This window comes from Salvia miltiorrhiza, chromosome 1, assembly GCF_028751815.1.
Source record: "Salvia miltiorrhiza cultivar Shanhuang (shh) chromosome 1, IMPLAD_Smil_shh, whole genome shotgun sequence".
Lineage (NCBI taxonomy): Eukaryota > Viridiplantae > Streptophyta > Magnoliopsida > Lamiales > Lamiaceae > Salvia > Salvia miltiorrhiza.
In genome coordinates this window covers 34,370,101-34,441,908 of record NC_080387.1, presented here as the reverse complement: position 1 = coordinate 34,441,908, position 71,808 = coordinate 34,370,101, and the positions used below count along the sequence as shown (strand labels likewise).

General features: G+C 39.2%; 4 protein-coding genes and 1 long non-coding RNA gene across 10 annotated transcripts; 3 read left to right on the top strand and 2 right to left on the bottom strand.

Annotated features, from left to right (window-relative positions):
* Window positions 1-28,370: 28,370 nt before the first annotated feature.
* On the top strand, window positions 28,371-29,865 carry LOC131021912 (uncharacterized). Its single transcript, XR_009101091.1, has 2 exons — window positions 28,371-29,000; window positions 29,582-29,865. It is a non-coding gene; the product is annotated as an uncharacterized LOC131021912 (long non-coding RNA).
* Window positions 29,866-38,955: 9,090 nt separating this feature from the next.
* LOC131021855 (NAC domain-containing protein 40-like) lies at window positions 38,956-41,346 on the bottom strand. 5 transcript variants are annotated; one of them, XM_057951204.1, is made up of 5 exons: window positions 41,131-41,346; window positions 40,830-41,038; window positions 39,960-40,213; window positions 39,651-39,884; window positions 38,956-39,556 (listed from the first exon to the last, which is right to left on the bottom strand). In XM_057951204.1, exons 2-5 carry the CDS (start codon window positions 40,999-41,001, stop codon window positions 39,215-39,217), a joined length of 1,002 nt encoding a protein of 333 aa, XP_057807187.1. In that variant the 5' UTR covers window positions 41,002-41,038; window positions 41,131-41,346; the 3' UTR covers window positions 38,956-39,214. The 5 variants fall into 5 exon arrangements, with proteins under 5 accessions (XP_057807187.1, XP_057807174.1, XP_057807179.1 ...); XM_057951191.1 differs by having other exon boundaries at window positions 39,633-39,884; window positions 41,131-41,340; XM_057951196.1 differs by having other exon boundaries at window positions 39,633-39,884; window positions 40,830-41,026; window positions 41,131-41,340.
* Window positions 41,347-44,508: 3,162 nt separating this feature from the next.
* On the top strand, window positions 44,509-46,307 carry LOC131006886 (putative late blight resistance protein homolog R1C-3). Its single transcript, XM_057934035.1, has one exon. The coding sequence runs from the start codon at window positions 44,721-44,723 to the stop codon at window positions 46,305-46,307; it is 1,587 nt and encodes a 528-aa protein (XP_057790018.1). The 5' UTR covers window positions 44,509-44,720.
* A 7,404-nt stretch (window positions 46,308-53,711) lies between these two features.
* Window positions 53,712-57,302, top strand: LOC131021845 (bifunctional nitrilase/nitrile hydratase NIT4A-like). The gene is made up of 5 exons (XM_057951168.1): window positions 53,712-54,105; window positions 54,804-54,983; window positions 55,075-55,368; window positions 55,545-55,826; window positions 56,927-57,302. The coding sequence occupies exons 1-5, from the start codon at window positions 53,865-53,867 to the stop codon at window positions 57,070-57,072; spliced, it is 1,143 nt and encodes a 380-aa protein (XP_057807151.1). The 5' UTR covers window positions 53,712-53,864; the 3' UTR covers window positions 57,073-57,302.
* A 3,084-nt stretch (window positions 57,303-60,386) lies between these two features.
* LOC131021837 (uncharacterized) lies at window positions 60,387-63,759 on the bottom strand. 2 transcript variants are annotated; one of them, XM_057951146.1, is made up of 4 exons: window positions 63,470-63,759; window positions 62,714-63,383; window positions 62,454-62,579; window positions 60,387-61,963 (listed from the first exon to the last, which is right to left on the bottom strand). In XM_057951146.1, the coding sequence occupies exons 2-4, from the start codon at window positions 63,167-63,169 to the stop codon at window positions 60,590-60,592; spliced, it is 1,956 nt and encodes a 651-aa protein (XP_057807129.1). In that variant the 5' UTR covers window positions 63,170-63,383; window positions 63,470-63,759; the 3' UTR covers window positions 60,387-60,589. The 2 variants fall into 2 exon arrangements, with proteins under 2 accessions (XP_057807129.1, XP_057807139.1); XM_057951156.1 differs by having other exon boundaries at window positions 62,714-63,182.
* Between the last annotated feature and the right edge of the window lie 8,049 nt (window positions 63,760-71,808).

The following is a 71,808-nucleotide window of genomic DNA, read 5'->3' as shown; positions in this document are numbered from 1 at the left end:
GCTCGATTTGCAGAAGGAGATGAACTAGGGCTCGGGCTCCACCGACGCTTCGAATCGAGAGAGAAGAGATCCACTCTCGTCGGGTTACAGCAGCAGCGACGTCGCGGAGGGAGGCGGCGGCCGCTCGCCGGCGACGGCTGGAACGGCCAGAATACAGCGCGACGGCAGCTACACAGGGAGCAACAACAGATCGATTGAGAGAAGAGGAAGGAAGGAGGGCGCAGGGCTGGGCTCGACGGCAGCCAGCGCCGGATTCCGGAGCCACGGCGGCGGAACTCCTCGATGACGGCTGGAACGGGCGAGAGAGGGAGAGGATCGATGGAGAGAAGGGGGAGGATTCTGGATTGAGAAATGAGAGAGAGAGAAACCGAGTTTGAGGAAGAAGTGGTTTTGGGCCTGGTTCAGTTGGGCCGGATACTATTTCTTTGGGCCATTTTTCTTTTATTCTATGTGGGCCAAATTTCTTTAATTTTCTTGGGCCTGTTTGAGTTTTGTTGGGTCAATTATGTTGAACTCCTATAATTATTTAAAATGGGCTTCAAATTCATATAATTGGGCACCTATTATTTATTTATTTAGGCCCAATAAGACTTATTATTTTAGGCTCTCATTATTAATCCTAATTATTTTTAATTAGTGATTAATTTTAATACTTACTAATTATTAGTTGGTAAGTGAGTTAGATTAATTCAAGATGAGTAGATTATTAAGATTAATAATCCGACCTCATAAGACGAGCTTTAATTCCTTAAATAGGATTAGCATCTCATAATTTAATTAAAGGAATATGAGTCATGCATAATCATTTCACGCATCCTCATTTATTGAGATTTTTCGAGAATTAGAATCTTATTTTATTTTCTCGGATTAAAGGTCAAGCACCAGAGTTAGAGCTAAACCGTGAGTCTGCTATTCAGGTGGGCTTTCTATGTATAAACTAAAATTATATATTAAAATTGCTAAAACTTTATGCTTATGAATTTAAATGATATTGTCAATGCCTAAATGCTTTATGTTTTATTATTAATTGCCTATCTGATGTTAATCGAATTCGGATTCTGGATGGGACCGCAAATCCCTTCGGAATTAGTGTACACCCTTGTGATCGTGAGTCATCTAGCGGGTTGGCCGATCATAGTGTCCGTAGAGGGAGGCCTCCCTCTCGGCACGAGTTACTGATATGGTGATTAATGATATAAAATACCTGTACAGGTTATTGATGAAAGAAATGATAATATTTTGGTAAATACGAGTCTTTAAAGGAAAACCCTCGTATCTTACTGCTGTTGAAAGGCTTGACAATAAAATATTATGCATGTATGTAAATTTCGGCAAGTGTCCACTAAGTACTCCCGTACTTAGCCCTGCATGTATTTTTAAATGTGCAGGTTGAGCTGTGATCGAGGATGTAGTGTGCAAGCGGAGCTTTTGTCGATCTAGGATGAGTACCTCAGAGTAGAGTATATGTCTTCATACATATACTCAAATTGTTATTCCGCTGCGAACACTGATTTTGCTAAGACATTATGTTATCTATTAAAACAATATGTATTATTTAACAATGTACTCAAACTCGTTGAGTATCCCTTTTGGATAATATTATGTACGCTCTCCTTTTGACCTTCGTTAAATTCTAGTTAATTTCAATCGTTTTCATTATACAAGTCGAGTCATCAAGAAGCTAAACATGCCCCTTTTCTAATCCCGCTCCTAATTTCCCTCCCTTAGTCGCGGTTTTCCCGAATTTGCTATCCTTAGCAAGTGCGGTCGTGACATGTTACTTGCTCGTACTTTGATGAATTTTACAGAAATATGGAGTCTGAATTTGGACCGATGGTCTTAATTAAAGTTGTAGTTCATCTCGATACGAGTTCGTAGGCACAAACGGTACACAAATCCGAGTTCGGACGAGAAAGATATGCAATGAATATATAGTGCCCGACGGGAATTTTTGAATTTTCGGGATTTTGCGAGATTTTCGGATTTTATCAGTATTTTCGAGCTCTGTACTGTATTTATCCCTGGCACTATATATAGGTCTTCTTTTGACCTATCTAGGGTTCCCAACTTTAGTTTTTCAGTTTCATATCTTTATATTATTATTGCTTTCCAGTTTTTAAAGCTTGGATCGAATTTCTGGCAAGGATTGAAGATTTAAGATTGTTCATCAGTTTTATTCAGTTTTATTTAATTCAGTTTTTACAATATCATTCTTTTTAATTATGTTTCTGTTTTATTTCATTATGTCTGGCTAAGTTTTTAATCTGATTATAGGGTTTGTAAATAGTTAATTAGATTCATGTGGTCAATTTGTTAATACTTTTTTGCCTTCCAGTTTATGATTCATAATTCCTGGTGCTTGAATTTCTTGTGGATTATCTGACCAATAGTTTGCATGTTTAGCTATTCGGTTTGAGACCTAGCGGAGATAACTGTTTAGCGGATTCAGGAATGTATGATATGATTTTAACCTTGAGACCTAGCGGAGATAGGTGGATCATAGAGAGCTATTCTCATGTGCTTTTGGGAGTTAGTAGATTTTCTTAAGACCTAGCGGAGATAGAGAATTTACTAATCTACGATCGTTGCTGCTATAGCGAGAGTAATTGCTTAATTAAGTGATCTCTCATCATAACTGTATTAAATTGGTTAATAGGATTAATAGATTGATTATGTATATTTAGTTAATGAAATTGCTATCCTAGGATCAGTCGTTTTCAGTATTTGAATTTTTCCTCTTGAATTTTATTTGCTGCTAGTTGAGTTTAGTTTTAGTTAAATCTTCTTCATATTTTGTGTAAAATGGTGATCATGAATAAGCTCAATGGGGTATTTCAGCTTAAGGTCGAGAGAGGAGGGACTCATCTGCAAATACTAAACTTAAGGTGTTAAGTTCTGTTATGCGGTTGAAAGCATATCATCTCAGCCGTTGAATAGCTTTAATCTTCGCCGTTGCTGCTGTGTGTTATATTCGCTAATTTGTATCTCACAATGAGAATGTAACTGCATCCATAATTCGTGAGTTCAGAGGGAAGAGAGAAGAGAGCGTTGTAAAGCTAGGCGTAGCCATTGGTGTGGAGCTCGAAGCTTGCTGTAATCTCTTGTTCTTCATCAATAAAGAATCCATCTGTTTTTCTCCGTGGACGTAGGCACTTGTGGCCGAACCATGTAAACTTTGTCTTCATTTACATTTCAGTATTCTTGTTTGAGAATTGTTGAATCGAATTCTACAATTGGCACCGTCTGCCAGAATCGAACTCACGGCGATCTTGCGATCCTCTGCGCGAAGGATTCGAAGGCGATATGAAATCAGATTGAGGAGAAGGCTATTTGTCGATTCAAGAAAAGGATTCTCTCTATTTCGTTGAAAGATGAATCCATCCAAATTTGAGATGGAGAAATTCAATGGCAAAGGTGATTTCTCTCTGTGGAAAATCAAGATGCGGGCTATCTTGATACAGCAGGGATTAGTCGAGGCTATCTCTGAGGAAGCCAAAACTAAGACGAAGGAGGAATCAGGCTCTAGCACCAAACTGAGCAAAGAGGAGATTGATCAAAGAGCGCATAGTGCAATAATACTATGCCTTGCAGATAAAGTCCTGCGCGAAGTAGCAAATGAGAGAACAGCAACTGCAGTGTGGCAGAAGCTGGAGTCATTGTACATGACGAAATCTCTAGCCAACAGACTGTTCATGAAACAACGCCTATACTCTATGCGGTTCTCTGAAGATAAGTCTATAGAGGATCAAATGGAGGAGTTCAACAAATCTGTGGATGATCTTGAAAGTATAGATGAGCAGATTAAAGATGAGGATAAAGCTATCATACTTCTTAATGCTTTACCCAAAAGTTATGAACATGTCAAAGATGCAATAGTGTTTGGCAGAGAGGGAAGCATCTCACTTGAAGAGGTGCAGAATGCTCTTCGCACAAAGGAACTGCAGAAAACTAATGAGGGAAAGCAAGAAGCATTCTCAGAAAGCCTAAACATAAAGAAGTTCAAAGGCAAAGGAAAAAAGGGTCATGATGAGGCAACAAAGAAGGGCCAAGGAAAGGGAAAGGATTCCACCAACAAAGAGGCCAGGAAATGTTTTGAATGTCAGAAAGTGGGACATTTGAAGAAAAATTGCTTCATCTGGAAAAGGAAACAAAAGGAGCTCAAGAATCAATCACAAAACAATGCAGATAATGTTCAAGAAAATCAGGATGCTGAAGTCTTGAACATAGTACAAAATGATCCACAACATAGATGGATATTGGACTCTGCATGCACATTTCATATGTGCCCGAAGAAGGAGCTGTTCAGCAACTTAAAGGAATGAGATCAAGGATCTGTGCTCCTTGGAAATAATCAAGTCTGCAAGGTCAGGGGAATAGGATCCATCAAGTTCAAGATGCATGATGGTTCAATTCGAATCATCACTGAGGTGAGATATATTCCTGATATTAAAAGGAATTTGATCTCACTTGGCTTACTGGAAAAGAAGGGTTGCAGTTGGGGCTCACAAGAAGGAGAACTATGTGTCATGAAATCTGGGAAGATGATAATGAAAGCTCACAGAAAGCTAGCCTATACTACCTGGAAGGAGAGGCTGTGGCTGGAGAAACATACTCATCAGAAGTTGATGATTCAATGACATGGCATAGGAGATTGGGGGCATGTGGGAGACAAGGGACTATCTGAACTGGTAAAGCAAGGCATAATTCCCAGTTCAGACATTCAGAAGATTGATCATTGTGAATCATGCCTAATGGGAAAGAGCACCAAACTTCCATATCCAAAGGGCATCCACACTTCAACATCTCCTCTGGATTATGCTCATGCAGACCTGTGGGGCCCCTCAAGCACAGCAACCATGGGTGGAGGAAGGTATTTCCTATCCATTATTGATGATTACAGTAGGAAAGTATGGATATACATTCTGAAAAACAAATCTGATGCATTCTTGAGTTTTAGAGATTGGTGTGTAGAAGTTGAAAATCAGAAAAGAGTTTCTTTAAAATGCTTGAGAACAGATAATGGTCTAGAGTTTCTGTCAAAGGATTTTGATAAGTACTGCAAGAAGAGAGGAAAAGTGTACCAGGAAACCCACAACAAAATGGAGTTGTGGAGAGAATGAATAGGACACTGCTAGAAAGGATGAGATGTATGTTGATCACTTCTGGTTTGCCTGAAAAATTTTGGGGGGAGGCAGTATCAACAGCTGCATACTTGATCAATAAGTGTCCCTCTTCTGCAGTGAAGTTCAAAAGCCCAGATGAACTATGGAATGGGCATATTTCAGATTACTCTAGCCTAAGGACTTTTGGCTGTCAAGCTTTTGTGCATATTAAACAAAGTAAGTTGGCACCAAGAGCATTAAGATGTGTAATGCTTGGTTATCCAACTGGTGTTAAAGGATATAGACTATGGTGTACGGAGCCTGGGAACAGCAAGGTCATAGTGAGCAGGGATGTGGTTTTCAAGGAAGATATAATGCCATTTAAGAAAGACAAGGTCACTCTTCAAGCTCAGAAAGAAACTACTGATAAAGATCAACATCAGGATACATCAGTCAAGGTGGAGCCATTGGAAGAAGAAAACCAAGAGGTTGCTGAGGAATTAGATGACTTACCTGAGGAATTCAATGATGAAGAAGATGAGCTCAGGAATTATATGCTGGCAAGAGATAGAAAAAGGAGAGAAATAAGGCCACCTACCAGATTTGGAAATGCAGATATGATAGCTTATGCTTTCAATGTTGCAGAGACAATTGAGTATCAGGAACCAAACAATTATAAGGAAGCAATGGCTTCAAAGGACAGAAAGAATTGGATTAGAGCTATGGAAGAAGAATTGGACTCTTTGCTCAAGAACCAGACCTGGATTTTGGTGGATAAACCCACTCATCAAAAACCAGTTGGCTGTAAATGGATTTACAAAAGGAAGTTTGAGATGATTGGAGGAAAGGAAACCATAAGATACAAGGCAAGGTTAGTAGCAAAGGGCTATACACAGAAGGAAGGGATAGATTTCAATGAAATCTTCTCACCTGTTGTCAAGCATTGTTCTATAAGGATTATGTTGTCACTAGTTACTCAACAAGATATGTATCTGGAGCAGCTTGATGTGAAAACAGCATTTCTAAATGGATCTTTAAAGGAAACTATATATATGGATCAGCCTGAGGGTTTCATCAAGGCAGGAGAAGAAGGGAAGGTGTGCTTACTGAAGAGATCATTGTATGGGCTCAAACAGAGCTCAAGGCAATGGTACATGAGGTTCGATGACTTCATGATTAAGTCTGGTTTCATCATATCACAGCATGATAGTTGTGTATATCTTAAAAAGGATGGCAAGAAGACAGTTTTGTACTTGTTGCTGTATGTAGATGACATGCTAATTGCAAGTAAAAGCAATGTGGAGATCCAATTGATTAAGGATCAGCTTAAGTCTACATTTGAGATGAAAGAACTTGGAAGTGCAAGGAGAATACTGGGAATGGATATCATCAGAATTCAAAAGGAAGGAAAGCTCTGTTTGATGCAAGCAGATTATGCTTTGAAGGTCTTGAGAAAGTTTCAGATGCATGAAGCTAAGAATCTGGTTGTTCCAGTAGATCAGCAAACTAAGTTGTCAACATCTCAATGTCCAAAATCTGATGAAGAGAAAAGGGATATGTTTTCAGTGCCATATTCTAATGCTGTTGGAAGCATGATGTACATGATGATTTGCACCAGGCCTGATCTTGCCGATGCAATAAGTATATTGAGTAGATTCATGTCTAATCCGGGAAGAGCACACTGGGAAGCATTAAAGGGAGTTTTGAGATATGTAAGTGTAACAACCCGCTATTTTATTATATTTAAATCCAGTAATATGATATTATTATTTCATCTTTCAGTAAATCAAGCCCAGTGATTATTTATGTTTTAAATTCAGCTTATGACCTTGGATTATATTCAATTAAGCAGAATTATTATTTTAGTACCAAGTCAGTAGCTTCGCGTAAATAAAACCGCGATGAGAAAAGAGCGGGTTAGCCAATAATTATTTCAGATTCATAACTGACTTAGCGAAGTCATGTTATTTATTAATCACAATAGAATTATTTTTTCTATTTTTATTATTATTTCTTGAGTCATGAATTTATTCCGGTTTATGAAGAATTAAATCTACGGATTTAATTTAGAAATTATTTTAGCTAAGCACGGAAGCATGATATCGAGTAGTTTTATAAACACGCGATATTAACAAAACCCGGGAGTGGTTGTTTTTATTTAAAAACGCAATACAATATTACAGATATAGAAATTCCAAGACAAGAATTATTGCTTCTGTTTATACTTCACTTTACAAACCCCTATTTTTCTATCTATCTACCAACATTAAAAAAAGAAAAATGGAATAGTGTATGTGTGTGAAGAAAATCTGCAGATATCCTTTAAGCATGCTCAAGCATGCTCAGCCATCTATTGACATTTTTTCTTTGACTCCAGCTCCAGCAGCATATTTGCAAAATTTTCACACCCGAACACCTTCATGTGGTTTCAAATTTCAGCAACCAAAATCTCAAGTATTCAACAGCAAATCTAATTTGTCAGCAGCAAATATAATCTCATTGAATTCTTCAACCACGCCTAAACTTAGCCGCACTATTCACCATATTTTTCACACTAGCAGCTTCAGTATTTACTCCCTATAAAAGGCATCATCACTTACCTAAAATCCTTAGCAGCTGCAAAGAATTTTAGACGAAACAAGATCACCATATATAACTCAGCAACAACAACCAACAAACAAAACTTTCAAGGTATTCACTATCTCATTTGCACGCTTTGGTTTAATTAGGAATACAGAATGGTAGAGAACCTACATATGCATAAATAGACATAGCAAATATAGCAAACCATTCGTTTCTGTGATACATAATGAGCTATGATATGTTGTAAAAATAAGAATACAGAAAACTAAGTTTTCATTCCAAAAATTAAGTCTTTATACAAAGTTGAATTTTCTGAAAATTATTCAAATTTACGAACCTATCGTGAGTGATAAAACGAGAGAGAAAGGATGGTGGATTGTCGGAGCTCGACGGAGCAGGAAAAGAGAGGCCGAACACCGAAGGGGCAGCGGCGGTTTCAGGCGAGAAGCTCGCCTTGTTGCTCCACGACCTCTTCAGTCGGGCCGAGAGACGAACGAGACGACGCAATGATAGAGCTCTCACCGGCTTTGGAACTCGGAGAAGAACTGGAAACGGCGAACACCCGGCTGATCGTCGGCGCGACTCCATGAACAGCAGCAGGCGTTCGCCGATCCGCCAACGACAGCGGCGCCAACTTCGGAGGAAGACATCCGGCGAGCTGACCTCTGTCGGCAGCGGCTGTTCTGCCATCTCAGGCCGCGACTCCTCGACGAACAGCAACAGTCGCCGGACGCTCCACGAACAGCAGCAGTCGGCGGAGCTCTGCAACAGGAGAAGCAGCAGCCGAACTCCGGGCGACCAGAGCAGCAGCGGCGACGGCATGAGCGTCTGTCGTCCGATGTACGCGAGGGATGAGAGAAACGGTGGTGGCGGTTTTGGCCGCTGCTCGCCGGAGGTTGCAGGAGGCAGCGTTCCTTCTTGATTTTTTAGGGAGAGGGCTCGGCGGCTCTTGGTTGCAGTCGCCGTGAGAGAACGAGAGGCGGGTCTGGGCGATGGCTGGATCGAGCGAGAGAGAGATGATGTTGAGCATTCGGTTGTGTTGTGAGGAAGAGAGAGGTGACGGATAGAGAAGGGAAGAGAGAGAGATATGAGCTGCATTTTTTCTAAATTATGAGAAGAGAGAGAGAGGTGAGCAGCATGTTTCTAAAGTGTGAGAATGAGAGGGATGTGGGTTCTGCTTTTAAGAAATTAAAGGAGAGAGATTCGTTTTTTATTGAATTGTGAGAGATAGGAATAATCTTGCTTTAATAAAGATTGAGAGAGATGATGTTGAGTGGCGTTTAATTTTGATAAAGGAAGAGGTAGTGGAGTGATTTGTGTTATAAAAAAAAAGAGAGAGGGACCGAGATGTTTGTGTGTGTATTTTTAGGTTAGAAAAGGGAGCCGGGTTTGGGCCGGGTTTGAGCCGGGTATGGGCCGATTTTTTTTTTAAATGTTGGGCCGATTTAATTAAATTCTTGGGCCGATTTAATTAAACTCTTGGGCCGATTTAATTAAATTCTTGGGCCGATTTAATTAAACTCTTGGGCCGATTTAATTAAATTCTTGGGCCGATTTAATTAAATTGTTTGGGCCGAGACTTGGGCCGATTTTAATAAGTGTTTGGGCCCTTATTTAATTAACAGATGGGCTTCGATTTAATTGTTTGGGCTCGGCCCTTTACAAATAAAATCTGATGAGCTTCTTTAATTTAAAGGATTTGGGCCTATTTTAATTTAATTGATGTTGGGCCTAATATTATTAATACACCGGGCTTCGAATTTATTCATTTGGGCTCGAATTAAATTCCTATTGGGCCTTGATTATTTTATTTAATTGGGCCTTCATAATTATTCTATTAAGTTTAATTAGAGAAGATTTTAAGACTTACTAATTATTAATTAGTAAGTGAATTAGATTATTTTAAGATGAGTAGATTATTAAAGATTAATAATCCGACCTCATAAGACGAGCTTTAATTCCTTAAATAGGATTAGCATCTCATAATTTAATTAAAGGAATATGAGTCATGCATAATCATTTCACGCATCCTCATTTATTGAGATTTTTTCGAGAATTAGAATCTTATTTTATTTTCTCGGATTAAAGGTCAAGCACCAGTGTTAGAGCTAAACCGTGAGTCTGCTATTCAGGTAGGCTTTCTATGTATAAACTAAAATTATATATTAGAATTGTTAAGACTTTATGCTTATGAATTTAAATGATATTGTCAATGCCTAAATGCTTTATGTTTTATTATTAATTGCCTATCTGATGTTAATCGAATTCGGATTCTGGATGGGACCGCAAATCCCTTCGGAATTAGTGTACACCTTGTGATCGTGAGTCATCTAGCGGGTTGGCCGATCATAGTGTCCGTAGAGGGAGGCCTCCCTCTCGGCACGAGTTACTGATATGGTGATTAATGATATAAAATACCTGCGCGGGTTATTGATGAAAGAAATGATATTATGTTTGGTAAATACGAGTCTTTAAAGGAAAACCCTCGTATTTTACTACTGTTGAAAGGCTTGACAATAAACTATTATGCATGTATGTAAATTTCGGCAAGTGTCCACTAAGTACTTTTGTACTTAGCCCTGCATGTATTTTTAAATGTGCAGGTTGAGCGGTGATCGAGGATGTAAGTGTGCAAGCGGAGCTTCTGTCAATCTAGGATGAGTACCTCAGAGTAGAGTATATGTCTTCATACATATATTCAAATTATTATTCCGCTGCAAACACTGATTTTACTAAGACATTATGTTATCTGTCAAAACAATATGTACTATTTAATAATGTACTCAAACTCGTTGAGTACCCATTTGAATAATATTATGTACGGTCCCCTTGTGGCCTTCATTGATTTCTAGATATTTCGATTGATTTCTTTATACAAGTCAAGTCATCAAGAAACCGAATATGCCCCTTTCTAAATCCCGCTCCTAAATTCCCTCCCTTAGTCGCGGTTTTCCCGAATTTGCTATCCTTAGCAAGTGCGGTCGTGACAGAATGGTATCAGAGCATTTCTTTTGCTCTGAGTACTACTCATTTCTTCTAAGTTGAGTCTAGATTAAGTAAGTAAATACACTTTGAACTAGTTGACAAAAGCTTGGCACTACATCTCGTCACGCTCAACGGAGGTTATGGTAAGTACTTTCAAGTTTTAATTAAGTTAATTTCTTGAAATGTATGAAGCATGAATAAGTATGACTATGGTATGAATCACAAGAACTTAGAACTGTTAAGTTATATATGCTCACTCTCACGACGGAACATAGAAGAGAACTTAGGGAGATGCCTTAACTTTTTCTTCATGTTACGATGACATCGACAATGACGGTCGAAATAGAGAAAGAAGAATCACACGAAGGGTCACATGATGAAACCACGAGCATGAAGATTGAGCAACGTAACGAACGCCAATAGTACGTTGATGGCATGGGCATAGCTCAAATATTCGAGTGTTTTTCTACGATGAGATCTCGAATTAGCTTGGCCTTTTGAACTTATTTTGTTGAAATTTTTAGTGCTCGTTGCTAGGTTTAAGAAAATATCATCATCACATAACAAGCCCTAAGTTCGGTAAACAACGACACTAGAACTATATGATAGTCGAATTAGGTAATCCGTGATTAAGTATTAAGAACCTGTATGACTTGTGTAAATGCTAGATTTAGATGATGAGGTGTTTTTGCACGTTATGGTTATTGAACCGAACTTGTTTTCCGATTTTAGATATTTAGAACCTTATCGCCTTAAGTTACTTGTCGTGTGCTACTTTTGACGATAGAATTTCCTTTGTTAGATGGCGAGGACTGTTTTCACCCGACGACGACCACTGCCCCCATGGGCTAGTCCAGAGGAGGTCAAGCAGTCCTACCTCACCTATGCTCCATGTCACGGGGATAACCTCGGACAGTTCCTCGCAGGTTTTCACAGACACTGGGTCGAGGCGAGTGCACATGGAGTATCAGGGTATGACGGTATCCAGAGGTTGATCTTACTGTTACCGTCCGAGTGGCAGGGATGGGCTAGGCAGATCTCTGCCCACTACATCTTTCGCCGAGAAGATTACCACGACCTCATGGGAGACTTCCCTAGCTTTATTGCGGAGCTTCAGATCTGTTTCACTTTGTGGGGCCGCGCCCCTCTAGGGCCCTACATCCTTCCGGGAGACTACGTACAAGTGGGGACGCCTTTGCCAGCGGAGACACCCGCTACTGCCCCTGAGTCTCCGATGGCCTTGCCACGAGATCCTCCACCACGAGCCTCAGTCCTAGGGCGCCGTGGTAGGCATGATGATGAGGCAGGCCCTTCTCGTCCACGGGCTCGCAGGGATTTCCCATCGCCTCCTGACTCAGCGATCCGAGCTACTACTCCTCCACCACCAATGATACCTACGGCAGAAGCAAGGCTTTCGACTGCCATGGCCAACGCTGACAGGGTCATGTCCAACCTGAGGGAGTTCATAGATAGGGGCAAAGCCCCTATGCAGGAGGATGATGGTACAGTACCGTATGGTATGATGAGGAGTACTCATCCCGAGCCCGTGCCACCTCCAGCTCCGATCAAGTCTCGTGCCACGGCCAGGATCAGCACCAGAGATGATCCGATCCGTGAGATGGTGGACGACATCTTCCGCTCAGCCCAGATCATGCAGGAGACAGGCGAGGGCCAGGGAGAGACTCCATTGCCCAGCTGGGAGCCGGGCGAGGATGAGGAAAAGGACCCCGAGGAGGATGAGGAGGAAGACCCCGAGGAGGATCCAGAAGAGGACCCCCTAACGTCACCAAGGAGCAGCCGTACCGCGACTCAGGGTTCGCGGATTTGATAATTTTTAAGCTTGTTGATGTTTTCCGAAAACGATGATTCATTCCGATATTTTTGTAACCTATGACTATGATTTTATTTATGATGTTTCTAGCTAGCATTAGTACGGAAATGTTGGTCTCTAGGACGTTCCGTGAATAAAAACCCTTTTGTGATTGCTTAACTAGTAAGCCGGTACATCATAAGGAGTACTGGATAGGCTTTACTTACATTTTGGGTTGACAATGTAAAAACCCTCGATGAGACAATTTTCCATGAGATATAAATGACCCTAGCATGGGTTTTCTGCGACGATCTCGTATATGTTTGATGTTTCTCTACGGGTTTTATTCTTCACGAGTCAGTTAAGAATGTAGTAACTTTGAATAATGTGACTTGTGTATGCAACGGTTCCTGTTAATATATTAGTTTTGGAGTTATGATAAGTTAAATTTAACAAACAGTTCTTTATTAATTGCCTTAGAGATTCCTGTATAGAATGTATTAAAAAGGGTGTTTGTAATTTGCAGAATGCCGCCTAAACGAGGTCGCCCCCCTAGGAGAAACGTTAACAATGATGGAAATCGCGATGAAATACCTGAAGGGCGGCGAAACGATAGGGAACCTACCCCACCCCCTCCACCCCCTGCTAGAAGGACTGAAGAACTGTTTCTTCGACAGAATCCGCCCACATTCACTGGGACAGGCGACCCAGCCGAGGCCGAAGCTTGGATACGCGCCTTGGAGCGTATCTTCACCTTCCTACACTGCACAGAAGAGGAGCGACTCTCGTGTATGTCTTTCCAACTAGCCGGATCGGCTGACTTTTGGTGGGAAGCCCGCCGAAAGACTCTGACTCCCGAACAATGGGCAGCATACACTTGGGAAGACTTTAAGACGGGATTATATGATAAGTATATTCCCAAAAGCTACAGAAAGAAGAAGGAGGCTGAGTTCTATAGCCTGAAACAAGGGAAGAAGACGGTGACAGAGTATGACAGAGAGTTCTGCGATCTATCGCGTTATGCTCCACAACAGGTGGATACTGATGAGAAAATGGCAGAGAAATTTTGTGCCGGTCTGAGGCACGAGATTCGGATGACTCTAGCTAGTCATGGTGGACTCTCATACACTGAGTCTTTGAACAGGGCACTGGACATCGAAGCTGCGATGCCAGTAGAAAGGTTGGCTCCGCCACAGACCTCAGCGCCAGCCAACCCACCTGCACGCCCTCAGAACTTTAAAGGGAAGCGCAACTGGAACGACCATAGAGGAAATGAAAACCAGACTAACAAGAGGCCATGGCAAGGAAATGCGCCGTTTGGACAATATCAGCAACAAGGACAAGGGAAGCAACAGGGTCCTGCCCCAGCTGGAGGCAGCCAAAGACAAAATGAAGTTCCCCTTTGTCCAAAATGCCACAAACCACATCGTGGTGTCTGTAAGGCTGGAACTGACAGTTGCTACACGTGTGGCCAGAAGGGTCACTACTCCCCACAATGCCCCAACAAACAGCAGGGCGCGGCAATCAGGGCCACTTATGCCCAGCCCCTGCAAGCAGTTCCAGGGCAACACCAGCCCCGCCAACAACAGCCATACCAGCAGCAATACCAATACCAGCCCCGCCAACAACAACCATACCAGCAGCAATACCAAAACAAGCACCAACAGCGCCAACAGCAACAGAGGCGGCAGCAACCATTGCCGCAGCAGGCGAGAGCCTTTGCTCTCACCCAAAACCAGCCCGAGAAAAACCAAGGAAACCTGGCAGGTATGGGCAAGCTTAAAGGTTTTTCCATAATGATTCTGTTCGATACTGGTGCCTCGCATTCTTTTATATCTGCCCCTTGCGTAGATACCTTAGAAATCGAATCAGAACGAGCTAAGTGTGCCTTAAGAATCACTACACCCTCAGGAGAAAGATCTACCACCACACATGTTTGCTCGAACGTAGAATTTGAAATAGGAGAACTTAAGATGGTAGCGAACAATCTTAATATTCTGCCCATGTGGGACGTAGATATGATCTTAGGAATGGACTGGCTAGCTGAGAATCACGCCACCATCCTTTGTAGTGAACGAAAAATTTCTATTCGACCACCTGGAAAGGAACCGACGGAATTTCATGGCATAGGTATGAAGAAAAGAGTACCAGTGATATCCGCATTACAAGCCAGAAAAGAGATGATGAAGGAAGGAAGCACAGCTTATCTCGTCTACCTAAACGGGGAAGCTAGTGAAGACAAGAAGGTGGAAGATGTGGCAATAGTACGAGACTTTCCAGAAGTTTTTCCTGAAATATTGCCAGGACTACCTCCAGACAGGCAACTAGATTTCACCATTGATCTAGAACCTGGATCTGCCCCAGTATCAAAGGCACCGTACAGGATGGCCCCAAAGGAACTACAAGAATTAAAGGTGCAACTACAGGAACTCTTGGACTTGGGTTTCATCAGACCCAGTGTCTCGCCTTGGGGAGCGCCTGTACTCTTTGTCAAGAAGAAAGATGGAACCATGAGAATGTGCATTGATTATCGAGAGTTGAACAAACTGACGCTTAAAAACAAATACCCTCTTCCAAGGATAGATGATTTGTTCGATCAACTCAAAGGAGCCAGTGTATTCTCAAAAATAGATTTAAGGTCTGGTTATCATCAACTGAAGATCAGACCAGATGATATATCTAAGACCGCTTTCCGCACAAGATATGGTCACTATGAATTCATTGTCATGCCATTTGGTCTAACCAATGCACCGGCAGTATTCATGGACCTCATGAATCGAGTTTTCCATCCATACTTAGACAAATTTGTCTTAGTGTTTATAGATGATATCCTCATCTATTCTAAGAATGACCAAGAGCATGAAAATCATTTAAGAATCATCCTGGAGACATTAAAGACGGAGAAGTTGTTCGCCAAATTCAGCAAGTGCGAATTTTGGTTGAAAGAAGTAATGTTTCTAGGGCACATCGTATCAGCAGATGGAATCAAGGTGGACCCCGCCAAGGTGCAAGCAGTGCGCGAGTGGAAATCACCAACCACACCTAATGAAATCCGAAGTTTCTTAGGTTTGGCAGGATACTACCGGAGATTCATCGAAGGATTCTCTAAAATAGCGAGACCAATGACGCAATTACTTCGTAAAGGAATCAAGTATAAGTGGAACGAAGAGTGTGAAGCCAGCTTCCAAGAGCTGAAGAAGAAATTGACAACTGCACCAGTGCTAGCAGTTCCAGCAGCCGATAAAGAATACGTGATCTTCACAGACGCGTCCAAAAATGGGCTAGGTTGTGTGTTGATGCAAGAAGGAAAGGTTATTGCCTACGCCTCGCGACAACTAAGGCCACATGAATTGAACTACCCCACTCATGATCTGGAACTGGCAGCAATTGTGCACGCTTTGAAAATTTGGAGACACCATCTATACGGAGTTAGATGTGAAATCTTCACTGATCACAAAAGTCTTAAGTATTTTTTCGAGCAGAAAGACTTGAACATGAGACAGAGAAGATGGCTCGAGCTTGTGAAGGATTACGACTGCGGTATCAACTACCACCCGGGAAAAGCTAATGTAGTAGCTGATGCTTTAAGTCGTAAAACTCAATCCGAGTTAGGACTTCTTCTCACTCAAGAGGACACGCTTGTAAGGGATTTTGACAAATTGAAGATAGAAGTGGTTCAGCCACCGGCAACGACAAGAGCAATTATTGCAACTCTAGTAGCCGTCCCAGACCTCAGAGAAAGGATCGTCAGTGCCCAGAGAACGGATGAGAGCTTGGAAAAAATTCGTCTCAAGATCCGAACAGGCACGCCAGGAGGCTACCAAGAGGCAACGGATAACGCAGTTCTTTTTGAAGGAAGATTGTGTGTTCCCCATAACGAGGAACTGAGAAACGAGATCATGAGTGAAGCTCATGATACGCCCTATACCGCTCATCCCGGAAGTACCAAAATGTACCAAGATCTAAAACAGAAATTTTGGTGGGACGGGATGAAACGAGATATAGCCTCGTTTGTAGAACGTTGCCTTGCATGCCAGCAAGTGAAAGCTTTACATCAACGACCATATGGGAAATTACAGCCATTGGAAATCCCAGAATGGAAGTGGGAGCACATAGCGATGGATTTCGTGACGGGTTTACCCAAGACAAATAGGGGCAACACAGCTATTTGGGTAATAGTAGACCGTCTCACGAAGAGCGCTCATTTTATACCGATTCCAATTACCCATGGATCGGAGAAACTAGCCCAACTGTACATTCGTGAGATTGTACGGCTACATGGAATACCAATATCCATTACTTCAGATAGAGATTCAAAATTTACTTCTAGATTTTGGATCAGTTTGCAGAAAGAGTTGGGAACGAGATTAAACTTTAGCACCGCCTTTCACCCTCAAACAGATGGACAATCAGAAAGGACAATTCAGACCCTTGAAGATATGTTGAGGACAGTGGTGCTAGACCGAGGAGGAAGTTGGGAATCAGTGCTGCCGTTAATCGAATTCGCCTACAACAATAGTTACCAGGCAACCATTGATATGGCACCTTATGAGGCGCTGTATGGAAGGAAGTGTAGATCACCACTTTACTGGGATGAAGTGGGTGAAAGAAAAATCCTTGGGCCAGATGCAGTAAGCGAGATGATTGAGACCATCCGCCAGATTAGAGCAAGAATTAAAGAGGCCCAGGACAGACAGAAGTCTTATGCTGATACCCGACGAACTGAACTACAATTTCAGATTGGAGACAAGGTTTTCCTTAAAATATCACCCTCGAAAGGGATCGTTAGATTCGGTGTTAAGGGTAAGTTGAGACCTCGTTTTGTAGGACCTTATGAGATCCTTGAAAGAATAGGTCCTGTAGCGTATAGGTTGGCACTGCCACCTAGCTTTGGAAACGTCCACAATGTGTTCCACGTGTCACAGCTGAGACGGTACGTGTTTGACCCCAAACACGTGATTCACCAAGATGAAATGATTCTTAACCCAGACTTGACGTACGAAGAAAAACCTGAAGCCATTTTGGACCGAAAGGTGCAAGAGTTAAGGAATAAATCGATCGCGTCAGTCAAAATACTGTGGAGACACCATGGACCGGAAGAAGCAACGTGGGAACTTGAGGAACAGATGAAAGAAAAATACCCAGAACTTTTCACATAGGTATGCAAATTTCGGGACGAAATTTTTGTTAAGAGGGGTAGTATGTAACAACCCGCTATTTTATTATATTTAAATCCAGTAATATGATATTATTATTTCATCTTTCAGTAAATCAAGCCCAGTGATTATTTATGTTTTAAATTCAGCTTATGACCTTGGATTATATTCAATTAAGCAGAATTATTATTTTAGTACCAAGTCAGTAGCTTCGCGTAAATAAAACCGCGATGAGAAAAGAGCGGGTTAGCCAATAATTATTTCAGATTCATAACTGACTTAGCGAAGTCATGTTATTTATTAATCACAATAGAATTATTTTTTCTATTTTTATTATTATTTCTTGAGTCATGAATTTATTCCGGTTTATGAAGAATTAAATCTACGGATTTAATTTAGAAATTATTTTAGCTAAGCACGGAAGCATGATATCGAGTAGTTTTATAAACACGCGATATTAACAAAACCCGGGAGTGGTTGTTTTTATTTAAAAACGCAATACAATATTACAGATATAGAAATTCCAAGACAAGAATTATTGCTTCTGTTTATACTTCACTTTACAAACCCCTATTTTTCTATCTATCTACCAACATTAAAAAAAGAAAAATGGAATAGTGTATGTGTGTGAAGAAAATCTGCAGATATCCTTTAAGCATGCTCAAGCATGCTCAGCCATCTATTGACATTTTTTCTTTGACTCCAGCTCCAGCAGCATATTTGCAAAATTTTCACACCCGAACACCTTCATGTGGTTTCAAATTTCAGCAACCAAAATCTCAAGTATTCAACAGCAAATCTAATTTGTCAGCAGCAAATATAATCTCATTGAATTCTTCAACCACGCCTAAACTTAGCCGCACTATTCACCATATTTTTCACACTAGCAGCTTCAGTATTTACTCCCTATAAAAGGCATCATCACTTACCTAAAATCCTTAGCAGCTGCAAAGAATTTTAGACGAAACAAGATCACCATATATAACTCAGCAACAACAACCAACAAACAAAACTTTCAAGGTATTCACTATCTCATTTGCACGCTTTGGTTTAATTAGGAATACAGAATGGTAGAGAACCTACATATGCATAAATAGACATAGCAAATATAGCAAACCATTCGTTTCTGTGATACATAATGAGCTATGATATGTTGTAAAAATAAGAATACAGAAAACTAAGTTTTCATTCCAAAAATTAAGTCTTTATACAAAGTTGAATTTTCTGAAAATTATTCAAATTTACGAACCTATCGTGAGTGATAAAACGAGAGAGAAAGGATGGTGGATTGTCGGAGCTCGACGGAGCAGGAAAAGAGAGGCCGAACACCGAAGGGGCAGCGGCGGTTTCAGGCGAGAAGCTCGCCTTGTTGCTCCACGACCTCTTCAGTCGGGCCGAGAGACGAACGAGACGACGCAATGATAGAGCTCTCACCGGCTTTGGAACTCGGAGAAGAACTGGAAACGGCGAACACCCGGCTGATCGTCGGCGCGACTCCATGAACAGCAGCAGGCGTTCGCCGATCCGCCAACGACAGCGGCGCCAACTTCGGAGGAAGACATCCGGCGAGCTGACCTCTGTCGGCAGCGGCTGTTCTGCCATCTCAGGCCGCGACTCCTCGACGAACAGCAACAGTCGCCGGACGCTCCACGAACAGCAGCAGTCGGCGGAGCTCTGCAACAGGAGAAGCAGCAGCCGAACTCCGGGCGACCAGAGCAGCAGCGGCGACGGCATGAGCGTCTGTCGTCCGATGTACGCGAGGGATGAGAGAAACGGTGGTGGCGGTTTTGGCCGCTGCTCGCCGGAGGTTGCAGGAGGCAGCGTTCCTTCTTGATTTTTTAGGGAGAGGGCTCGGCGGCTCTTGGTTGCAGTCGCCGTGAGAGAACGAGAGGCGGGTCTGGGCGATGGCTGGATCGAGCGAGAGAGAGATGATGTTGAGCATTCGGTTGTGTTGTGAGGAAGAGAGAGGTGACGGATAGAGAAGGGAAGAGAGAGAGATATGAGCTGCATTTTTTCTAAATTATGAGAAGAGAGAGAGAGGTGAGCAGCATGTTTCTAAAGTGTGAGAATGAGAGGGATGTGGGTTCTGCTTTTAAGAAATTAAAGGAGAGAGATTCGTTTTTTATTGAATTGTGAGAGATAGGAATAATCTTGCTTTAATAAAGATTGAGAGAGATGATGTTGAGTGGCGTTTAATTTTGATAAAGGAAGAGGTAGTGGAGTGATTTGTGTTATAAAAAAAAAGAGAGAGGGACCGAGATGTTTGTGTGTGTATTTTTAGGTTAGAAAAGGGAGCCGGGTTTGGGCCGGGTTTGAGCCGGGTATGGGCCGATTTTTTTTTAAATGTTGGGCCGATTTAATTAAATTCTTGGGCCGATTTAATTAAACTCTTGGGCCGATTTAATTAAATTCTTGGGCCGATTTAATTAAACTCTTGGGCCGATTTAATTAAATTCTTGGGCCGATTTAATTAAATTGTTTGGGCCGAGACTTGGGCCGATTTTAATAAGTGTTTGGGCCCTTATTTAATTAACAGATGGGCTTCGATTTAATTGTTTGGGCTCGGCCCTTTACAAATAAAATCTGATGAGCTTCTTTAATTTAAAGGATTTGGGCCTATTTTAATTTAATTGATGTTGGGCCTAATATTATTAATACACCGGGCTTCGAATTTATTCATTTGGGCTCGAATTAAATTCCTATTGGGCCTTGATTATTTTATTTAATTGGGCCTTCATAATTATTCTATTAAGTTTAATTAGAGAAGATTTTAAGACTTACTAATTATTAATTAGTAAGTGAATTAGATTATTTTAAGATGAGTAGATTATTAAAGATTAATAATCCGACCTCATAAGACGAGCTTTAATTCCTTAAATAGGATTAGCATCTCATAATTTAATTAAAGGAATATGAGTCATGCATAATCATTTCACGCATCCTCATTTATTGAGATTTTTTCGAGAATTAGAATCTTATTTTATTTTCTCGGATTAAAGGTCAAGCACCAGTGTTAGAGCTAAACCGTGAGTCTGCTATTCAGGTAGGCTTTCTATGTATAAACTAAAATTATATATTAGAATTGTTAAGACTTTATGCTTATGAATTTAAATGATATTGTCAATGCCTAAATGCTTTATGTTTTATTATTAATTGCCTATCTGATGTTAATCGAATTCGGATTCTGGATGGGACCGCAAATCCCTTCGGAATTAGTGTACACCTTGTGATCGTGAGTCATCTAGCGGGTTGGCCGATCATAGTGTCCGTAGAGGGAGGCCTCCCTCTCGGCACGAGTTACTGATATGGTGATTAATGATATAAAATACCTGCGCGGGTTATTGATGAAAGAAATGATATTATGTTTGGTAAATACGAGTCTTTAAAGGAAAACCCTCGTATTTTACTACTGTTGAAAGGCTTGACAATAAACTATTATGCATGTATGTAAATTTCGGCAAGTGTCCACTAAGTACTTTTGTACTTAGCCCTGCATGTATTTTTAAATGTGCAGGTTGAGCGGTGATCGAGGATGTAAGTGTGCAAGCGGAGCTTCTGTCAATTTAGGATGAGTACCTCAGAGTAGAGTATATGTCTTCATACATATATTCAAATTATTATTCCGCTGCAAACACTGATTTTACTAAGACATTATGTTATCTGTCAAAACAATATGTACTATTTAATAATGTACTCAAACTCGTTGAGTACCCATTTGAATAATATTATGTACGGTCCCCTTGTGGCCTTCATTGATTTCTAGATATTTCGATTGATTTCTTTATACAAGTCAAGTCATCAAGAAACCGAATATGCCCCTTTCTAAATCCCGCTCCTAAATTCCCTCCCTTAGTCGCGGTTTTCCCGAATTTGCTATCCTTAGCAAGTGCGGTCGTGACAGTAAGAGGCACTGAAAACTGTGGTTTATTGTTTGAGAAGCAACCTAAATACGAGGGTAATCCACTGAGGGGTTTTGTGGATGCTGATTTTGCTGGAAATGAGGATAGTAGAAGGTCTCAAACTGGTTACATTTTCACATTATACAATACTGCTATAAGTTGGAAGTCTATGTTACAGTCAGTTGTAGCATTGTTTACTACTGAGGCTGAATTCATGGCTATGACAGAGGCTGTGAAGGAAGGTGTATGGCTCAAAGGAATGCTGCGTGATTTTGGAGTATTTCAGAAAGATGTGGAGATTTATTGTGATAATCAGAGTGCTTTGCACTTGGCAAAGCATCAAGTATTCCATGAGCGCTCGAAGCATATAGACGTAAGGTATCATTTTGTTAGAGATTTGGTTAACAAAGGTGTTGTTCAAATGCTCAAGATATCGACTGAAGATAATGCTGCTGATGCTCTTACAAAGGCACTGCCAAGAGTGAAGTTTAAGCATTGTTTTCAGATGGTGAAAGTTGTGCAGTAAAAGGAGGTTTTGAGAAAGGCAGATGGGAGCTTATGCATGCTCAAGGTGAAGATTGTAAAATGGTGATCATGAATAAGCTCAATGGGGTATTTCAGCTTAAGGTCGAGAGAGGAGGGACTCATCTGCAAATACTAAACTTAAGGTGTTAAGTTTAGTATATCATCTCAGCCGTTGAATAGCTTTAATCTTCCCCGTTGCTGCTGTGTGTTATATTCACTAATTTGTATCTCACAATGAGAATGTAACTGCATCCATAATTCGTGAGTTCAGAGGGAAGAGATAAGAGAGCGTTGTAAAGCTAGGCGTAGCCATTGGTGTGGAGCTCGAAGCTTGCTGTAATCTCTTGTTCTTCATCAATAAAGAATCCATCTGTTTTTCTCCGTGGACGTAGGCACTTGTGGCCGAACCACGTAAACTTTGTCTTCATTCACATTTCAGTATTCTTGTTTGAGAATTGTTGAATCGAATTCTACATTTTGTTTGCTTGTCTACTGTGATAGTTTGTTTAAGGAGTAGCTAAGGTTATTTCGGTTACCAGTCTCTGTGGATACGATACTCGGTTACTGATTATTTGCTATAATTGCACCGTGTTAGTTGCGGTATATTGTTGCTAATTAAGAAATTAGTGATCACTCTCCAAAAGTATTTGTGTCGAAGTCTTCCAAACTAATGGCGCCGATTGTCCGCTCATATACCTCACAATTAATCTTTGTGTTTCCAGTCTTCCAAACCAGTGCGTCGATTGTTGGGCGTCAGTGCTTCGCCCATTGGTGGCACTGATTGTTGGCCGGTACTCAGCCGGGCAAAACGAGAAAGAAGAAGAAGAGGGAAAGTGGAAGAACAGAGACACTGTTTTTTCCTTTTTTTTTTATATATGAACGCTGCTTTAAATTTAGGAACTAGGGTTTTAATATTTACACTGAACGCATCGTTTTATTTATCGGAATGGAGTGTGCCGGCGAGCCACATCAGCGCCACTTCGATTCTGATTTGAGGGGGAAAAATCGTGGAGAAATTGAACAAATATTAAAGTATTTGATAAAAGATGGAATTTTTAAAAATCGTGGGGAAAATGAATTTCGAACAAAGTTCGTGATATTATATGCAATTAACCCTAAAATAAAATGTGGGACATTTTGTTGTACTTGTTGGATGACATGAGAGATGAAAGAAAAATAGTTTTTTTTTTCACGAATCTATATATTATACAAAAGACCGATTCAACGGATACTTTTTCGTGGCAAAATTTAAAATTTAAAATTACGGTTACATTTTCTACACACGTTCTACTTCTAATCACGATAGTCCCTAATTTTCGATAACTGAATACCTTTTTGTTTGTCCACTCTAATAACCTCTCTCTTTTGTCATCGTTTTTCTATTTTATATTTTTGTTATTTTATTTTTCTTCTTTTTTTTTCTTTTTTTTCTAAAATTCGTACAATTTAACTAATAATAAAATACTCATTATACATATTAAATTAAACATCATAATGCAAAACCTTTAATTTGATGAATATTATACTAAAAATGGAGTTAAAATAAAAATGTTACAAGAGTTAGAAGTCTAAAACTATTTTTTTCTCTCTCATATTATTTTCATATATTATCTTTTATCTCTTGATTTTATTTCATTATTTTATTTACTATATTTCATTTTATATTTTGATTTTTTTTAATTTGCTTTATTTTATGAGCAAATATATAAAAGTGTCCACTTTCATATTGTAAAATTAAATTTTAGCCTATGAAATAAAAATATTAAAATCTGGCCAGTTTTTGAGCGAAAAGACAAAAATGCCCCTGCCCTCAAAAATTAAAAATTCTCTCGTTGTACTCTCTCCCTCTCTCTCTTTTTCTCTCTCTCTCTTTTCTTTCTCTCTCTAGGTCTGCGCATTCTCTCTCTCTCATCTCTCATTCTCTTCTCTCTCTCTCCACTCTTTTTCTCTCTCCTCTCCCTCATGTTTTTTGGCGGCGGCCAACAGTAGCAGCTCTCTGCCGCCCCGTCGCCTCCCTCTGATTCTCGGCGAGCAGCAACTACAAGGCTACCACCACCGCGTCTGCCTCCAGTAGTATCATCTCCTCCAGCGGCGGAGATTACTCACTGGAATACTCATCGGACTTCGATTCTCGGCGCCGGAGGCCGAGGAGTCCGAGGAGTCCCCACGCATTCGTTGCTCTGCTGCACCAGATCTCGCCTCCTCCTCCATCCTTCAAGATCTCCTCCAGCTCGCAACACCTCCTCCTCCGCATCGACGCCACCATCTTCACCTTCAAGTCAACAACCCAACCAGCTCGTCTGTCGCCAGTCACGTCAGCGCCACCGATGTCCTTCACAGCGGCCAACAACTTGCACTTTCATTTTCTGTTTCTCTACTATCTTCTATCTTTTTTTTCCTTTCTTCATCAGTCATTCTTATCTCTCTCTCTTTGTCTAATTGATCTCCTGGCATCTTAAAAGGTCTAGGTAATATACATTTTTATGAGATTCATTGAATGGACATTTAACTACATGATTGGTTAGTTTTGAGAATGGAATTGGCGAATGCTTAATTTAATTTGAAGTCAGAATGGTAAGTGATATAAGTGATAGAGATATTATTTTTAATCTCAAGTCTAAATGTTAGTTTTAAATTAATCTCAAGTCCGAATGTTAATTTTAATCGAAAAAAAAGATATAAGTTATAGAGAAATTATTATGATAAAGTATCATTGTACTTGTATTGGTAATTTAATTAATAAATTTAACTGATATTTTGAGAGTGTATTGATCGATTGAAAGAGAAAAACAGATTTTGCATAATTGATTAATGATGTTGAATTCACAATTGGCTCTATGAATTCACATTTTAATGTTCTTCAATTCACAACAAGATCTATGAATTCACAATGTAATATTCTCGAATTCACAACCAAATCTATGAATTCACAACTTAATGTTCTTGAATTCACAACTTAATATTCTTGAATTCACAACCACATCTATGAATTCACAACCAAAATAAATTCTAGTTTTAGTTGTGTATTCAAACTTTAAAAACTCAAATTTACAACTATTTGAATTCACAACCAAAATAAATTCTGGTTGTGAATTAAATTCTAGTTGTGAATTCGACTGATTGTGAATTCACAACCAACATAAATCTGGTTGTGAATTAAATTCTGGTTGTGAATTCGACTGGTTGTGAATTCACAACCAAAAAATTTTGGTCGTGAATTAAATTTTGGTTGTGATTCGATTGGATGTGAATTCACAACCAAAAATTTTTGGTTGTGAATTAAATTTTGACTGTAAATTCGACTGGTTGTGAATTCACAAACAAAAAATTCTGGTTGTGAATTGTCACAACAAAAAAAATTGATTGTGAATTCACACTGGTTGTGAATTGCGGGATTTTTTAAAGGGGTGATGTTTAAAGGGTAAAATGAAGTGGACATTTTTTTAATTTTTAATGTGAAGGGTATTTTGATAACACTGGCCATTTTTTAATATTTTTTATCTTAGTGGATAATTTTTAATTTTACAATATGAAAGTGGACCATTTTAAAAATCCACTCTTATTTTATTTTGCTTTCTAAATTTTATATTATATATAAACACGGCGCGCATTTGCTACTTTTTGCCATTATCTTTTTGCTACTTCAGATTCCATTATCCCTATTTTTCTTCCACAATTCATACTCAGCATACAATTTTATTTTTATTTTTTCTTTCTTTTGCTTCTCATTTTTTTTTATAAAAAATAATGTAATTCAATGTAAAATATTCAATTAAATATCATACAAGAGCACTAATTTGGTGTTATAATTTACAAATATATATATAGGGGGAAGTTATATATGGAAACACAAAGTTAAATAGAGAAAAGAGACATGATCTCGTTCGTTGATTTGATGAAATCTGATGGATGAGATTCATTAGCATATCTCACGGTATAATATATGTAGAAGGTTATGCTTGTGCTTTCATAATTATTCTAACCGAAAAGTACCTTAATTATACATAATCAAATCTTTTTTATTATGGAAGATTTGGCCTTTCGATACGTTACATACAATAACCATAATCTTTCATATCCAATCTTCTGTAACTCTTGAGTTTCGGCCCTAAATAGCTTTCGTTCGTACATGGTATTGAACTTTAAAGGTTTGAAGTTGAATGAACACTATATCCCTTCATTTGAACATGGTTAAAAATACTTTCAAACAACAAATCAAATGTGTTGAACAATGAGTGTTTCGGAGTTAATCGAAAATTTGAATGAACATTATATCCGTTCATTTGAATATTGTTAAAATTACTTTCGAACAGCAAATCAAATGTGATGAACATGGGGTGTATAAAGAAATATCTTATCTTTTAGAATATCACGCATACGCAATGAACAAAAAATGCAAAACCGCTGAACTTGATTTGAACATTCAAACATGAGAAAACGAATGAAAATTTGCTACAATTTGTAATGTGAGAAATTTTAGGGATACAATAAATCTTTCCAAATTATGTTCATTGTATTTTTACTTAATTGGCCTCATTCACATCAGATTTATTAGCTTAATACTCCCTCCGTCCCACCTTCATAGTCCCTTATTCCTTTTAGATATCCCACAATATGGTCCATTTTCTAAATTAAATTAGTATTAAATTTCTTTTATTTACCAAAGTAACCTTATTTAAATATAGTCAAACATAGAATAAATAAGGGCAAAATTGAATAATTACATATATTTTGTATTTTCCAAGTACTATTTGAATTTCTCAAGCACTATTTATTGCATTTTCTTAATATGTGTGAAAAAAGTGAAGTGGACTATGGAGGTGGGACGGGGGGAAGTATTAAAAATTATTATAATAATTGAAAGAACTTTAAATCTCATCCCTTGATTAGTTTTGATCCAACGAACTATATTATGTCTTCTTTCTCTATGTAGGGAGGCTTTCCTATTGAACCCAACCCTATATATATATATATATATATATATATAGGAATGGGATCATATAGATCCCAATGCTTATAATAGATCCCTAGATCCAAATCTTGACCACACATTTATGACATGTGGCGCATCAAGATGGTGACACGTGGCAAGGATTCCAAGGCAAAATCTGGAGGGGTAAAATTGGAATGTAATTTTCGGATTTAATAATTAAAAAAATATATTTTTTTTAGATTTTCTCAAAATAGATATATTTTAGATGCATATAGTTTCACACAAAGATGCATAAAATTTTCACATGAAATGCATAACTTTGAACAGAAAAATGCATTTAATTTTTCCAGTTTTGGTATTTTCACCACCCCACCCCATACCACCCCCCAATCCAGCCCACACCACCCCCCAACCCTCCCCATTACCACCCCCAAAAATATGCATGTTTCACATGCATATAAAATCAAACAAAAATGCATAAAGTTTTCACATAAAAATGCATTAAATTATACAAAAAATGCATTTCATTTTAATAAATCTGGTAGTTTTGCCACCCCACCCCTGCCCCTACCCCTGCCCCCCCCCCCCACCCCACCCACCCCCCCACCCCCACCCCCCCCAAAAAATTTTTTTTTTTTTCAAAAACTGATTTTCCAATTGCTGGCCCACCCCCACCCCCCACTGACCCACCCCCCCACCCCCCACCCCCCCCCCCCAAAATTTTTTTTTTTATTTTTTTAAAAACTGATTTTCAAAAAGAAAATTTTTTTGGGGGGTGGGGGGTGGGTGGGTGGGTGGGGGGGGGGGGTCAGTGGTCAGAAAATCAGTTTTTGAGAAAATAAAAAATAAAAAATAAAAAAATTTGGTGGGGGGGTGGGTGCGTGGGTGGGGGGTGGGTGGGGGGGTGGGGGTAGGGGTGGGTCAATGGTCAGAAAATCAGTTTTTAAAAAAATAAAAAAAAATTTTTTTTTTTTTTGGGGGTGGGGGGTGGGGGGTGGGGGGGTAGGGGGTGGGTGGGGGTGGGGTTCTGGGGTGTGGGGGGTGGGGTTGGGGTGGGGTGAAATCTTATGCATATTTATATGAAACTTTATGCATTTTTATATGAAAGTTCATGCATTCTCGTATGAAACTTTATGCATCTAAAATATACCTATTTTGAGAAAATATAATTTTTTTTTTTTTGAATTTCGAAAATTACATTCCAATTTTACCCCTCTCCAGATTTTGCCTTGAAATGCCTTGCCACGTGTCACCATCTTGATGCGCCACATGTCATAAATGTGTGGTCTAGATTTGGATCTACGGATCTATTATAAGCATAGGGATCCACCGGAACCCAACCCTATATATATATATATATATATAGGGTGGGGATCTACAAAGAATCCCCTTAGTATAAAGAATAAGGAATTAATCCTTACCATAGGATCTGAATAAATTAATGGTCCAGATTAGCACTAATTAATAATTAATCTACATTTTTTTTTACTGAATAACTTTAAAAATCATATATAAAAACGTTGGGGGTATGTTAGACATTTTGTCTATTCAGAAAACTGTCAATTCCTAAATTAACTCCATTAAATTAGGACATTTACTTTCACCCCCACTTTCATCCACCAAACCATCTTCCCCCCACTTTCTCTCTCCCTTCCCACGACTTTTCCAAACACATCAGACGCGAATTCATCTCTTCAAGATTCGTCGTCGTCGCCTCTTCGTTCTGTAATCCGGCGACGTCGTCGCTCCACCTAAGTCCGGCGCCTCCCTGCACTTTCGCCAACCGCCGCCGCGGTCCAAGATCAGTAACTAGTCATCGCGCGCATCTGAAGGCGCCGCGGCGTGTCCGGATTTCATCCACTCGTCGGTACGACCTCTGCCTGAAAACGCCGCCGCCGTCGGGACTGCAGGCTGTCACCGAAGCCGGATTATATCCTCAATTTCCGTCGATCCTGGGTCATGAAATCGGCGAGGTTCACCGTTCACCTTCTGATTTGACGGGTACAGGTAGATTTCGATTCCCTTCTAAATGCTAAGCTCACATCTCTACAGTTATCAAAATCTTCGTTCGTGATGTTGAAACTTTTCCCGAAACTGGCGACTTTCTAAATGAAGAAGGAAAAAAATGGTGATGTGAATGAATATGGAGATTGCAGGTTGTCTGATACTCGGAACTCATTGATTATTGGTGCTTGCTTAGATAAATGGTTAAAATTCTTGCTTGATTTTTGTTTGATATGAATCTGTACTGTATATTAGTTGAAGGGCTGATCTGATGTGTCATTGCAGCAGATTTGTTGATGGGCTGTAGTTTTTAGTAACTGATGATCTTCGGCTGAGCCCGGTTCACATTCTCTTTAAACATGTCAAATGATATCTGATGTGTGATTTTTTGAATCTAGGCTGCATTCTGTAGTGAATCTCTGTTAAACTATGGCTATAAAGGTATCATAAACTCAATTTGTTTCTGACTATGCACATCGAAGAGGTGTTCTTAATTTAATTGATACTGATTAGTGGATTTGTTCTTAATTTTATTGATTTTGTTGGAAAATAATTCATTTTCTTAATATCTTTGTGTGTGAGAGAGTTTGAACATCGAAGAGGATGTTGAAGAAAGTAGGAGCCTTCGCCAAGGATCCCATATCAGATACTTGCATTACAGTATGCGGTGTTTCCGAGCTCGATGCTTGTGTTGATGCCTGTGCTCGAATTGTGTTATGTTAATATGAAATATTGGATTTGTATAATATTTGTTTTCTATTCAGAAAATTTGTAATTTTGTTCAACATCTTATAGTGACATATTCACTATACTGTACATATCTATAGTGTATTCGTTTATTAGTTAATTTATTCAGTTTTTTGTTTTACTTATTCGATTAATAACAAAGTGTTATTCGATGAATTTTCAATATTATTCACTATAATTTTAGTGAATTATGCAGTTAGCTTATGTATTATTTAGATTATTAACTAGCATAATATCAGCTGAAGTCATACCGAGCTTTGATCTTCATGGTATCCAGGGAGGTTTTACATCATATGAAAAATACGAGTTAATTCATGATTTATTCATGAAAAATGCTACTTTATTCAACAAAATAGTTTCCTTATTCACAATTTATTAGTATCATATAAATTATTCAGCAAACTATTATCCTTATTCGCATAAATATGATTTTTATTCAGAACGTCATGAACAATATTCGAATACGATATATTCATGAATAACGTTACTTATTTGGGTACGTTTTGAACAATATTCAAATACAATATAATTATTTATTATCACACAAAGAACCAAATTAATATGTACAGGTTTTGAAATAATGAAAAAAATAAAATGCTACATGAATTACTAATTTTATTTAAGCAATTAATAGTTAAATTATGAATAATTAATTGTTGGACTAATAAAAATATAAATTAGGTGAAGATTCTATTATTTATTCACATAATATTAATTTTTGAATACACATTAAAATAATTTAAACAAATAAAAAATTTGGATGAATTCATGAATTCGAGTATATAAAATAATTGTGAAAAAAAACCATAAATAACGTAAAATATGAAATACAGACTCTGTTGAATTAACATTTAACTAATCTGAATAATTTCACATATTAAACTGAATAAACTTTCAAGTTGTGCGAATAAGGAAAATACGAAAATGCTGAATAAAATGTTTTTCTTCAATTGCTGACGATAATGCGTGAGGCTGGGTTGAGGAAGATACGAAAATGCTGAAGAAAATTTAATCACTACATAAAGAGTTATCTCAAACATTAATACCTAGCTAAAATAACCTTACCTAAGTTTAAGGAAAGAAAAAGATTTGCCATATAATTGATAGATATTTACGGTAGTGTTAATTAGATTAGGACAAAAATAACCTTTCATTGATTTATAGCTGTAATATAAATTCTTAATCATCAGCCGTAGGATTTAAAACAATAAAGGGCCGGATTTGATTCCTTATTCTTTTTACATTTAGCATTCTTTTTTGATCCCTTCCCTATATATATATATATATATATATATATATATATAGGGAGAGGATCATATGAGAACTCCAATATTTTGTGAGAACTAAGAACTAATTGTAGTGGGCAAAATTCGTCAACATGACCCGTATCCAATCAGCACTCCAGGCTGGCTCAGCAAGCCAAGCAACCTGGTCAATCCAACCTAATTAATCTTTCAAGTTGGACCAATGAGCTAAACATCCCGGTCAATCCAGCCCGACAAACTTCAAGTCCAACTTGTCTCAATAGTCCGGTTGGATAAATCGCACTTGGCCCAAACCCATCAAGTTAGCTCGCCAATCTGGCACGACCCTAAGAGGCCCAGTCAGTCAAGCATATTGGTCCATCTAGCCCAAGAAGCTATAGATCAACTTGAATCGATAACCAGGCTGGAGGTATCACATCCGGCCCAAGGGTTACCGCCCACCTTGTTGACGAAGTCACATGACCTAGCCATCAACCCTAAAAAATATCTTTCGCCAAGCTGACACAGTCAAAGGATGAATCTTTATGATCCCGTCCAAATCGCAACAACTTGGAAGTGGAAAGCGTGGACGGATAAGGTCAGCTTGTAAAACCCTAGCGGCTGGCTGCCCTTTATATAGACAGACTGACTAGGTTACAAAGGACACGACAAAATCCCACTTGCTCTCTACTCTTTGAATTCTCTCTACTCCGCCGCCTAGCCAACTTGGCCTATCTCCGCCTCCCATATTCCATTATCACAACACACTGTCACCGTTTCCACCCTCCGACGCTGCTTACAGCCTGGAGTCACCGCATACTCCAGCCTGCCTTTCTCTCTATTTCAATTCTCTTATCATTCTATTTTGCTATTCTGATACTGACTTGGGCGTCGGAGGCTCTACGGTCGACACCCCCACCCGGTGCTCAACCTAGGGCTCTTACGTGTTCTTGTGTTGACAGGTTGCTAGTGCCCAATCTATCCGGACGTGCAGACGTCAACCTCAATTGTAGATTTTAGCCTCTACAATTTGGCGCCCACCGTGGGGCCCTAGCAATCAAGCGAATCAACGCACTTTCCGTAGATCTCTACAAGCATCAATCATGTCTGACGGTCGCGACGGATCTGAAACTCCTGACGCACCCCACGTGGTTGCTCAAACTACTCAGGCTGACCTAGCCACCCAGATTTCCGCACTGACTGAACAGATGAATCAGGAACAGGAGAGGTGCAAGAAGTTGGAAAAGGAGAATGCCAACTTGTATGACCGTCTCGAAGCCATGGAGCCTATCGAGATCATCGAACCTCCCGGCTTCCGAGCCCAAGTATCTTCCATGCAACCCCTGGGAGATACACCGATCACTCAGAAGGACGGATCCAACCATCTCATGATGGATCCGTCATCTTCGGTAAGAAACCGCAATGTCGTTAGTAACCTGACTGATCCAGGCCGTACTACTTTGAATGCAGGAACACTCCGACAGGATGGAACAACCACCATCGGAGGACAACTCGCCCGAACCAACTTCACCACCCCGGGCATAGCAATGAGCAATGCCGTCGTAGGAGGCACACAACCTACTATACTGGGGCCCAACCTGGCGGTCGCGCCAAGCCAACCCAATCAACAGGCGGACGGACCCAGTCAGAGGGAGATCGCCCAAGAACAGTTGTTTGGGAATGAATTCACCCAACCAACAGCGATCGGCCCGTATGCAATCAGAGACGAGGTCATGGCAAGAAAGTTGGCCGAAATGGAGGCCCTGATCCAGCGAATTCCTGGTGTCCCGGCACCCATCCACAAAAGCTCAGAGAATTGCTACGCCGACTCGCCGTTTGTGGATGAAATTGCTCTAGTTGAAATGCCCGTCAAGTTCAACTTTCCAATCATGCAAATGTTTGATGGAACAACGGATCCGACCGACCACATAGCTCAATACAAGCAACGGATGTTCACTGCAGCAATTCCTCGTGAATTGAGGCAGGCCTGCATGTGTAAGGGGTTCGGTTCTAGTTTGACAGGACCGGCTCTCCAGTGGTACACTAACCTTCCCAATTATTCTATTTCAAGTTTTGCTCAACTAACCGATATATTTGTGCAGCAATATGCTAGTAGCAGGAAACTTGAAAAGATATCAGAGGATCTTTACGCCGTGATCCAACGACGTGACGAGTCCCTTCGAGACTACATAGGTCGATTTAACAAGGAGAAAGTGTCCATTACAAATTGCAGCACCCAGACAGCGATCACTGCCTTTCGAAAGGGTCTCCTGCCCGACTCGGACCTCTACAAAGACCTCACCAAATACCCTTGTAGAACAATGGAAGATGTCCTCGCCAAGGCATGGGCACAAATCAAGTGGGAGAAAGATCAATACAGCCATCACCGATCTTCACCAAGCAGACACACTAGATGAAAAGAGAGATACGACAAGACTACGGCTTGCATCCTACCAGCAGAGTGTCGCCAGACACTACAACCGGCATGTTCGCACTCGGACGTTCAAGCTGGGCGATTGGTTACTCCGACGTGTATTCCAAAACACCAAGGAGATCGGAGCTTGCAAGCTGGGTCCAACCTGGGAAGGTCCATACTTGATCACCAAGGTGTTCGGCAATGGCGCTTACAAGCTGCATGACAAAGATGGGCGCGACATCAGCAACAACTGGAACGCCATCCATCTTCGGTCTTATCATTTCTAAACTTTCCATTCGATTATTTATTTTTTTCGTTAAGTTTATAATTTTTTCCACACTGTTACTAACAATTTTACCCAGGCCAAGTCGGAACTACATCGGACTTGATCCCGTCAAAGGGTATGTAGGCAACTCTACGGAGCTCAGTCCGACCCAAGAACTACATTTGGCTTGATCCTCGCAAGAGGTATGTAGGCAACTCTCCGGAGTGCAGCCACCAACCTCAAATCTACATGTCTCAGCCTGCGAGATACAAGCCGCTAATGATGACTCACCTACACGGACAACGTCAACCTGGATCTATAAGGAAGAAATCATCATCACAACATAGAGTCCAAGACCTTTGATCTCTAGCTAGCCATCCAGTCAAAGGAACCACCCAGCTTGGAACAATCAACGAGATAACCACAATTGCTAGAAATCAGTACGACCCAAATCTAATGAATTCCAACTTGCTTCGACTTCAATTATTGTGTTTGGACAATTCAGAGCCAACAACTCTACAATTAGAAGATTTTGATTGGTAAAAATACTCCCAAGTCGACATGTTGCATGAAACTATATAATCAGTTAGCACTCCAAGGTGGGACACAACTCGCCCAAGTCAAACGCAAATGACAAGTTGGCTAATATCAGTCGATTCCAACTCGGACAACCAAACGAAATCAAAGTCCAGCCTGGCCTTGTTCAAATACAATAAATTTTCCAACATTGGGTCCAGGCTGGTGCAACAAAATGAAGACAAAAGAAAAAAAAAATAGCTGCAACTTCAGCAAATTCAGATGCTACACAACTATTGCACTATTTTCAAATTACATACAGAAATTGGAGACCTCGGTAAGGCACGGTGCCAATAAATGAACAACGAAATGTAAAAACAAGCAAAGTCAATTGTATGCTTGTCCATCGCCAGCCTCTGTAGATTACAGCAAAGAACCACTGGATTCAACCCCCTAGCTCGGCCTCACCCCTCTCTCTCGACTCTCTCTCCATCTCAGTTACCACCGCCGTCAATCGAGCGACGGCGCCAACTCCAAACCTCAGATCCCCAACTTTGAAACAACCAAACAAACTTCTTCTCCTTCGATTATCCGACGAAAGGCGACGCCTCCGACCACCAGTCACCCAACAGCCCCCAGGCTGCCTGAAAAACCCTAGGCGCACCTAACGCCGCCAAACTTCTCTCCTGCTGGCCAAAACCCGAACCGCGCCGTCCGACCGTGAGAACGGCGGGGACGGTCGTCGACTGCTCGATGGGAAAGACGAAACGAGAGAGAGATCTAAGATGAAAAATGAAATATCCCCATTTTCTTTTCTTTTGGACCAGACGGAGAAACCAAGAAAGAGAACTCCTTTCCTTCAAATTTTCGAAACCAGGCTGAAGCAATTAGTTGTCTCGATAAATGAGCCAGGCTGCAGTAAATAGAACCATTTGCCTATTTTCGACTGAACAAATTTCGACTGGAGCAATCAGGTTACGAATTTCGACTAAACAAAGTCAGGCTGGAGTTGAGACAAATTGCAAAATTGAATTCAATATATGGCATACAAGCTGGAGCAGTGAAATATTTCAACAAATAAGCCAGGTTGGAGCAAAAATGTAAAGGGTCGAAACTCCAGACTGGAAGCAACTGAGTATTTCGACAAACCAGCCAGGCTGGAGCAATTAAAAATTTGACTATTTCAAAATAAGTCTGGTTGGAGTAAAACATGAAAAGGTTCGAAACTCCAAGATGGAAGCAGTTGAGTATTTCGACACACCAGCCAGGCTGGAGCAATTAAAAATTTGCCTATTTCAAAATTTCAAGCCAATAAATACTTACCTATTGAAAATTAAGGTTCGAAACTCCAAACTGGAAGCAGCCGAGTATTTCGACAAACCAGCCAGGCTGGAACAATTAAAGGCTGGAGCAGTTAAAAATTTGCCTATTTCAAAATTCCAAGCCGAAAGCTACTTACCTATTTCAAGTTATCAAGCTCCAAATTTCAAAAGAACAAGGGGAAAAGAAACCCCCAAGCTGGTGAAGCGCTCCAAAGCTCTACAAGTTGTATTTCAAAAAAAATAAACTTCAAGATTGATCAATCACTCCAAGCTTATGAAGTACCAAATCCCACGTTGGCAAACCGATCCAACTTGACTCACATATTTACAAGCTGGCATTTAAAAATCCGAACTTGTCCACGCCGTCTACTTTGAAAGACTGATGTGAAACATCATTTTGAAAGACTGACGTGAATTTTTCTACAAACCGATTGGTTATACCAACTGAGACAACCCGACGTTCCGAGACATTCACCTCTACGGAATAGCTATAATGACTCTCCAATTAGAAAATTCTAATTGTAGAGTGGGGGGCTAACTGTAGTGGGCAAAATTCGTCAACATGACCCGTATCCAATCAGCACTCCAGGCTGGCTCAGCAAGCCAAGCAACCTGGTCAATCCAACCTAATTAATCTTTCAAGTTGGACCAATGAGCTAAACAGCCCGGTCAATCCGGTCAATCCAGCCCGACAAACTTCAAGTCCAACTTGTCTCAATAGTCCGGTTGGATAAATCGCACTTGGCCCAAACCCATCAAGTTAGCTCGCCAATCTGGCACGACCCTAAGAGGCCCAGTCTGTCAAGCATATTGGTCCATCTAGCCCAAGAAGCTATAGATCAACTTGAATCGATAACCAGGCTGGAGGTATCACATCCGGCCCAAGGGTTACCGCCCACCTTGTTGACGAAGTCACATGACCTAGCCATCAACTCTAAAAAATATCTTTCGCCAAGCTAACACAGTCAAAGGATAAATCTTTATGATCCCGTCCAAATCGCAACAACTTGGAAGTGGAAAGCGTGGACGGATAAGGTCAGCTTGTAAAACCCTAGCGGCTGGCTGCCCTTTATATAGACAGACTGACTAGGTTACAAAGGACACGACAAAATCCCACTTGCTCTCTACTCTTTGAATTCTCTCTACTCCGCCGCCTAGCCAACTTGGCCTATCTCCGCCTCCCATATTCCATTATCACAACACACTGTCACCGTTTCCACCCTCCGACGCCGCTTACAGCCTGGAGTCACCACATACTCCAGCCTGCCTTTCTCTCTATTTCAATTCGCTTATCATTCTATTTTGCTATTCCGATACTGACTTGGGCGTCGGAGGCTCTACGGTCGACACCCCCACCCGGTGCTCAACCTAGGGCTCTTACGTGTTCTTGTGTTGACAGGTTGCTAATGCCCAATCTATCCGGACGTGCAGACGTCAACCTCAATTGTAGATTTTAGCCTCTACACTAATTATAGCCCTTGATCCTTGCAATCTAACGGTTATGATCTAAAACATTAGTCAAGCTTAATTTTTCTCTAAAAGGTTTGTTTGGTCATTTCCTCATTTTGTGTAACCGTGACTTTCCTAATTTCATGGAACAACATATCTCTTATTTATGGAATTTTGGATTTCAACCATATCATGCACTCACTCACTAACACACATCCAAAGATTTGGAATTTACTCCCTTCGTCCCTGAAATAAGTTCTTCTTTTTCCTTTTTGGGATGTCCCCCAAATAAGTTCATCTTCCTTTCTTTCCATTTTTGGACAACTACCCCACCACTAATAATACTTTATTTATTTTTACTTTTCACTTTTTCACCACTCCCAATACAAATTATAACACTTTTTCACCTTTTCACCACTCCCAATACTAATTATAACATATTTTTCTCCACTATTAATACACTTAACCTCTTTTTCTTAAAACTCGTGCTGTCCCCAAAGAGGAACTTATTTTGGGGACGGAGGGAGTATCTTTTTTCACAATTCACGCTGGAACATCTTATACAAATTTTATTATTCAGATTTTTTTATTGCTCATTAATCGTTGATGGCTGGTGGGGAAGGACGGCAAAGTGCGAAAGTTAGGGGAGACGCGGCGAGGAAGAGAGGTGCACTGAGCGCGGTGTAGGGATGCTGACGGTGTGAATGGCAGACGGAGACACGGTGGCTGGAGGCGGACGGCGATTGGGTAAAATGCCGGCTGTAGTGGATAATGGTCGTCCTAAGGGTGGTTATGGCGGCTGTTATGGCAGGGATCGTCTCTATGAGATAAGCAGCGATGCTTCCGAGGTTGACGGGAGGACTTAGTCGTTTAGCAGTTACTTAATTGCTATATGTGATGGTTGTTTAATTTTTTCATTCGTGTGGTTTGTTGTTCATCATGGGTGTTGTATTGTTCATTCCTCATTTTTGCTAAAGCTTTTATTAATGTACGGAGTATGTTATAGACAATATGTTTGCAAGAAAAAAATGGTTGTGAACAAGGGCCGATTTCCCGTGAATAACACCAATAACAACATGAATTATATATCTTTTCATTTTACAGATTGTTCATATTTTACTAACAAGAGTATTCATATAAATTTACCTTTCTTATTATCCAAAACACATAAATCATACCAACAACATACCAAAATACCAAAAAGATTACAATTTTATTTTGTTCATGACCCACAGTGCCACACTATATATATCCCAAAATTATTGGTACCACACACCTAAAAAAATGACAAAAAGACAATTCTCATTATTCACGTTTTTTCAAATATTGTTCATGAGTTATGTTAATTGTTACTGGCGTTGAATTTTTTTTTCTTTCAGTTTTTTAGTTTGTTGTGGTATGTGGTTCATCGTGGATGTTGTTTTTCTGAACTCGTTGTTATTGTTTAAAGCATTTACTGTATGTTATAAATCATATGTTTTTAGGAAAAGAAATGATAAGTTGAGATGGAATATTGTTCATTGATTTTTTTGAAATTATTCATGAATCACACCAGATTATTCATTAATCATCGACCAACTAATTTAGAAAAATCACTCGAAATTTAAGATAAACAATCTAAAAAATTACAGAGTTCATCAAACTTTTGAATTTGTTCTTGAATCCCACATGAACATTTTTTTTCTTGATAGAATTATGAGTAAATAATATATGTGGAGCATATAAAATTGTAAGAATTATATGTGGAGCAGTGTCTAAAAATAAGGTATGCATAATTTTAGGGGCCTCACCAAAACAGAATGGTATGCATAATTTTGGAGGATGGAGGGAGTATCATATAATTTAAATAATAATTTAAAATAATCTTCCCTCGAATTTCGAAGGGGTTACGCAGCCTAATAATGATATCATATATGACTATACATAAAATAAATATTGATAAATAAAACACGAGTTTGCATGAAAGAAACGACGCTCTACCAGTTTACCGATTCTGTCAAGAAACTGCACATTTTCAGCTTAAATTAATGTGTTTAATCATCTCAGCTTATCGCATGGCGTGCATGGATACTACGGAGAATACAGCATGAAAAATATATCTCTACCAAGCATATGTGCAAAACTACCCAACCAATTCTCAACATAAACTATATAGATTCACACCATCATAACATATACGATCTCACTTTTTTACATTTCAAAACTTGATCACAAATTCTTGATCAAACATTGAGGTGAAGATGAGCATACCAAGACAGTCAGCTAGACGATCCGCGGATGTAGAGGAGCAATATCAAGACAGAGATTAACACGACAGCAACGAGGAACACGATCCTTGTTGATTTCTCGATTAGGTTCGAATCTCTAGCATTCTCAATACTTATCTCCCGAGCACTCGTCTGCTTTTCCAATTCATATATCCCAAAATGCTCCCTCCCATTCCCATAAGATTCCATCCTGTGGCGTCTGAGCCTCAGACGTCGATTTGCTGTCCCCTGGGAAGGGAGCTTCTGTCTTATAGGCCTAGGATTCTCGCTCAACGAGGAATCATCGAGCTTGATTATGTCGTCTTTCATTATGTCAGCATAACAATCATCTTCCTACAATCATATCATCAAATTAGTCACTCTCTGATTTCATTTTAACAAAAACAGAGACATATACTTTGATGCAAACCTCGTTGAGGCTGCTTACAGGGTGAGAGGATTCGTTCGTGACTTTCTCTTCCGACTCAGAGCCCGTGTCGAGCTGTTCCACCGAGTGGGAGTTGTGGCTGCTGCTGCAATCCTTGGAACAGCTACCAGCAGTCTTTGCCCCATCCACAAGCCCAGATACAGATGGTGCACTGTTTTCGACTGCCCCTTCCCCTACGGAATCGTTCAAATGGAACTCCCTGTTCTTCCGCAGGCGACACACCACCATAGCATCCTACATTCAACAAACAATCAATTAGATGGTTTTTGATAAGATGATGAGAAATGAGAAGATGAAAGTGGTGATCACCTGGGATTTCTCACTCGTGGTATACTCGTGCATTATCCACTCCGTCCTCTGCCCTTTAGGCGCCCGACCCATGTGGAACACGAGAGTCCTCTTCGTGCCAATCTGGGTCGAGCCGGACTTCACGCTGCGCTCCTTCCCTGTAGCCTTCCAGTAACCGGACACGGTTGCCCTTTTACTCTGAGACCCGTTCGGATACTTCCTTCCGCGAGGCGAGAAGAAGAACCACTCGTTGTCCGATTGTATCACTGATTGACCTGTGCTTTCATTTCAATCAACAACCAATCAATACAATGCTAATGCTGTTCACATACATATCCTAATTCATTCTTCACATCACATTACTAAAAACTTGGAGAAATTTAGGGATAATTGCGTTCAAATATACGAAATTTTACCAAATTCTAACCTTTCACACCAACTAAAAAGGCTGCCTCCAAATACATAAGCTTTCAATTTTTCACGAATTAATGTGTGGTGACTTAGTTAAAGTGGCATATTAATATCATCATAACTAATTGAAAAGGAATGATAGGCATCCAACAATGTCGTTTAAGACAGAAAAAATTTACATGGTGAAAGTTTGTGTATTTAGACGCAATCACCCATAAATTTGTATGCAATGATCACAAAGAAGGCGCAGAAGCATAAAACACAAGTTCAAAATACCAAGAAATAACAAACCGTGTAAAAACCCAACTTAATTTTTGATTAACCATAGTCAGGTCAGTCACAAAATGTATTCCTAATTAACATGTTTATACAAATGCTAGACAAGTATGTATGTGAAGGCGCATTGATGAAATAAAATAGGAAAGTATAGTGTATAGAGCGAAAAGATTAAATGGAAGAAGAATGGGAATGAAAGTAAACCTGGTAAATCCCAAGGTTCATGTCTGCAAATATCAACTTCAGGGATGACTTCGACGCCGTCGTCGGAGCCGTGCAGCTTCCTCTTGAGATAATACTGAATGAGCTCCTCGTCGGTGGGGGAGAAGCGGAAGCCGGGAAACATGGAAGAAGCTTCGGCTATGGAGATTTCCATGGAACAAATTGATCTGTCGTTGTCGCTGATATTACAGCTGCCCATTATTTTATTTTAATTGTAATTAAAGAAGGGAAAATCCCCTGTTTTGGAATATGTTAGAAGTTAGAATAGGGGCAAGGAACGAACCCGATGCTGATACACCCAAACAAGTTGCTTTTCTTCTTCTTTGTTGAGAGAGACGAGTGGAGCGTGAAGTTCACGTGAGCCCACGTGGGCGTGGCTTCTGAGCTCTACTTGTTTCGCATGCAACTGCTCCACCTCAGCTCAGATCACCTGTCGCCTACTGGATTCAGCCCTCATCTCTTCCGCCGCACATATCTGCCTCCAATTCGATAATAACTTCCACATTTCATCTACCATTTTTTTTTTTTTTTTCTCTTCTTTTTTTTCCCTTCTCAATTATTTTATGCTTTAATTTAATTTTAAAGTTTATTACAATTCAATTAAAATATATGTATATTACTTTTTGTATTTTTATTTTTATTTTCTTTTTATCAATTAATAATTCATTATTAATATAACAGTGATAATCCAGTAAAGAGTATAATTTTTTAAAACTTTAATGAGTTGTTAGAGTTTTATTAATAATTTTCAATTATAGTTTATCAATTAAAAAATTATTAATAATAATTAGAATTCAATTACTCCACTGAAATGGCCATGTACCGTTTATTGGAATGCATCGAAATGTGTAATAATGATAAATTTGACATTATTAGGATCATGTAATATAGTACTAGCCCTTACTAGAATAGGGAATAAAATTCATTGTGAACTAAGTTACATGGCCCAAACCTAACCCCACTGACCCGATTAATCTTCCAACCCTTAACCCGTTTCAAGACAATTTCATTCCACCATCCACCACTTGGTAGAAATCTCTGGACTAAAAACAGAAATGGAAAAAAAGTAATTAGTTACGTTGCCATTTCACATGAGCTCAGTGTCCAAGTCATCATCGGTTGCTATGAACAGTCAAATTCTGAGTAGAGGAGAAGCTGAGACATGGCTCTGGTTTCTAATCCTGCTGTTGACGCCGAGGTGGACATGGGGGCTGACGCCTCCGCCCCCACCGTCTTTTACGACACCCCTGCCACTCGTGCCTCTTGGTTAGTTCCCTTTTGTTGAAAATAAGAATCAATAGTCAAAAGTATTAAAATCAATTCAAAGATGATTAGATCTTTGAATTGAATATAAGAGTGTGTATATTTGATTTTAAGAAGATTTTGTAAGACTTTTTATCCATCCTTATACTATATAAGGATGCATTGTAATCAAGGAAAAGTAAGCAATACAACAACAATTATCTTGCTTCTCTTTATTCTCTGCATTATGATAATAACATGTTCTAACATGGTATCAGAGCAGGTTTAATCCTTGGAACTCAGAAAAAAAATTCCTCATTGTTCCATTACTTTCCTACTTAAAATGCTAAATATTTCCCTCACAACCGTCTCAAAGGCGCAGCCACTCCGCGTGGTCATGAAGGAAGAGCAGCCGGATACGGCGGACGAGAAGCCGACTCCGCCGCCACTGGTAGTATCGCAGCCACCGGTGAAGAGATCGTCGACGAAAGACCGCCACACGAAAGTCGAGGGGCGCGGCCACAGAATCCGAATACCGGCGACGTGCGCCGCCAGAGTCTTCCAGCTCACGCGAGAGCTCGGCCACAAGTCCGGCGGCGAAACCATCCGTTGGTTGCTCGAGAAGGCCGAGCCGGCAATCATCGCCGCCACCGGCACTGGAACCGTCCCCGCCATTGCCATGTCAGTCAACGGCACGCTGAAAATCCCCACCAAAGGAAAAATGGCGAGCGGAAGTGGAGACAGACAGGAGCAGATCGGCGCGGCGACGTTGGCCGCGAGAGCAGGGGCGGTGGCCTTGGACTGGTCGCCGGAGTTTGGGCAGAATGGAGGAGGCCGATTTGAGGAGGTGACTGGCGTGAATGGGGGAGGAGAGAATGAGGGAAGCGCCTACTCTCAAGATTCAGGTATAGGGTTTGGTGTTTTTACACCAAACCCTCCTAATTTCGCCTATTTCCATAAAGAACCCCATGCCTTGCCCATAAGTTCCCCAAATTCTCATTTATTACAAATGCCTCCCTTAAGTTGTTCTAAACTGCAAATATCACCCCATGTTATAAAATCTGCCATTCTAGATTCCCACAAATTACATAAGTACCCTAGTTTTCTACACAATACTAAAAACACCTCTCAATCATGTAGAAAGTCATCAAATACTTCCGCTGCATATCAAATCTCTAGTGATAAACAGAATAGAGATAAAAAGTGGATTTTTGACTGTGGGGCTACTGATACTATGACTTTTGAGAAAACTGATATTCTTGAGTCGTCACCATCATACCGAACACATGTTCAAACTGCAAACGGTGACCTGACCCGTGTTAAAGGAGCCGGAACTATAGAAATCTCCCCTACTCTTCGTCTTCCAAACTGTCTATATGTTCCCTCTCTTTCTCATAAACTCTTGTCTATTAGCCATGTTACAAAAGAACTCAATTGTACCATGATCATGCATCCTCACTTCTGTCTTCTTCAGGATATCAGGACGGGGGAGATTATTGGGCGTGGCACTGAGCGTGATGGATTGTATTATGTGGATGAGATTGCTCAACAAGGCAAGGCGATGCTGGCTCACGGGACTGCTAACCGGGAAGCTTGGCTTTGGCATCGTCGGTTAGGGCATCCATCCACGGGGTATCTTAAAATTTTGTTTCCCGAGTTAGTAAAAAATGAGTCATTATCATGTGAAACTTGTGTTTTGGCTAAGAGCCACAGACAGTCTTTTAAACCCAATAATTCTTGTGTTGACTCTATTTTTTCCTTAGTACATTCTGATGTTTGGGGACCGTCTCCTGTTTCGGGGGGTCAAGGTTTTAAGTATTTCCTATTTTTTATTGATGACTGTACTAGGATGACGTGGGTATACTTTCTCAAACATAAGTCTGAAGTTTTTGAAAAATTTACCCATTTTTTTGCCCTGGTTCAAACTCAATTTCAAAAACATATTCAGACCCTTAGAACCGATAATGGGGGGGAATTTGTTAATCATTCTATGCAGAATTTTTGTCAACAAAAAGGGATAATCCATCAAACCACTTGCCCTCATACCCCCGAACAAAACGGTGTTGCTGAACGAAAAAATAGAATCCTTCTTGAAATGACCCGGGCTATGATGATTGAATCTAAAGTGCCCACTCACTTCTGGCCTGAAGCTGTTGCCACTTCAGTCTATCTCATAAATCGTCAATAAGAATCAATAGTCAAAAGTATTAAAATCAATTCAAAGATTAGATCTTTGAATTGAATATAAGAGTGTGTATATTTGATTTTAAGAAGATTTTGTAAGACTTTTTATCCATCCTTATACTATATAAGGATGCATTGTAATCAAGGAAAAGTAAGCAATACAACAACAATTATCTTGCTTCTCTTTATTCTCTGCATTATGATAATAACATGTTCTAACACCTTTTACGACATTTTAGAAATATGCACAAATAATACGAAAATTAGTTGCTTGCATGTGCAGGTTCAATGCATAGATCTCAATGAATAAAATATTTGAACTTGAAAATATGTAATTAATTAAGCATGGATTCACACCATATAGCCTATCTCATGTCAGATCAAAAATTCAACTCTTCATCATAAGATCAAGTCAATTTATTCAAAAAAATATATCAGAGGTTAAAGATGGCGGCTTATGCATCTCTAGTTTCTTTGTTGAATACTATGGAGCAGATCCAGACTCATCCTCTCCTCTCTACTTGTTTCGACAAGTACCAGAATGAATCTCTTCGCACAAAGGTTGATTTCTTTCTGGATTTTGTAGAGAATTATTCAGATGCAGGCAGCAGAGAAGCAGACGATTTGCTGAGGCGAATTGCATTCGTGGCTCATGCGGCTGAAGATATAACCGAATGCGAAGCAACAGATCGAGTTCGTGCTGTTTCCACTAAAAAACGTCTCCAGATGTTGCTCCATCTGCAGAGAATAATCGACGGCATGTTTTCAATCGAGGAAAAGGTAATCAAGTTTAAAGAAGAAACGGGGTGCATAAACCGGCAGCCCTCGTATTCGACGTCATCAGCTGCATCTGTGAAGACTGCAGCTATGGTGGGATTCGACGGCTACTTGGTGCAACTCTTGGATCAGCTCACTGGACAGCCTCCTGAGCGGCGGATAATCTCAATCGTCGGAATGGGAGGGATAGGTAAGACCACTCTCGCTAGAAACATGTATGAAAATCGACTTACTGTTCAACATTTTGATGTTCGTGCCTGGGTTACTGTGTCGCAAGATTACAATGCTAGAGAAATTCTTAAAGAAGCACTTTCTTGCCTAGGAGGATTGAGTAGTAATATTGGTGAGGATCAATTAGGCGAAGAGTTGCATAAAACTTTATATGGTAGGAGGTATCTCATTATACTGGATGATGTGTGGAGCGTTGAGGTTTGGGATAGGATGAATTTTTACTTCCCAGAAAATAATAATGGAAGCCGAATTGTGGTAACAACTAGGCTATCGGAGGTGGTGGATTATTTTAGCTCCTCTGCAGTAGCATTGAGCTTTCTTGATGACAGTAAAAGTTGGGAGCTTTTCTGTGAGAAGACATTTCCACGGGAAAGCTGCCCTCTTGAACTGGAAGACATCGGAAAGAAGATTGTTAACAAGTGCAAAGGACTCCCACTCGCGATCGTCGTGATTGGAGGCCTTCTTGGAAAATCATCTAGGACACAAGAATACTGGGAGAAGATTGGAGATGATATAAGCTTGATTTTGAATTCAAGAGAGGGAAACAAAGTGTTGAGCATATTATATCTGAGTTATAAGCACTTGCCTGCGTGTCTGAAATCATGTTTCCTTTACCTGGGATTGTTTCCGGAAGACTATGATATCCGTGTGTTCGAACTCATTAAACTCTGGGTTGCTGAAGGCTTTATAAAACCAAACACACACCAAAGTTTGGAAGAAATCGCGGAGGGATACGTAAAGGAGCTCATCGACAGGAGTCTCCTTTTAGTTCGTGGGTTCAGACCACACAAGAGGTTCGAAACATGTTCTGTTCATGATCTTGTAAGAGACTTGAGCATCAAGATTGCTGCAAAAGAGGACTTTGTTTGTGTGCAACGAGACGAAGATGGGCGGCGTCACTTCACTGTTGATGAAAGAACTTCAAGCTTTTACCGCCAAAACAATAGCTCTGGTTTCATGCTGCAGCCGCCATCACTTGTCCATCCTCAGATATTCACCGCCAAGTGTTATTTGATGACTACATAGATGAAGGACTTGGGTGCAAATATGAGAAGTGCAAGGAGTTAGCTGGAAATAAAGCAAGGAAGAAGAAATTCTGTTATAACAGAATTCAGTTCAACCGAGCCTACTTCAGCTTTATTTCCTGTTCACGTTTCTAGTTAGTTTTCTCTCAATTCTTGTATATATATTCTCTGAAGATAAGAGAATAGGTTTAAGAGTTTTCTCAGCTGAATAGAGGTCAAGAAGTGTATATGCAGTAGCTTTGAAGTTAGCTTGTTAGGCTGTGTTTTCTTGGTCTTGTTGCTGAGTGTGGAGTCTGTAATCTCTCCTTCTTGTTCATAGTGGAAATTCTTGGTTGTGTGTCCGTGGATGTAGATCTTTCCAGATCGAACCACGTAATTCCTGAGTCTCTTTCCTTTATAGTATTTTCATAGCTTTACAAATCGTGTGAGCTTTGTATTGAGAGAGTATTGAGAGAGGTGTGGCTACTGTTCCATTGCTGCGATCTGTGTTCGTGAGTTTTTGGAAGCTGCTGCGCAACAAGTGGCGCCGTCTGTGGGAAACGATTTCCTACGGTAAAGGAGAGTGCTCGCAGAGGAAGAATCAAACCAAGATTGATAGAGAGAAGATAATCCATCTGTTCTTGGAAGAATGGCGATGTCTAAGTTCGATATTGAGAAATTTACTGGAAAGAACGATTTCTCCCTATGGCGCCTCAAGATGAAAGCTATACTGACTCATCAAGGATTGATTGGTGCCATAGATAAAAGTCAGATCTCAAAGAAAGAGAGTGAAGATAAAGATCTTCTTCAAGAAATGCTACGGAAAGCACACTGCACTATTATACTCTGTCTTGGAGACAAAGTATTGAGAGATGTTTCAAAAGAAACTACTGCAGCTGGAGTTTGGGAGAAACTAGAGAGTTTGTACATGACAAAATCTCTAGCAAACCGCCTGTACGTGAAGAGGAAGCTTTACTCCTTCAAGATTTTTGATGACAAGAACATCTTAGATCAGCTAGATGAGTTTAACAAAACTCTGGATGATCTAGCCGATATAGATGTAAAGCTTGAAGATGAAGATCAGGCAATCATGCTGATAAGTGCCTTGCCAAAATCCTATGACAATATGAAGGATGCTTTGGTGTATGGCAGGCAAACTACCATCACACTTGAAGAAGTGGTGACTGCAATTAGGAGTAAAGAACTCTAAAAGGCTGCAGATTCAAAGTCAGAAGCACCAAATGAAAGTTTGAATGTTAAAGGCAAATTCTCAGAAAGGAAAAACCAAGAAACCATGGAAAGAGAAAGCAAAGTCAGGCCCTCAATCAAAGTCCAAAGATGAAGATGGAAAAGAGACCAGAAAGTGTCACTACTGTCAAAAACCAGGCCACATCAGAAAAGATTGCTTCAGTTGGAAGAAGAAGCAAGCTCAGAAATCATCCACTCCAGACACTGCTGATGTTGCTGAGCAATATCAAGAAGCAGAAGCCTTGAATATAATTTCAAGCTCAAATGAAACTGAGTGGATACTAGATTCTGGTTGTACTTTTCATATGTGTCCAACTAAATCTTGGTTTGTTGATCTGCAGGAGAAAGGGCTTGGTTCAGTAATTCTTGGCAATGATGAAGTCTGCCCTGTGAAAGGGATAGGATCAGTCAAGCTGAAACTCCATGATGGTTCACTAAGGTTACTAACTGAGGTCAGGTACATTCCTAGCTTAAAGAGAAACTTAATATCTTTAGGCTCTCTGCAATCAAAAGGTTATGAGTTTAAATCTGAAAACCTCAGTTTGCATGTTGTTAAAAATGATAAAATCATTATGAAAGGTGTAAGGAAGAATAGCCTATATCATCTGTTGGGATCCACTGTAATAGGAGAAACTGAGCATGTTCCAACTTCTGAATCTATGTTATGGCACTCGAGGTTAGGTCATGTTAGTGAAAAAGGCTTATTAGAGCTTAAGAAGCAGGGGTTTATTGATGCTAAACATGAAATTAGTATTAATAACTGTGAATCATGCATTTTAAGCAAAAGTAAGAAATTGGTTTATCCTGTTGGTAAACATCTGTCCACTGCTCCATTACAATATATCCACTGTGATTTGTGGGGTCCTTCAAAGACTACCACTATAGGTGGAGGAAGTTATTTCATCTCCCTAATAGATGACTATTCCAGAAATGTATGGGTATACATTCTTAAACATAAATCTGATGCATATGATAAGTTTGTTCAATGATGCAGTGAAGTAGAAAATGAAAAAGATTGCAGGATTAAACATTTGAGAACTGACAATGGCCTTGAGTTTATATCTGAAAAGTTTAGTGAATTTTGTAAAGCTAAAGGGATCAAAAGGCATCTTACTGTACCTGGGAATCCACAGCAGAATGGGGTTGTAGAAAGGATGAATAGGACCTTACTTGAGAGAGTAAGGTGTATGCTGAGTAGCTCTGGACTGCCTGCAAGGTTTTGGGGAGAAGCAGTTACTACAGCATCCTATTTGATTAATAGGTGTCCTTCTACTACAATAAATTTGAAAACTCGAGAAGAAATGTGGAATGGCAGGTCAGGAGGTTATTCTCATTTAAGAGCATTCGGTTGCCTTGCTTATGCTCACACAAGGCAAGACAAGCTAGAACCTAGAGCTCTGAAATGTATTATGATTGGATATCCTACTGGTGTGAAGGGTTACAAATTATGGTGTATAGAGTCAGGAAAGGGAAAGGCTCTTGTAAGTAGAGATGTCATCTTTAAAGAAGATGTCATGCCATATAAGAAAGAGGTGTCAAATGCTGAACTTGAGGTGGAGTCCACTACCAGATCTGCTGATTCTGAAACTCAAAAGGAAATTACTAAAGATGATGGTATAAAAGAGGAAGAATCAGATTATCAAAACACTTCTGTAGATAACTTGAGTGACTATCACTTGGCAAGAGATAGGGTCAGAAGAGAGATCAGGCCACCAGCTAGATTTGCTCATGCTGAACAAGTCTCTTATGCTCTCAACATTGCTGAAAAGATTGCTTACCAGGAGCCAAAGAATTACAAGGAAGCAGTCAGTTGTAAGGATAGTAAACAATGGATTAAAGCAATGGAGGAGGAGATTGAGTCTTTAATGAAGAATAAGACCTGGAAGTTAGTACCAAGAGTAAAAACACAGAAGTGTGTTAGCTGTAAATGGATTTACAAAAGGAAGGTGGAGGTAGTTGGAAACACTGAAATGGTAAGGTATAAAGCTAGACTAGTAGCCAGGGGATTTACACAACAAGAAGGTATAGACTTTACTGAAATTTACTCTCCTGTTGTAAGACATACTTCTATTAGGATTTTGCTGTCTTTAGTTAATCAATTAGGATTAGAACTGCATCAGTTAGATGTTAAAACAACATTCCTGAATGGAGAACTAGATGAAACAATATACATGAATCAGCCTGAGGGCTTTATTGTTAAAGGTTTAGAATCTCAGGTGTGTCTGTTAAAGAAGTCTCTTTATGGTTTGAAACAGAGCCCTAGGCAGTGGAATAAAAGGTTTGATGATTTCATGTTGAGCATTGGTTTCTGCAGATCTCTTTATGATAAATGTGTGTATCTGAAAAAGGGCAAAGATGGAGGCCTAGTGTGTTTATTGTTATATGTTGATGATATGTTAGTTGCTAGCAAGTCATTAACAGAGATTGTTGAAGTTAAGCAAGCCTTAAGTGCAGAATTTGATATGAAGGATCTTGGTGAGGCTAGAAGAATCTTGGGAATGGATATCAAGAGAAACAAAGAAAAGGGTGAGCTAATGCTACTTCAATCTGACTATATTCACAAGGTACTCAGGAAGTTCAATATGAATGAGGCTAAGACAGTAAGTGTCCCCTTAGCTCAACATATTAAACTTTCTGAACAGCAGAAACCTAGTACTAAGGAAGATGAACAGGAGATGAGTAAAGTTCCTTATGCTAATGTTGTGGGGAGTATTATGTACTCTATGATCTGTACAAGGCCAGATTTAGCTCATTCTATTAGTGTCACTAGTAGGTTTATGGCAAATCCGGGTAAAGATCACTGGGAAGCTTTGAAAGTTATACTCAAATACTTAAAGTCAACTTCTGATGTTGGGATTGTGTTCAAGCAAGTTTCTGCTATAGGTGGTGAGGTGTTGGCTGGATTTGTAGACTCTGATTATGCTACCAGTATTGATACAAGAAAATCACAAACTGGTTATGTGTTTACAATGTTTGGTTCAGCCATTAGCTGGAAGTCAATGCTCCAATCTGTTGTAGCACTCTCAACTACAGAAGCAGAATATATAGCTTTAACTGAGGCAATAAAAGAAAGTGTTTAGCTCAAAGGGATGATTCAAGAGTTTGGTTTTCAGCAGGAATCAGTCTCTATACTTTGTGACAGTCAAAGTGCCATTCATCTTGCAAAACACCAAGCATTTCATGAACGCACTAAGCATATAGATGTGAGGTTACATTTTGTGAGGGATATCATTGAAAGGGGTACTGTAAAGGTTGTTAAAGTGGGGACTGAGAACAATGCTGCTGATATGTTAACTAAATCTTTACCAGCAGTCAAGTTCAATTATTGTCTTAAGTTGATAAATGTTTGCTCTCTTAAGGAGAGCTTGTCTGTGTGATTTGATTTTTTTCTGTTTTGTGATGCACAGCTGCAGGTGGAGCTTCTACTATGAAGTCAAGGTGGAGAATGTTATTTGATGACTACATAGATGAAGGACTTGGGTGCAAATATGAGAAGTGCAAGGAGTTAGCTGGAAAGAAAGCAAGGAAGAAGAAATTCTGTTATAACAGAATTCAGTTCAACCGAGCCTACTTCAGCTTTACTTCCTGTTCACGTTTCTAGTTAGTTTTCTCTCAATTCTTGTATATATATTCTCTGAAGATAAGAGAATAGGTTTAAGAGTTTTCTCAGCTGAATAGAGGTCAAGAAGTGTATATGCAGTAGCTTTGAAGTTAGCTTGTTAGGCTGTGTTTTCTTGGTCTTGTTGCTGAGTGTGGAGTCTGTAATCTCTCCTTCTTGTTCATAGTGGAAATTCTTGGTTGTGTGTCCGTGGATGTAGATCTTTCCAGATCGAACCACGTAATTCCTGAGTCTCTTTACTTTTCTGTATTTTCATAGCTTTACAAATCGTGTGAGCTTTGTATTGAGAGAGTATTGAGAGAGGTGTGGCTACTGTTCCATTGCTGCGATCTGTGTTCGTGAGTTTTTGGAAGCTGCTGCGCAACACCAAGGAAAGGGTGCCGTTTAAATCTCGATTGTTGAGGGTGTTGGCTCACTGTTCGGGTAACCTAGACTATAGTCTCCGAGATGTCAGCTTGCGGTATTTATACCATGAATCTACTCTTGTCGGACACAATAGGATCCGCAGTTACAATCTCCCTTCATCAATTTCAAACCTCTGGAGTTTGCAGACTTTGAAGATTACTGGGATTGTAAAAGTTGTTGCGCCGACTGAGATCTGGGAGATGCCACAGCTTAGGCATGTCGATATCGGGTTTACTCCATCTTCCTCATCCCAGGGGCAATCGAGACTCAATTGTATTGCGAAACTTGCAGACGCTCGGGAGAGTACAGCAATTCCAGTGTTCTAAGGAGGTCTGTAAGAGAATACCAAACATTAAGGAATTGGAATTTGATTCAAGCTCGCGTTGCACTTTGTACAATATCGGAAGCTTAACCAAACTCGAGTCGCTGAGATACTCCGCCTATGGATCGTCAAGTCCACATAATTCCACGAAGAACCTCAGATTCTTGAGCTCACTGAGGGAGTTGAGTTTGCATGGTTGCAAGCTCTTGTGGAGGGATATGAAGACACTTGGTTCATTGCCTCGTCTCCAAGTTCTCAATTTGTCGGGGAGGAAATCCTTGGTGGGATCGAAATGGGATTCGAGTGAGGAGAGATTCCTTAGCTTGAAGCACCTGTAAGTTTATGGATGTGTTGGTTTGATCTGCTGGATTGCAGAGTGCTCCCATTTTCTAGTGTTGGAGACACTTTCCCTTTCAGGTTTATCCGAACTGGAAGATATACCTTTAGGTGTTGGAGAGATAGCGACTCTTGAAAGAATAGATGTGAGCTATTGCGCGGAATCGGTCTACATTTCAGCAATTAAGATAGTAGAGGAACAAGAGAGCCTTGGAAATCATGGGCTTCAACTGGAGCTCAACTTCTTTGATCAGGAGTATGCAAAAGAGTTCAAGGAAAAATTCCGACTAGAGGGCTTCACTAACCAAAATCTTCGATTCACATATACGGCAACACAATATGAGGCAAAGAGTTGAAGGAGAAGCTGAAATTTTATGGCCTTACTTTTTCAAGTTGATGAATTTTCTAGTTTTTTTTTATGATAAATTAATGTATTTTCTAGTTGATCGTGTTTAATTTTATCATTTTTCTGCAAGCCCGAGAAACGTAACACTTTTGTTTTTTTTGGTTCGTGTATGCTTGTATTTGCATACTACTCATTTCAAAGAAGAACAAGATTTCACAAATAGCGTATTAAATTAATGGCTATTTATGCATTACATTCGTATATTTATATTAGCTTATTCGTTAAGTTATTATTCGTAGATGTATATTAATTTATTTGTAGATTTATACTAGCTTATTCGTTATTTTCCTTTTACACGATAAATTTGAATAAATTAACATCAACAGTAAAATTTAAATATTTAACTTTTCAGATCCATTCTCATTTAACTATTTAAAAGTCCTCGATCGCCGTAATTAAAAAATAATAAATAATACTCCCTCCGTTCCAATATTGTTGGCCACATTTCCTTTTTGGTTTGTCCCACTATTGTTGGCCACTTTCTAAAAATGACAAAGTTTACTTTAATTAAGTCAACAATTGCTCACTAATTAAGTCAACAATTGTTGGCTACTTTCTAAAAAAGCCAAAATTACTCACTAATTTTGGTGGGCTACACTCAATTAAAACATAACACTCAATTTCTTAATCTCCGTGCCGAAAAGAATGTGGCCAACAATAGCGGGACGGAGGGAGTATTAAATAAGTACTACGTAAATAATTAATTAATTGTTGTTAGAGTTTTATTAATAATTTTCAATTTTAGTTTATCAATATTTTAATTAAAAAATTATTAATAATAACTAGAATTTAACTATTATTTGACATTACTTTTTATTAAGTGAAGTGACCCGGGTTCGATCCCTCTTGGGAGCGAATTGGAGATTGGAGATATAAGGTGGATTTGGTGAATGGAGAGATAAGGTGGTTCTTGGAGTGGATGGAGAACTAATTACTAACATCTAACATGACTTTGCCCGATAAAAAAAAAAATAAAAAAAATTAGGATCATGTAGTAACACTTAATTATCTGGAGATTGGATATAACACTTAGGTGGGCTGACCCGGTTAATCTTCCGACCCGTTTCAAGACAATTTCATGCCACCAATCCAAAAACCAATCTTCCGACCCTTACCCATTTGAAGAAAATTTTATGATCCACCTCTTTCAAGAAATCTCTGGACTAAAAACAAAAATGGAAAGAACGTAATTATTTCTTAAATTAATGATCGAAATTTTCTTACAGAGTCGTCGCCATTTCACATGAGCTCAGTGTCCACGTCATCATCGGTTGCTCCGAACAGTCAAATTCTGAATAGAAATTCAGGGGTGGAAGAAGCAGTAGCTGAGAAGCTGAGAGACATGGCTCTGGTTCCTAATCCTGCTGTTGACGAGGGCCCTTTGTTTGCCGAGGTGGACATGGGGGCCGACGCCTCCGCCCCCACCGTCCGCGCCACCGTCGTCCAGGCGGCCACCGTCTTCTACGACACCCCTGCCACTCTTGGTTGGTTCCCTTTCCTTTTTTTGTTTTCCTAATTGACAAAGATTCGGACTTGTGGTAGACAAAAAAAAGAAATGCATTACTGAATTGTTGGGTGCAAAGGTGTTTTTTGAGTTGCTTGTGTTTCTAGATGGTTCTGGAGTTACTCTTGAATGGTGAAGGGAGATGGTTGGAGTTGCTTTCTTGATTATGATTGATGAGTGTTGAATAAAGAAAAAGGGAGATTTCAAGGGTTTCTTTCTTTGAAGCCTGAAAAAGCTGAAAGATATTTGATTAGCATACATTTGCATTAGTCTTATCATGTTACTTTTGTATGAGGAGGAAATTCATTGAAATGTTATGTTTGGCTCTAGATGAAACCTTGACTGAGGAAAGATTATTACATGAATAAAAGGCTATGTTTTGAAAGAATTTGGAGCAGTTCTTTATAATTTCCCTGACTTCACTGTGATTTTAGTAAAGCCTTCACCCCTAATATGGTTGGTGTTTACTATGATTAGATATCACTTTTGAGGGGCCATTAGGTGCTCCTCCTTTCGTTATCTGATTCTATCAAAAGAAGTAAGAATTGCTCTACAGTACTGTGCTAAAAGTATAGGAAAACTTTGAGGAATCTGGATACATTATTTTAGAATTTCGTCTTATTCTTTTCTGTATCTACGCGAAAGCCTTGTGAGTGACGAGCAGTCTTGTTCGTCCAGATAAAGCTGAAAGGCTGCTGGCTGAAGCAGCCTCATATGGCTCTCAGTTAGTTGTGTTTCCTGAAGCATTCATTGGTGGCTATCCGCGTGGATCAACTTTCGGTGTTTCAATTGGTAACCGTACAGCCAAGGGCAAAGAGGAGTTCCGGAGATATCACGCTGCTGCTATTGATGTTCCTGGTAAGAACCAGCATTGATGAAAAATGCATTGTATAAGATATAACAGAGAATGTTTGTGTCACAGTTACTATATTATCCCATCTTCTGTCAGGTCCTGAAGTTGAACGTTTAGCTGCAATGGCCGCGAAATATAAGGTTCATTTAGTGATGGGGGCTATAGAGAGAGATGGATATACCCTATACTGCACTGTTCTGTTTTTCGACCCTCAAGGTCATTTCCTTGGAAAGCATAGGAAAGTCATGCCTACGGCTCTGGAGCGCATAATCTGGGGCTTTGGAGACGGGTCGACAATCCCTGTTTTCGACACACCTATTGGGAAAATCGGGGCTGCAATTTGTTGGGAAAATAGAATGCCACTTTTAAGGACAGCAATGTATGCTAAAGGTTGTTTTTCACTTTATCTCCATGTATTCAATTCTTTCATCTCATGATACATGATGAGAACTCAGTATATATTACATTTTATTCAGCCATGAATAGTCTTAGCCATTGTTCGTGTCCGACTCATTCTTCTCTATTTGAAGCTATTGTTCAAATTCCTCAGAGCTTTGTGTTAACAGGTGTTGAAATATATTGTGCTCCTACGGCTGATTCGAGGGATGTCTGGCAAGCTTCGATGACCCACATTGCCCTTGAAGGAGGGTGTTTTGTGCTCTCTGCCAACCAGTTCTGCAGAAGAAAAGACTATCCACCTCCACCGGATTATGTCTTCTCCGGTGCAGAGGAAGAACTCATGCCGGAATCTGTTGTCTGTGCTGGCGGCAGTGTCATAATCTCTCCATCGGGGACTGTGCTGGCAGGGCCGAATTATGAAGGGGAAGCACTCATATCCGCAGATTTGGGTACGTTGCTTTGTTCTTTGTTTATCTTCATTGTTTAAACTTAAAAGTAATGAAATATCATGTGTTAGACAAAAACATGCATAATGTTGGATACAGAACTGCATATATCTATATTAATATAAAAAGTGAAGTGCCTTGGGCACAAATATAGATTGTCTATCATATCCATATAACATATTTTATTCTAAGGATAACTTTGTATATTATATGTTATATATTTATAAGAATATATTAATTCATTATTACACTAAATATATTTATTATATATCTAGATCTCATGCTATCATTATCTTAATTTTTCATGCTTGAAACCAAATCTATTTATACCATTGAATTAGAAATGTCAATTCATTAACTATAACTAAACTAATTTTTCATCGCTACATTTAATAATATATTTGTGGTTTCGCTTCACATACATTAAAAATCTATCTTCGATTTTATATTAACCATGAAAAGAATAGTTTTCAATTTTTTTATATTAATTAATTACTATATAGTGTAAAATTTAATACAAATTATTCGACTCTAATAATTTATTAATGTAAAGTTCATGGATTGTGTGCAATTCACACACTTGAAAACGGCATAAATGCATTAACTCGAAAACATTATCAAGAAATGCATGAATATCCTCTCAAAAAAAAATGCATGAATATATTTATAATAATGCATAACTGTATAAACAAAAATGCATGAGTACCTAATCTTAACCAGTTAGCAAGTAGATAACTATCAAAGAGTCTTTTTCACTTTTCCTTTGCAGCCCCGAAATGTCTGATATGAAAGTTTTAATCTTTTCTCTTGTCTCCGTCGAATTTTCTCAATAATTATAGTGCACCTTTCATTGTAACACTAATCATCTTCCTCGCTCTTATAGTCACTGCTTGTCCCCTTCCACTACACGTTCTCGTGTTTTCTGCATAAAGTTTGTCTCTTCCTTCTCATTTGTAATGGCTGTCTTCTCCAGTTACTGAGGTTGGATATGGGTGTGATGCTGATTTGGATTTGTTGCTGGCTTTGTCCTTGCTTTCCTATATTTTGGTTAGGGATTCAATTATTTTGCACCTTTCCATGGTTGTCTTCTTCCTTATGCACAGATCTTGGCGAGGTGGTTCAGGCAAAGTTCGACTTTGATGTGGTCGGCCACTACGCGCGCCCTGAGATCCTCAGCCTCGTCGTGAAGGACCACCCCATGACCCCTGTTTCCTTCACCTCGGCATCAAGCAAGCCCGACGTTCCCTAGCAGACACGCGCTAACGTCCAAAATGCAGGTTCATTCACCTAAGCCTTCTAGGTCGAGTATGCTGTCGCTGTCCTTTAATTGTCTGAATAATTTTCTCAATTATTGTATATATATTCTCATGGATTTGTCCCAACATTCTTATCTTTGGGTGAGATGATGCATTCTTACAATGTACCAGGTATCATGCATCGTCAAAATACAGTGTTCATATATGTATATTCTACCAAAAACATAATGCAGACAGTCTCTCCCTCTCTCTCTTTCTCTCATTGATTGGGCATATATGTGTGTCTGATTTTACAGAGAGTGAGGGACCAATGAAGTTTGTCTCAATTGAAACGACAATTTATACTTGATCCCAAGAACGTTTGGAGAGGTCGAACTGTACATGTAGGAATAATTTCAAAATAATGAACAAGGGTGTGCTATCTTTGATGGAAAAGGCTGAAAATTTATTACTTTATACACGAACTTTCACGAAATTTGCAAATTGCACATGAGCTTTAAAAATAGTCTCAGAATACATCATTTTTTAAATTTTGTTGCAAATTGCACACGCGTTGACCACCACCTTGATCGGTGGTGACGTGGCTCCCGAAATTTTCGGACGTGGACTCACTGGCATTCAAAAGACGTCATTTTGAGTAGTATAAATTAAAAAAAATAAAAAATAAGAAATGGAAAAAAGTAAGAGGCGATGGACCAGAGGTGCCTTCCCGTCTGGACACCGCACCTTCTTCGGTGGTTTGGTTGGTGGAGGCGATGGACCAGAGCAGGCGCGAACTGGGGTTTGTTGTTGTATGGTGTGTGTGGGTCGAAGAAGGTGAGAAGTGGCAGTGGCTCTGCCACTGATAGGGGCGGCGTCGCGTCGCCGGGGGTAAAAAGGGGAAAATCCCCAGATCTGGCGGTGGCGGCGGAGGGCTGTAGCCATGGCGCTCCTGGTAGTGGAGGAGGATGAAGGCGGCGACGTTGTTAGAGAGGAGGGATTTGAGGGAGGCGGACAGAGAGGCGACGTTGTGTGGGTTGGAGAAGGTGAGAGGCTAGTGGCTTGACTGGAGGAGTTTGACGAAATGGGATTGTGGTGAAGAGGGTCAAGACGATGAGGAGAGAGGAGGCGAGGAGAGAGAAAACGAGCGGCAACAACCATTTCTTATGGTGCAGAGGCTTGTTGATTTCCATGTAGAGATCTAATGTTTTTGAGCTTGATTTGGAGGACAGAGAGGCGACGTTGTGTGGGTCGGAGAAGGTGAGAGGTGGAGGTGGCGGTTGAGTGGAGGTGGAAGAGGGGAGGTCACGGCGCAGCTGCTCCTCGCCGAAGAAGCAGGGAGGCAGACAGGGTTGCATTTTTTTTATTTTTATTTTTTTGTAAATTCTTCAAAATATCAAAATGACGTCGTTTTGCCCACGTGGCTTGCCACCGTGTAAAAAAAGCCACGGAATATGCCATGTAATGTCCACGTAATCACCGGTCAAACCTATTCTTCGCCGGAAATTTCACCGTGTGCAATTTGCAACAAAATTAAAAGGTGATGTATTCTGAAGCTATTTTTGAAGCTCGTGTGTAATTTGCAAATTTCGTGAAAGTTCCGGCTATTAACCTTTTTTTTTTAAAATGATCAATTTTTGTTATTTTGAAGCGTCCACAAAAATTAATCTCTTTCTATTTTTTAAAATTTTCTATTTTGGGGCTCTAATTTTCACTCACAATAAAATTAATTATTATCATTAACAACACGTTTTAATGAGATCATTTCTTCATTCACAATACACTAATCATTTTTATTAAAACTCGTATTGTCTATTTTTAAGATTATATTTTGTGAACGGATGAACTACATTATGTACGTTTCAATCACATGATATTTCTTTACTCTTAACATAGGTCTTTATCTTGCATTCCATGTCCTTTAATCTAAAATAAAATAAAATAAATAACCGATGATATATGAAACTTGACATTTTTTTTCATTTTTTAAAATATGTGATATACTTAAATTTCAAATATTCCAAATATGTTTAACATATGTGCTAGCCACTGCTAGTCGTCAATTTGGTGCTAGATATTTGACATATTTCCTAATTTTGTTGTCTAAATTCTGCGCCTGATAATTGTGTACATATATACCCACTATATACACGTACGTAGGAGAATACATATATATTCAAAATTCCAAACAAGTTTATCAAAAAAAAAAAATCCAAACAAGTGGACAAAATGCTATATATGCATATGTAGAAGCAATGTGGTTCTAGCGAGAATTATAATTTTCGTAAGAATATGAGAATCGCTAAAAATTATTGTATTTGCTATATAAGTTAAAGCATCGATTGTTAAATTTACTGCACTCGAGAAAAATAAAAATTTCGCTTCCTTCGAAATTCAAACTCAAGTGGTGCATTCATCAACCGTAGATCTTAATCATCGAAGAGTTAAAAATAATTCTCGGCTCTTATTTTATTTAACGAAACTTAGTTAAACCTCTATGTAGGAGAATACATAGATATTTCAAATTCCCAAACTAGTGGACAAAATAAAATAAAAATAAATGGGACACTTGAAAATGATGCTTAAATGATGCCTCCACATGAGACAATCATTCATTGAATCAACATGATGTATAATATAAAATAAAAAATGGATGGTTTCTCTGGGAGCCATAGCTTCCAGCTGTATCTGGCAATGATATGGGTGCATGTGCTCTAAATAATCCAACACACCTTATTAAAATTCCAAACACAATTGTTTGAGACAACATTTCTGTGGTGTCACCCCCAATTCCTCTCTTGCCCCAAACCATGTGTTTTGTAAGAAACAAGATTTTGATGGGATTAAAAATATTGAGGTGACAAATCTCATTTTGTGTGTCTTTTCTCTAGTTTTCAATGGTGTGGGCTGTTTTCCAAGTCTTCATCTCTTGAAGCCAGGTTACATGCATGAGTCTTCAAGTTGAAGACAAGATTAGGCAAAAGCCAAACACAAGAAATTGCTTGTCTAATGCTGGGCCAGCACTGCAAAAGTGCTAGCTCCTCTAGTAACTACTTCAACAATTGGATTCATGGCCTATTTTGCAATATTCTAATGAAACTTCTCTAATCCAAAAAGTAACTGTATCAGAAAAAGGTTTGTGGGAAGCAAGGAGCAATCACTATCAGAATAGTCAAAAACTGACATGATTCAGGAGGTTGTACTATGATGGTTAAATAACATGGGACCAGCACAATTTAGTGCATTTGTACCACAGCATTATTTGGTTAAACATTAAGATTATCCCAAAAAGCCAATCTTCGTAAAAGAAATTTCAAGAACAAAGCAGTAAAAATTTCAACATATAACAATACTTTCATTGCCTGAAGAGGAGTAGCATAATTTATACAGTTACAGACTTTATGTAAATCTATGGAAACAAAAATTTCTGTTTACACTCTTGAATTCATGGCATAGGCTAAGCCACATTGGAGGGAAGTTTTCGCCATACCCCAAACCCGATAAGGAGGCGCAATGCGACGCCTCAAGTTGCTAGCCATGACATGGCACACCATTGGGAGGATCCTTTGAAGGAGAGGTGGCCAAGTCTTGAGAGGATGCAATTCTTGAAGTGGAAACTATGTGGTCTCTTAGGTCTTTGATCATGTTGTATCTCTCGAGCTCGTCCTCGACGTCCTTCTTCTTCCATGGCTGTGATGAGAACTCAAACAGCCCTCTCCTGTCAAACATGTCTAGGGTTTCTTGTTTGTTCCCATCTGATGAGAGCTTTGTCTCGGGCAAAATGGCGGCTGCTGCTGCCGTTGGTTTCTTGATCTTTCCTGAGATAGACTTTCTCCCTTTGCTCTTGTCGACTGAGTTCCTCCTCGATTCAGCTTTGGCAGGGCCACCCCATTGAAAGCTCTTGCTGATGTCGTCCATGTTTAGTTCGATGGAGTGGAGGTCGCTGTCAGCTGAATCATCGTCCTCATCATCATCAACATCATCATCATCATCGTCTTCCTCTTCTTCTTCTTTGTGTTGATCAGCTTTGTTTACTGCTGAAACAACCAAAACATCGTCTCTGTCTTTATCTTGGTACTCATATGGGCTAGGCAGCGTCTCCCTCAAGTATCTCTCGAGCTCCTTGATCTTGTCATAGCTCGGAGAGCCATCACCTTGTTGTTGCTCTTCGCCATTCTTGGACTTCAAGTAGGCCTCGAGCTCGTTCCTCAACGTGTCCACGAGGGCGTTTTTCTCCTCAAATTGATACTTGGCCTCCGCAAGCTTCATCTGCACTCTCTCCTCACGCAGCACATCAGCTAACTGAAGCATCTCTCTCTCCTTCTCCACCTCTTCGCAGACTTTAGCCGATCGCCTCTTGAGTTCCTCCACCTCGGCCCGATCCTCCCCTATGCCTCGAGCCAGCTCATCACACACTTGCTCAAATATCTCTCGTGCCCTCTTCTCGCTCTCGAGCTCCTTGGTTATCTTCGTCAGGGACTCCCTTGTCTCCGCCAATTCTATTCCAAGCTTCTTGTTCAGCCTCTCCGTCTGCCTCCTCAGTTTCCTCTCTGTTTCGAGCTCTCCATTTACAGATGCAATGGCATTGCGAATCCTATCTTGCTCTTTCAATTTCCAAACTAACTTCTCCTCTTCTAACTGCTTTACCAAAACTCCAATCTCACCCCCCTTCCGTTGCTCTTGGATCAATTTACTTACATGGATACAAGCCCGGTCAAGCTCAAACTTTAGGGCCGAGAAAAGGGATAAACGCGTAGAGTTCTGTTCTTCAAGATGGCTAACGCGGCTCATCACTTTGAGCAACTCTTTAGAAGTTATGAGGCCGTTATACACATCCTGGAGACGATTCTTGGTTCCAACTACTTGCCTACATGGGCTCCGGGCATGGTTCTGCACCTGATCAACCTGCATCGTCTTTGTTAATCCACAGTTTTTTAACCTTCTGTAGAACATTCCAATCAAGAAGAAACAGCCAACAGAAATGAATACACTAGTGCTTGACAAATGAAAGTGTTTAACCATTTGTTGCTATCTATATAGAGACAAACACATGACATGATAGGTAAAATGGTGCCCCATAACAAAAACAAACCATGTTCTCAGCTCCACCACAGTAAGACCATACGATTTTTGTCCATTTCAGTCAAAGCTATAATCCATAAAAAATAAAAATCACTAAAAACACATTTAGTCTTAGTTTTCTTAATCCAGAAAGAAATGCTCGATGCACTTAATTCATGAAAATGTGCTCAACTAGTGAATCTATGAATCATCCTCCACCAAAGGGAACGAAGGTCCTAATCAACTAACACAAATGCTGATGCCAAATTCTTTAACCATCTTCATCTCACAAACTAGTAAAAGAATATCTAAAACGTTTAACTCGAAAATATACCTCAACGAGGCAATTATGAGGAGATTTGGTGCCTCCCAAACCACTATCAACCTGCAGAAGCTTCTGAGAACTTGCTGATGCTCTCCTTCTATGGCTGGTCATCTTTGGTGGAAGAGGTTCCATTCCCTGCAATTCGAAAAAGACAACAAAACAACATCAAACGCGATTTATGCAAAAGAATCACTTCTACCATAAAAAAAATCCCTCATTCAAACAAACACAAATATCCAACTTTGTCCATGTAAATGCACAATCCCCACCTCAGCAACAGAACTACGAAACAGATCAGACAAAACAAGAGCCGTTGATCCCGATTTCGCCTCCTCCAATCTAACAACTCCCCCTACCGCACTCCTCCTATCATCAAAATTATCCCTCCTCACTCTTGGTGAAGGCATACCATCAATCTCCCAGAGAGTGGCAGCCAGTTTCCGGGCTGAAATCGACAACTCCCTCGCCTTCTCGCCACCCCTTGTCGCCAAATACTTGAGAGTTGCCGCCTTGTCACTCTCCACTGATGGTGATCTGGAGCTCATCATCTTCCACCTCGGAACAGGGGTGCTCGATCCCACTCGTTTCCCCACCAAAAAAGCGCGCTTCAACCGGTTATTCTGCACCAACGATGAGGAAGACGACGATGAACAACCCCTCTTCCTCACTTTGCATTTCCTCCCTCCAATTTTGACATCAACATTGATCAAATTCTGCCTTGGCATTCTCCAACTTCACCTATATTTAACCTTATTCTATATCATAACAACGCTCTATGCCAATCTCGAGCAATGTATATGCATATAAAAGGCAAAATCCCTATAAAAACCCTCAGAAGCCTAAACAGATCTACAGACAAAAATAAGGTCGCAACAGTGCATTGTACACAATCGGTGATGCCCCCCCCCCTTTTGAAATGAAAATTTTCCTCTTTTGTAACTGCCAAAGTTGGAGTTGTAAAATGCTTTTAATCAGTCAAAAAAGAAGGGGTTTAATTTAAACAGTGGGGGGGAATTTGGACGTACCGGCTATTAATGTAGTGTCTTTTTGGAGTAGGGAATGATGTTGAGATGGGTTTGGCATGCAAATTTGAGCCCCCTTTGCGAAAAGTTGGGCTCTGATTTTCAAAATTCCAGAGAGGGAAAGGAAAAGTGTAGAAGATACATGTGACAGTGTAGTTGCGAATGAGGCAACTGTCAAAGCTTCATCTTCAAGTGCAGTTGGGAAAAGCGGTGAGAGAGAGAGAGAGAGCTTTCAAGGAGTGAATCTGGTAGCCTTTTTCATGGAAAAGGAAAAGTTTGTGAAAGAGAGAGAGAAGAAGGCAGTTAGACCTGTGATATAAAGAGAAGAAGAGGAATACGTGGCATACACGTGAGCATTTAGAAGGCACAATCACCGCCACTGTCTTATTGTTTTATTTTATTTTATTTTTTCGAAATAAAAATATTTGCAATGCTCGAAATTAACACGATACTTGTTTAGATTAATTTTTTTTTCATCTCCATTTTTTAAGGATTTTTCAAATCTATCTCAATCATTAGAATGTACCAATTATATACCTGTTTTTTTAATTTATTTTCAAATTTATCACCAAATTAAATTGTACTATGACACTTGACTGATGATATGACATATTGAAATCTTATAAAAATTGAAAAAATCACATCTCTATAGTTTTTGTACATGTCATGTCACTAATCTAGCAATGAAAGTTTAACTTATTGATAGATTTGAGAATATTTTAAATAAATTTAAAAAAATAATGAAATATCGGGATAGAAATTATAATTAACCTTACCAAAATTTGAATAAGGATCAATATTTAATATACTGTAGATGACTAATTTATTGTACTCTATTTTGTTCTTTCAGAATAAGTTTCGTTCATAATTTATTTATCAAACTCGTTGGTATAAAATTATGGTCGAAACAGAATAATCGTAGTATGGATAAACGTGAAAAAAAAGTGAAATATTCTTATTTTGACGGTACATAATTCTATTTGTGAAAAATATGGAATGCGTTGAATCGGAATATTATTAATCATTTTGATATGGCGTTTTAATATTTTTCCTTTTTTCCTAATGATTTCTTGCCCTTTTTGTGTTCAAGAATTAGAGCATGCTAATGATAACTTTCTAGCTTCGAACACTAATGATTATAGACTTTGTTTAAAATAATTATTATAACAGACTTGAACAAATATCAAGCATATATTAGCCGCCTAAATAAATTGTGTTCAACTTTGGTCGTCGTGATAAATTTACCAAAAATCATTAAATTTATCCGATCTAAATGAAGAATTAATGATACTTTTTTTTAGGCGAAGAATTAATGATACTTACTATAATATTATCGTTGAAAAAATTATACCATTACGATATGAAATTTATCATCTCCAGCCATATTTTATTTTTATGGTCAAATTTGACTACGCAGATTTAGCCTTATATATCAATATTAACACAACATGTCATTTTTCCCCTTAAAAAAAATACAATATGTTATTTTTGGCGCCAGACCAGTTTTTTTCTTTTCTTATACTTCTTTCATATTAACACAACACTATATCTAGATTAAGAGGAAGGTGATGATTCCAACTGTGGAGACTTGGTGTAATGGTTGTTTATCTAGTATCGAAACGGCGAATCACCTGTTTATTTGCTGCCCGAAAGTGTCGCAACTTTGGGATTGTATTTACTGTTGGCTGGGAATTAGCTCGGCAAGACCGAGTTCTGTCACACAACATTTCTTGCAGTTCATATCTTTGGGAAAAGGGAAGAAATGTGGAAAACTTCTTAAGGCACTTTGGATTTGCACTATTTGGTCACTTTGGATGAAGAGAAACGACAGCAGATTTGAGGGTCAGGTTTGGGAAGTTACACAAGTGTTTGGGGAAATCAAAGGAAGACTTTGGAGTTGGAACAAAATTTTTGAAATTGTAAACATTGAGATGAATTTTGCAGACTGGTGCTCAAATGATTTTGAGCTTTCTTCTTGTATTTTGTTTTAGGTACTTCTGGTACCCCTTTGAATGCATTATCTTTTTCTGATTAAAAAAAAAAAAAAAACAACACTATATCTAGATTCTCAATTATTCATAGTCCCTATTATTGAACTCATTCATCATAGAATGTTGAAAATAAATAACATATTATTATATTGTACTGAATCCATATCTCAAGTGACAAAAGGCACCTAAAAATTTTCTTATCTGAGTACTTTTGGGTTTAATTTTTTCACTTTTATGTGGTGTAGAGGTCTCACCTGCATGCAAATAGGTTATTTAATTATATTTAAATATCTTTTATAATTTTAATTAAATAAAAAAATATGTACAACCATATATACCTATAGTAAGTATGAAACGTTGAAAATACGAAATGAGATCGCAATAATTCATAGGCCCGTTTAGGATAAGAATCACTAGTGATTTTTTACTATTATGGTAAATCTGCAAAAAGTTGTCACATGAATTTGTAAAATATGTCAAAAATGTAACTTTTCAATGGTACAAATTACAATGTTGGTAGGCATCACATTCATAGGTGGCCAATGGTCCACGTTTGGCAGAGTGACATAAGAATTATTAACTTTTTTCCTATTGCAATCTACTAAATCAATTAGGAACAGAAATTAAAATCACACTGACCTCTCCCCCGTCCACGATAAAATTACGATAATTATGGTATTTTTATTATTTTTATCAGTTCAAAGTAAATATGATATTTTTATTTGGGTCAAAATTTAAAATACCCACCTTCATAACTTATCTATCAAAAATATCCACTTTCACAAAACATAAATCAACCATACCCAACTCATAATTAATGACCAAACTACCCTTCAATCAATCCTCAACAAATCCATCCTAAAACCATTTCATGTTCAAATTAACAAAATTTTATTAAAACATAATCAGGCCCAACATGCTTCCGTACAACTTCGAAATAATTCAAATCATAAATCAACAGTATACCTTTTGTCGATGGGTCACCTTCCGGAGCTTTAATCGCGTTTTACGGACTTCTTGCCTCCTCGGCCTTCGTCCAACCACACACTCGCAAGTGATGGTTGCAACCTTCTCCCTTCACTGTGTTCCGGCTTTCGCCGAATGGTCACCTTCAGGAATCAGTTTCCCTCCTTCACTGTGTCTCGACGCCAAATATTTTTGTTGAAAAATGAAAAGAAAATATTTTTACTAAACCGGAATAGTTGGACAAAAACTAAGTGTTTATAGAGGAATTATATAAAATTTAATTTATTTCATAAAATACTCCCCAAGTGTAATGCCCCGCTCTTTTAAATATATATTAGATTAAGCATGTGCATTAGTTATAAAATTCTTTTAATTATTTATTGTGAATATTTTATTCAGATAATATTATTTCAGCAAAAGTCTGTATAAGAGATACAGAGCTGCGATTTAATATTCAATCATGAATCAAACCAATAATTAAATTATTGGTTTAGCTACACGTTTGAGACCTTGCATTACCAGTTGATTGATTTAATCAATAGTATTAGAAATTTTAGATTTATAACCGATTTCATAAATCGTGTTATTTAAATCGAATTGTTAGAATTATAACTTGAGCGTATGTGAATAATAATTTTATTATTACATGTTATGTGTGTTTAGTATTAAGTCGTGAATTAATTCCGACTTTCACGTATTAAATCCCAAGATTGAGAATTTAATTTATATAAATACGACGAGTATTTATTAAACGAGAATTGGAGAATTATTACAGAAACAAGTACGAACTATGAGAAATTAGATCACGATAAATAGTCGAATCACTACACTAATACACCAAACCAAAGAAAAAAAAAATTCATCTGCAATCTAGAGAGAGAAAGTAGCAGGTGAAGGGTTGGGAGAGAAGGTGAATAGTGAAGTACTGTGCTTTTTTCACGGGGTAATTTTCACGGGGTGAATAGTGAAAATTAGATAGTAATTTTCACGGGGTATAACGGGTTGTGAGTTGAGTGTTGTGAGTGTTGTAAACACTGTGCTTTTTTTCTCCCTTTAAATATATCTGCAGCAGCTCCGGAGACGTAGGCATAATTGGCCGAACTCCGTTATCAAATTTGTGTCTTTATTTTTCCGCATTTATTTCGCTCTCGCATATCTGGTTAGAGGGAAATCGCATATAATTTCCCAACATCCATGCAATCCAAAAAGCCAAGATATGAGGAAAAGAAGATCACGAAAGAAACAAAATTTTCAAAGATTGCATGCTCAACCTTCCCCTCCAATTCAAGATTTCTGACTTCAAAGATTTGCAGATTTCTAGCAAATCTTATTTTTTTTCAAAAGTGTAGATTTGCAGCTGACTTTCCTTCCAACTCCCCTCCAAACTGAACTACACAGCAAATCTATTCTTGCTGTTGGTCAAATGGGCTAGCACATAGGCTACTATTCACAGCTCTTGCCATTTCCATGCATTTACGGCAAATAATCTCATTGTCAAAAGTTGATGCATTGTTTTCAACTAATAATCTCATTGTCAAAAGTTGATGCATTGTTTTCAACTATTACTGCCATTGTCTTCAACTATTACGGCTAAGTTTGCCTATAAATTGAGCTTGCAGCAACATTTCATTATTCACCACCTCTCCCACAATTTCACTCACCCCATTCTCGCAAGAAGTAGAAGGTTCACTCTTTATCTCATCAGCCAAAGTCCTCCTTCATCCCACACAACACTCTCTCGCCAAGAAAAAAAAACTCAGATTCCATATTTTAGATTCAAGAACCAAGCTTCATACTTTTAAGCTCAAGTGAGCTCCCTTCGCTGGACCGTTTATTCGCCGACCGGTCACTAGGCTCTGAACCGAGAACGTGTACTCGTTCCTCCATCTTCAGGCTACCAAACCCAACAATCGAAAGGCCGAAACCTTCTCTATATTTTCCCGACCAAAGGCCACAATATCCTTCGGAGGCCAACGTCGAATTCCCGACTTAGCCACCGGCCAACTTACGGCTTTCGTTTCTCACTATCCTTACGACGAAAAAGGATCGAGAAACCACCGTTGTGTAGCCTGATCTACCTCGCACGAGGAAGACTAAGTCGTAGACCTTCGCGGCTAAACACCATAGCGGAACGACGACCAGAAAAACCCCCGGCGAACAACTTCCATTAGTGCTCACTTGGACAAGGGTAAGTTGACGCCCTTATTTCAATGCATTCCCGTTTCTATTATATTATGGGAAATTTCTGGGGTATAGATGGGAGTGTGGTGAATATTTTTACAAAGTTTCATGTTATTTGAACTTCGTTTACTACCCTTTTAAAATTTGAGAAGTCTACTGTCAGTATCTGCTGAAACTGTCGTGAGGCAGATGATTAGGTTAATTATTTCAGTAACCATATGTTGATATTTAACTCTCAAATTTTTATTGTATGAAGATATATGTGTTAGATATCTGCATATAAAAGTTGAGGTTATTCCGGTAACGTTTGCTATTTTTTCAAAAATCTGGACTTTCAGTTGGCAGAAACTGCCGAATCTGGTAGGCGATGGGAAAATCGCTATATCTCTTAAACTACTTGGAGTTTTTCAACACACTTTTTTTTCAATTAAACTAGACTCAAAGAGGTTTCTATTGATATAAAATTCGACTCCATACGAGTTCGGAGTAAAAGCAGTTTATTAGTTGAAGTTGAATCTATACAGTTTTGTTGAGATGGAAATGATTCAAAAAAATTCCTATTAAGAATTTTAAAGTTTTATTGTTGATAAAATATCACTTTTAGTTTATAAATGAGCTATTGATGTGTGTATATATATATATATATATATATATTGGTGATTGACATTATTAAATGGGGAAAAGGAAAACGTGTTATGTTTATAGAATTATTCTTTATTTATAATAGATAAATAAATGAATAATATAAAATGGAATTTCCTACATCCTCAAAGGTACATGAAGTATTTTGATAAAGGAAGAACGATTGTATATGAGTTAGATATAGTCGTTTAAGGAAATATGGGTAGTTAGAGAAATGAGTGAATAGTGCATGATTCACTGCATTTGTTGTTATCTTTTCTATTATTCACTCGAACACATGTTTTCGTGTTATTAAAGGTTCAAATAAACAAAAGCGTCTGAGTAACCTATCGCGCTAAGGAAAGAGAATCATTGTCTTAAGTAGCAAAACACTGCAATCAGGTGGGCATTACTTTTACTATACGTATATAGAGATCCCCTACGTATCGTAGGCCTCTTATACGAATGAATGCATGAGATGATCTAACTGTTAATTTCAGTTTCATATATCAAATGAGTTTAAATGATACATTCAAGCAAGTTATTTCATGACAAAATCTTTGAGTTAAAGTTATTTCAAGTATTGTCTTGCCATAAAATGTTTCAATTTTAGTATGATATCTATCTGCTTTGGCTTTGCCAATGATGCAATCGAATTCGGGTCCTGAGCAGTTGATAGCTATCCTGCCAGGACTAGTGTACACCAGTGACCGTGAGTCATCTAGCGGGTTGGCCGGTCAAGTGACCGTGAGAGGTGGCCACCTCTCCGGCACACAGTTCCAGATATGATAGATTACAAGAGAACTTAGTCTGCAGACGAACTTTAAGAATCACAAATGAACTTAGTAAGCTTGGGCCTTTTTAGCGAAAAACTCCCTTGCTGTACTGTTTATGATGGCATGACAATTTACAGTTTTGAAGCATGTATTTTTATACCTAGGCATACGTGCCCACTGAGTGCTTTTGTACTCAGCCCTGCATATGTTTTCTAAATGTGCAGGTTGAGCTGATGTGATGATGGTGCTGCAATGAGCGGAGTCTCCAGGGTTGTTAATAAATAGTTAACCTGTCTAGAATATGTCTTCATACATATGTCTAGCTACTTTCCGCTGCAAGATGTTGTTGATGTTATAGTATGTTATGTCATACTTTGAGTCTTAAGAGAATGGTTTCATATGATGTATAACTTGATTAATGATATTAATTAAGTTTTATGCTGTCTTTCATAGACTATTTTCAATTGAGTATTCATGAATAAAAATGACGAGTTTTATTAAGATGAGTAAGTGTTACGGCTATAAATGACGCCCCTTTTCTTCCCCTTCTTCTTTAACCCCATCCCTAGTCGTAGATCACTCGGCTTAACTATCCTTAGTTAGGGCGGGCTGTGACAAAGTGGTATCAGAGCGAAGGAAAGCTCTGAATTATAAGTCTTGAGTTTAGTCTAGAATGAGTCACTAGACTAATAGTTATTAACAACCGTGAGCTCAGCGCACCATCACACCAGACTCAACGAGGTATGTAAAATTTCAAAGTTTATTTGACATTAAATTTTGAAGAGCATGATGTTGAGGTTATATGATGAGTTATGATATTACACTTTGAAGGTGCATAGTTTGAGTTTGAGGATGACAACATGATTAATAATGAGTTATTATGTTGTAAGAGCATATGTTGACGTTACATGATGAATCATGAGAGCGTTTATATCATATGATGTTATATGATTGAGGATGCATAATTATGAGTTATGATGTGATGTATTTGAGATGTTTTGTGATGAGAATTGTTTGAGCAGTTGTGATAAGTCACGATGATTTAGATGAAGGAATCTAATGTCATTGTTAAGAGAGATTTTTTTTACTAAGTAGAAGGATGAAATGAGAACTTAGAGCTAAAGCTTGAGAGAATTAGCAATTGCTTTAAGTACTTGTTGGTTTGAGTTATGAGCTTGAGTATAATAGCATGATTATTGATGAATTATTAGCATGCTGCAATGAGATATTGTACGATATGTTGAGTTGTTTTGTGACGCGAGTTTTGCTCACGCAACCTTAATGGTATTTGAGGAGGTATCATGAGCCATAGTCTTTGGAGATGGCTTTGAGAGAAAATTGTTGAGTTGTCTTACTGAGTCACGATGATTTAGATTAAGGGATCTAATATCATTGTTTAGAGAGATTCCCTACTGAGTAAAGATGGGACGAGATGAGAATTTAGATGTTTTGAGCTTGAGTTTTAAGATAACAGTACTACTTAGTAGGAGTTTTGCTAAGTTATGTTTTGTTTATTTCTGTTGCTAGAGCCAAGGAAGGCTAGGGTTGAAAGGATGAGAAGTAGCCGAGGAGGGCTAGAGTTGATGAGAATGAGAAGAGAAGCCGATGTAGGCTAGAGCTAAGGATGATCTTGAGAGTATGAGCAGTACACCCTTGTTTTTGATTAGTTTCAATTATATTGCAATGTATATAACTTACTTAGGAGATATTGATACTTGAGCTTTTGACATGCTGATAGATAAGCATGCGAATATAGTACCCTACTGATGTTAAATAGATGGATGTTCCTAGTGTGCTAAAGTAGCAA

Excerpts from the sequence above, each read along its gene's own strand:
- LOC131021845 (XM_057951168.1), top strand. The coding sequence starts at position 53,865 with ATGAGCTCAGTGTCCACGTCATCATCGGTTGCTCCGAACAGTCAAATT. Across the intron at positions 55,369-55,544 it reads GACAGCAATGTATGCTAAAG|GTGTTGAAATATATTGTGCT; the intron begins GTTGTTTTTCAC and ends TTGTGTTAACAG. Across the intron at positions 55,827-56,926 it reads ACTCATATCCGCAGATTTGG|ATCTTGGCGAGGTGGTTCAG; the intron begins GTACGTTGCTTT and ends CCTTATGCACAG.
- LOC131006886 (XM_057934035.1), top strand. The coding sequence starts at position 44,721 with ATGGCGGCTTATGCATCTCTAGTTTCTTTGTTGAATACTATGGAGCAG.
- LOC131021837 (XM_057951146.1), bottom strand. The coding sequence starts at position 63,169 with ATGCCAAGGCAGAATTTGATCAATGTTGATGTCAAAATTGGAGGGAGG. Across the intron at positions 62,580-62,713 it reads TTCGTAGTTCTGTTGCTGAG|GGAATGGAACCTCTTCCACC; the intron begins GTGGGGATTGTG and ends TTCGAATTGCAG. Across the intron at positions 61,964-62,453 it reads CTCATAATTGCCTCGTTGAG|GTTGATCAGGTGCAGAACCA; the intron begins GTATATTTTCGA and ends AAGACGATGCAG.
- LOC131021855 (XM_057951179.1), bottom strand. The coding sequence starts at position 41,046 with ATGGGCAGCTGTAATATCAGCGACAACGACAGATCAATTTGTTCCATG. Across the intron at positions 39,885-39,959 it reads CCACGAGTGAGAAATCCCAG|GATGCTATGGTGGTGTGTCG; the intron begins GTGATCACCACT and ends TGTTGAATGTAG. Across the intron at positions 39,557-39,632 it reads CTGTAAGCAGCCTCAACGAG|GAAGATGATTGTTATGCTGA; the intron begins GTTTGCATCAAA and ends ATATGATTGTAG.